The sequence below is a fragment of the Magnolia sinica genome, chromosome 13, assembly GCF_029962835.1.
Source record: "Magnolia sinica isolate HGM2019 chromosome 13, MsV1, whole genome shotgun sequence".
NCBI classification, from domain to species: Eukaryota; Viridiplantae; Streptophyta; class Magnoliopsida; order Magnoliales; family Magnoliaceae; genus Magnolia; species Magnolia sinica.
In genome coordinates, this window is record NC_080585.1 from 18,252,158 (window position 1) to 18,324,246 (window position 72,089).

The 72,089-nt window shown below is 40.2% G+C and overlaps 3 protein-coding genes across 10 annotated transcripts; 1 reads left to right on the forward strand and 2 right to left on the reverse strand.

Moving 5' to 3' along the window:
- Positions 1-735: 735 nt before the first annotated feature.
- LOC131223055 (uncharacterized) lies at positions 736-16,515 on the forward strand. 8 transcript variants are annotated; one of them, XM_058218337.1, is made up of 8 exons: positions 736-3,101; positions 3,326-3,415; positions 3,508-3,689; positions 7,329-7,449; positions 9,201-9,269; positions 10,211-10,340; positions 10,871-11,003; positions 15,959-16,082. In XM_058218337.1, coding segments are annotated over exons 1-8 (3,054 nt in total). In that variant the 5' UTR covers positions 736-773; the 3' UTR covers positions 15,960-16,082. The 8 variants fall into 8 exon arrangements, 6 of the variants coding, with proteins under 6 accessions (XP_058074320.1, XP_058074321.1, XP_058074319.1 ...); XM_058218338.1 differs by having other exon boundaries at positions 10,877-11,003; XM_058218336.1 differs by lacking the exon at positions 10,871-11,003 and having other exon boundaries at positions 15,959-16,515.
- A 1,221-nt stretch (positions 16,516-17,736) lies between these two features.
- LOC131223056 (TOM1-like protein 9) lies at positions 17,737-42,215 on the reverse strand. Its single transcript, XM_058218342.1, has 10 exons — positions 41,775-42,215; positions 38,354-38,432; positions 35,842-35,940; positions 35,642-35,758; positions 34,836-34,969; positions 21,680-21,761; positions 21,116-21,201; positions 20,287-20,466; positions 18,976-19,550; positions 17,737-18,813 (listed from the first exon to the last, which is right to left on the reverse strand). Exons 1-10 carry the CDS (start codon positions 41,873-41,875, stop codon positions 17,990-17,992), a joined length of 2,277 nt encoding a protein of 758 aa, XP_058074325.1. The 5' UTR covers positions 41,876-42,215; the 3' UTR covers positions 17,737-17,989.
- Positions 42,216-62,009: 19,794 nt separating this feature from the next.
- Positions 62,010-69,159, reverse strand: LOC131223057 (D-amino-acid transaminase, chloroplastic-like). Its single transcript, XM_058218343.1, has 5 exons — positions 68,842-69,159; positions 66,891-66,940; positions 64,659-64,837; positions 63,325-63,998; positions 62,010-62,359 (listed from the first exon to the last, which is right to left on the reverse strand). The coding sequence occupies exons 1-5, from the start codon at positions 69,050-69,052 to the stop codon at positions 62,265-62,267; spliced, it is 1,209 nt and encodes a 402-aa protein (XP_058074326.1). The 5' UTR covers positions 69,053-69,159; the 3' UTR covers positions 62,010-62,264.
- Between the last annotated feature and the right edge of the window lie 2,930 nt (positions 69,160-72,089).

Consider the following 72,089-nt stretch of genomic DNA (forward strand, 5'->3'; position numbering starts at 1 on the left):
GAGCCAAACACTCCCTGACAGTAGTATGATAGTAGTCAAACATACATGAACGATGAGAAAACACAGATATCAGCTTAGATCCAAAACTTACTTATGCGGCCATCAAGGAGTTTTCAACGGTAGGTAGGCGTTCAATCCCCACTGTTTCTTTGGTGTGGTACATTTAAACCTTGAATCTGACCATTCTTTTAAGCTCATTCCTTAAAATGATCTGACAATCGGATGGACGGCGTGGATAGAACACGTACATCACGGTGGCCCATAGAGTTTCGACCAGTAATCAAAGTGGGCCGCAAAGGGAAACGGGAATGACTACCATCGAAAACTTCCTGGGGCCCACCTGATTTCGGATCAGGATGATATCGAGTTATCCTTTCATCCTGGTGGGACTCAACTTATGAAGGGGTTAGATGCCGTAAAAACATCGTGGGCCCAGGATAGTTTCAATGGCGGACGTCCCATCCTCGCTGTTCCCTGCGGTTTGGCCAACTTAACTTTTGGATCTATCTTATTTTTTGTCTCACTTCCCAAAATGATCTGGATCAAATGATGGACGGAATGGATTGCACACATACAGCCCACGGTGGGCCCCACAGAGCTCATTATTACACGGTCCGCGGCCGCGTACTACCTATACAGAATCTGACATTCGAGGCACAGTGGGAATTCCATAGAAAAAGCAGGGGCATTAATGTAATTTGGTCTTATCCCCAACAGCCGATGAATATACAAAAACACCACTCGGACATGAGCTTCTTCCAACGGCCAAAAAAATGGCTTACACAGCCTTCAATCCTCTGCAGCAGAACCACCTATCATCCATGATTTTTGGTAAGTATAAATCTGCCCTTAGCCCAGTAATACATTCATCTTCTTTCATTTTCTTCCCTCCTGAATTTCATAGAGTTTCTATAGTAAGAAGAAGAAGAAGAAGAAGAACACAAGCAGTGACTTCAGAGATTGAAAGTAGAGAACAAAACGCTATAAAAGCTGTAGATTCTATTATTTTTAGAGAATTGGGAGTTGGGTTTTCTTCTCCGAGGTCTTTTGATGAAAGGATGGAGAGAAAACCCAAGAGAAATGAGGGTAACACTACAGAGGCTATTGATTCTGGAAGTTATAGGAAAATGGGAGTTGGGTTTTCTTCTTTGAGGTCTGGAGATGAAAGTACGGAGAGGAAATTGAAGAAAATTGAGGACAGTTTGGTGAAAGCTGTTGCTTCTAGAATGTACAGAAAAACGGGATCTGGGTTTTCTTCATTGAGGTCTAGAGATGAAGGGGTGGAGAGAAAATCGAAGAAAAATGAGGGGAGTCATGTTGCAGATGGAAGCGTGGAAAGGAAGTTTACAAGATATAATCGTGCAGCAAGAACAGTAGATTCTAGAAGAGAAATTGACAATGGCTTTTCTTCTCGGAGGTTTAGAGGTGAAAAGGTGGAGACAAACTTAAAGAATAGTAGTGCAATTGAAGATGAAAAGATTGAAAAGAGATTCAGTAAACAAAAACATACATTGAGAAGTGTAGAATCTAGAAGTTACAGAGAAACCGGTGATGGGTCTCCTTTGTTGACGTCTAGAGATGATGAAAAGGTGGATACGAAATCGAAGAAAGCTAAGGCTGGTTCAACTGTGAATAAAAAGATGTATATGAAGAAGGCAAAGAAAAGTAAGGCTGATTTGGAAGAAGTTCAGTTGAGACATAGGTTGGATATGTGTTCAAAGAGAGGTGATGTGATGGGGGCGATATTGGCCTATGACTTGGCATTGAGAGAAGGCATGAAGTTGGGTCAGTATCATTACAATGTACTTTTGTATCTATGCTCTTCAGCAGCTGTGGGTGTTGTGCAACCAGCAAAAAGTGGTAGCAGTAGTGGTAGTAGTCGGAGTTTTGATAAGACGGGCTTCACTCACGAGTTTTCAAATGGGAATTCAGTAGATTCTAGTGAAAATGGGGATTCGGATGATGAAGTTTTCAATAGCATTAAGTCCGAGTCGTTGATCTCCAACGGGTTATCTGTTGAGTCAGGTGGAAATTTTGGTGGGAGCTCTGATGGAATGGGACCTGATTCAGGGTTTTCAAGCAGGCCTTCATCAGATTTGGGTGAAGATGGTGCTGATGGTAGACGGAGTACTGATAAAATGGATTCTAGTTCAAGCAGCTTTCTAGTTGATTCAGGTAAACATGATGGAGAGGTCAATTTCAACAAAGCAGATCGGAGTTCTCAGTTTTCAAGTGGGCCTACATTTGATGGGATTGTGAATGGTCTGAGTCATGACAGAATGGAATCGAATTCTAAGTTTTCAGATGAGTTTACCATAGGAAAGTGTAGAGATGATTCTGAGAATGCAAAAGATGGATGGGGTAACAAAGGAGAAAATGGAATTCGAGTCAGTGATGATGTGAAAAAGTATGCACTTGCAAAAGGATTTGAGATCTATGAGAGGATGTGTTTGGAGAAAATCCCTTTGAGTGAAGCAGCTTTAACATCTGTTGCTCGAATGGCAATGTCAATGGGTGATGCAGACATGGCATTCGAGATGGTAAAGCAAATGAAGGCCTCAGGGATAAACCCCAGATTGCGATCTTATGGCCCGGCATTATTTACCTTCTGCAATGATGGAAATATCGAGAAAGCATTTGAGGTCGAAAAACATATGTTGGAGTGCGGGGTTTATCCAGAAGAGCCAGAACTTGAGGCGCTTTTGACAGTAAGTGTAGGGGCTGGTAGAGGAGAAAAGGTTTACTATCTGCTTCATAAGCTTAGAACGAGCATGAGGCAGGTTTCTCCATCTACAGCTGATTTGATTGAGAAATGGTTTAAAAGCCCAGCAGCTTCAAGAGTGGGAAAGAGAAAGTGGGACAGAAGGTTGATATTCCAAACAATGGAAAATGGTGGGGGAGGTTGGCATGGTCTGGGCTGGTTGGGCAAGGGAAAATGGACTGTTACATGCACAGTTGTTGGAGCCGATGGTGTCTGCAGGGGCTGTGGAGAAAAATTGGCCACTATAGATCTTGACCCAATTGAGACTGAAAACTTTGCCAAGTCTGTAGCGGCTATAGCTGGAAAGAGAGAGCGGAATTCAAGCTTCCAGAAATTCCAAGTATGAAAATTTTGCCTTCAATACCATTAAAAAAAAAAAAAAGGAAGAAGAAGAAAAGAAAAAGAAAAAGAAAAAAAGAGGCCATGATAGTGTTGTTTATTGGATACCATACACATGCAAGCTGTTTCACTTGTATCTTTTCTCTGAACCCCTCAGATATGTCAATCTGTATTCTTTGGTGGCCTCAGGTTTTCCATGACATCTTTCTATTTCACAATCTGCAGAAATGGCTGGACTACTATGGGCCTTTTGAAGCTGTTGTGGATGCTGCAAATGTGGGTCTTTTCAGCCAAAGGCGATTCTTACTATCTAAGGTGAGTTATCAGGCGGCTTTATGGGATGTATCTGATTCTTGAACAGTTCCTCTAATCTTGTGGGGTTTTTTTTTTTTGGTTAAAATATTCAGGTGAATGCTGTTGTCAATGGTATACGGCAGAAGCTTCCATCAAAGAAATGGCCACTGATTGTTGTGCATCACAGGCGCATTAGTGGAGGCAAGATGGATGAACCACCAAACAGGCAGTTGATCGAGAAGTGGAAAAACGCAGATGCACTTTATGCGACTCCTACTGGGTCGAACGATGATTGGTGAGAAATATTTCTTTGTTCAAATTATTATTATTATTATTATTTTTTGAAAGATGACAACTTTATTAAAAACGGCAAAGCCGAAAGAAAAAGAACAACAAACAACAACAAAAAATAACAAACAAAGAGAAAACAGAAAAATTACAGAGGCTTGCAGCCCAACCCAAAGAATTACATTAGCAAGGGCTGAAGAGAAAACACTCCTGGAGGAACCACATTTATCTTGGAAACATCAGTTATTCCTTTTGGCCCAAATAGCCCACAAACCAGCCAAAAGGAACAGTCTCTACCTCTTCTTTGAGGCTGCCGCTAGGCCTCCTCATGCCATTGAACAAACAGGTCAGCTATCGACTCTGGGAGTACCCAGCTGACTCCAAAGTGCTCCAGTACAGTTCCAGAACTCCCTTGAGCAGGGGATAAGATGCATTGACAATGATAAGACCCCTTCTCCGCAGGTTATTGATGGTTAGGATTCTATTCCACCCCACAAGCCAAGCAAACATTGACACCTTAGATAGAGCACCATAGGACCAAATTGGAAAAGTATGAGCCTTTGCATTTACTTGGACATAACCTGATAATCGACAAAATAGAGATTGGACTGAAAATTTTCCGGATTTCGAGAATGTCCAATATATCGAATCATCCTCATCCGTGAGAATGACTCCTAAGCTATGATGAAGCAACTCCAACAATTTGCCCACTTCCTCTCCCGAAGACTTATATATCACATCAGGAGGGTTGGATTGAATCAAATTTCTTCCTTTAAGATACTTTTGAAAATAAAAACATAAAATCAATGAATATATATATATATATATATATAACCAATCACATGTGGGAAAAATTGAGCATGCTAAACTACAAATCATTTCATTACCCTGCAATCCATCTGATAAAGCCAACTCCAAACCCATGAAAATCATAAAATTTGCGTCACTAATATCCAATTCATATGATTTCTGTCAACTTGAATTATATTTCACCAGCAATCCATTTTAACACTTGTTTTTGGTTTTTGAAGGTTTGCATTGCATGCACACTGAAATTACTGCATTGCATACTCATCCATTTATTGTGAAAGCTTTATTTTCCCACAATCACATTGTTCTTTAAAAGGAGCCATTTTGAGCTGCAAACCAGCAGTATCATGCATTTTTCCATGTCCTTTGTCATTGAACTTTTTGTAAAAGTATTTTGCCCTATCACAATCAGGGATATCTCATGAGTTTTCCTTAATCTACTCTTCATATTTGCATGAAACATTTAACAATGAGAATTGATCACCTATAGGTGCCTGCACCACTCCTTGTGGCACAGGGCTTTTTTACCCATTCATCAGCATCATCAGCTAAACCTTATTGCAACTAATTGGGGGTATTGTCCAGATTCATGATGGAAATTATGGCAAAAGTTTGACACCAGCTGCCAATTTGATACAACCCTCCTTTATCCGCGCTTGAGACTGGCAATGAGAGCACAGAACTCCCACAGGCGCTATGTAATAGACTATTACATAGATTGATTACAATCAAGCATTATCTAATAGTCTATTATATAGGTTGATTACAATCAAGCACTGTCTAATAGTCTATTACATAGGTTTTTAGCCAATGGATGCATTAAATGGAGTGGATAAAATATAAATATTCAATGCATCCAATGACTAGAAATGTCCTGTACTACCAGGAGTGGTGCAGGCTTCTGTAGGTGATCATTTCTCTTAAAAATTAGTAATTATTAAATAGGAGTGCAATCGTACAAAAACTAATGAATGGTCATGGAAGATATGCTTGAGACCTGTGGGTCTCAATGGTTTGAACTGTACTTTATAATAGACTCAATCCAGATGGTTCATAGACGACTCCAGCCAGAAGTACTATAGTCACTTCTTTCAGTTGAATGGTGGCCTTTCACTCAAACCCAGTAGATCACTAAAGCTGGCTTTTGTCCCCTGTCATTTGTAGGTCTTAGAATTGAATTTCGTCTTGCATATGCACTCAAGGGCCAATCCTATCTGTTTTGAATTGGTAATTCATAGAGCCTAAGAACCAACATTCCAGAATATATTGGCTGTTGTGCCTTGGTCGGTCATTCAAACACTTACAGTGACCTATGATGTCTTGAAGGGATATGTCTCTATGATCTAACCAGTTGTCCAAGGCCCAAGGGCCAAAATCTGCATCAGCTTCCAAAATACAATTGTCATTTCATAAGAGAGTCAATATCTAGTGATGTTTCATGTGATTAACAAAAACCAGGGGACTCTATATGATTACTGCTCCCTGGTGTATGCAATGACTGCACTTTGAGATGATAAAGAGGAGAATCTGAGCTCCTTCACATAGATATGGGACTTGGTAACTTTCTAAAAACAACCCAAGAGGGACTAAATCCACAACAGTAACATAACACAGACGTAACAGTCCATGGACAGAACAAGCTTGCTTAAAATTAAGTCGAGTTCGTAACATCATGAATAATGGCATTGGTGATGCACAACCAGCTTCTAAAGTCTGGGCCCTACCTATCACTACAAATAAGACGTTGTTTATCGAACTCTTTGAGAAGTGTAGGAAAAGCGCATTTTTCTGGAGCTATTTAATTTGTTTTGTATTATAGTGTTAGATATGGGCATTAAGCCCACCCTATCAAGGCATTTGAGATATGTTATACTTAAGCAGCATTAGGGCTCGAAGCTTTGAGCTCCCCTGCCTATATAAGCTGTTTGCTCTCTCTCTCTCTCTCTCTCTCTCTCTCTCTCTCTCTCTCTCTCTCTCTCTCCAAATCGAGATTTATGAATCTATGCACTTTGTGTGTTAGACAGGAAACATGCCTTGTATAGCTAATTTCCATGTTAGACAGGCCACATGCCTTGTATAGCTGATTTCCATGTATAGATAGATGATTCTGTTTTTATCATTTACCTTGCATAGATGATTGTAGATCTCTATATATTCAACCCTTTAGGGTTGTCTCAAATACAATGAAACCACAAGAGGATAGTCTTCTCTTTGTTTACATCGTGGGCTAAAGCTTAATTGGGTTTTGTCAGTTTGTGAAGTCGGGGCATTCAGTTCAAGAATCCTATCAGCTGTCATTGCAGATTTTGTTGTCCTAGTTCCATTTTAATTCTTTTGTACTGAATCAGCTGCTAGCACAAGATTCATTACATCCTTACCATTTGTCAGTTTGTGAAGTTGGGGCATTCAGTTCAAGAATCCTCTGGGTGTTTTTTTTTTTCCTGTTGCTTCTCTCGCAGCCCTGCTGTCTTTTTTATAAAGTTCTTATCTTTCAAAAAATAATAATAATGGAAATTTATTAAAAGTAGAAATTGAATCGGAGAGGTAATATCTATGGCCTATCCTAGCTATGAATCAAACTGCTCACATAATGGTATGGGGATCATAGCCTTTCATAAGCTTCCATCATTCATCAGAGAAGTGGAAAAGCCTTGTTTTGAAATCTTATGGCATTATCTCCAAAACCCGGAAATTTCACATTAATTCATATGTTCACTATTTCTTCGTGAGCTCTGTTTTTACATCTCTTTCAGCTTGTGTATCGTTGTACTTTAGTCTCAAATTTTCTTTTTCTCCAATTATATTAAGCCCCTATAGGTAATAACCTGTGCTTCAGGTACTGGTTGTATGCAGCTATAAAGTTCAAGTGCTTGATTGTAACCAACGATGAGATGAGAGATCATATTTTTCAGCTTCTGGGCAATGATTTCTTCCCCAGATGGAAAGAAAGGCATCAGGTATTTAAAATTAGTTGATATTTGAAACTTTTTGAATTACAAGGGATTTAAATGAATGTTTAGTTGATTAAAAAAAATAAAAGATTCTCTCAGAATTTTGTTCTTTATTGGCAAGAATATGAGCTGTTCTCTTCAAGGGATAAAATAATTTCAGTAACTTGTTAAAATAATTTCAGTAACTTAAACCCTTGACATTAGTAGTTTGACAAATATCGCCAATGTTTTGAAAATCTTGCAAAATTTTCAGAAAAAAATACGCTAAACAATATTATTGTGATGGGAAATTCTAACTTCCCCACCTTCATGGGATGTTAGTAATGTCCCTAAGTGTATGAATGACACATGGAACACCCAATTTTCAATCGGGAAGGTTCATTCGGTGGTACTATTGGGACCAATCCATGGTGCAAGAATCATGCTGATTGGATGATCCCAACTCTTTGAATGGAGTCAATCCATTATAACCATCTGTTTTTTTACAAGCCATAGATCGCATAATTAGAATTGTGAAACCAAAGTGCTACTTTGGTATCATAAGTAATACAAAGTGAGATCTATTAAATTGATGTTTCAACATGACGATTGGACCTACTTTTCTTTTTTGTCTCTGCTCTATCTTGGCTGTACATTTTCTATGCCCAGGTGGTGTGATTTTTGCACATGGCTTGTCCCTAGTTGTATGAGTGAATGGATTGTTCAAATCAATGATTGGGCATCCATGTCTCATTCAAGAGCTTTGGGGATGTTAGCAACGTCCCCATGAAGGTGGGGATGTTAGAAAAACCCTATTGTGATATTATAGCTAGATTTTCAAAATAACGGTAGATTTTAAATGTTGCAGTTTTATTGTGAAATAATCGTGATTTTAACTAAAAATAAAAAATAAAAACTTGAATATATAAATTTTAAAATATTTATTAATTTACAACAATCTTTTATGCTGCCGTGAGATTTTCCTGAGAATATCCCAAGAAAGGCCTCAAATCTGAAAATCTTTCAAGAAACTTCTGGGCTGAGAAATTGCTGAGAATGAGATTTGTCACTATGGACATTACAAAATACAAACACACGACTGTAGTGCAGTACAAGTTATAATCCATTGAGAAGGAACTTTTCAATTTAAAAAATGTCTGTGTCAGACATGCTGATCGTATGCTTGTCAGCAAGGGCATCTTGAAAACACTTTAATTTGTCTTTTTCTTTTCTTTTTTTGGATTTTTTGGTATTATTTGTTTATTAATCATGTAGCTAAGATGTAATTCTATGGTCTATTTATCAAGATTTTTTTCTCCATATCCCTGTATGCAATCGAATTAGATCATAACACATCTTTCAATGTTATCATCTATTAGTATAAAGCTGCCACATCCAAGATGTGTGTCCTTTTATTAGTTATGTAAGTCAGAAAATGCTGATATCTTGGAATTTATACTTTCATGTTTAGAATTTAATTTTCTGTGGCTATGAACTAGCATTTCGTCTACAAATTGTAGTGCTCGTATGGACCAGAATAATTTTTTTGATGGATCACTGGCGTTCTTTAATCAATCACTGACTGTTTTGAAAGAAATGATCGTTTCTGTGATACTGGTTCTGGGTCTGAGACAAGACATTCCCCCATTCCTCACTCAACAGAACATTTTATGAGTTCCGATGAAGCCTTTTCAATAGTGCATGGTTTAACTGTCAAATCAGTTATAATTTCATGAGTATCTTGCATCCCACAGTTCTAATGGTTTTTTTTTTGAAAGGTTCATTTCAGCTTTTGTGAAGGCAGCCCCGAGTTTCATATGCCGCCTCCATGTTCTGTTGTTATTCAGGTTAGTATCTCATCAATGCATACCATTGTTTGCTAGTATGCTTCAATAGCATTTGATGTTTTTAAGTACTTGAAATTGTTAAAAGTAATAGAAAAGGAAGAGACGTAAGTTGTTTATTTGCGTCGTTTTCAACACTGTCAAAAGATCGGAGCAACTGAATCCTTTGCCTTTACTACAAACCCAGCTGGTATAGAAGTTAAAAAAGGGGATGTTTTCACCTTGATCTTCAGCTGTGTTATAACTTAAGGAGCCTTGCTAAGCTACACACATGTGTGCAATAAAGCTCATGTACATGCCACACATGTGCCAGCATGGCACAATTGGTCGGAGATCCAATCCATCCATCAGATCGGCACCACTATATTGAAGCTCTGGACCAAGGATCGGGTTGATCCACTGGTTAGATGGGTTACAGTTTGCAAAAAAAAAATGTATGACTCTGAAAAACTGGGCTAAGTTTTTGAACCCATCCACCTGTTTCCAATATTAGGGTCAACTTGCTGAGTGGACCAGATTTTTGTTTTGGAAAACATGTGCAAGGTTGGACCAACCTGATGGGTGGATTGGATCCCGCACCCATGTGCCAAGCTGGCACATATGTGGCATGTAGAGGAGCTTTATCGAACATGCATGTGCGCTTAGTAAAGCACTAACTTAAGTTTGGAATGTCATATTTTTCAGATTCATGTTGGAAGTCATGGCATAAGTTTGATGCCGGCTGCAAACCTGATGTAACCCTCCTTTATACTGGCTTGGTGCTGGCAATGAGAGCACAAAATTCCCACAGGCACAATGTAATAGACTATTACATAGGTTGATTAGAATCAATGAGTTTAAGGGACTGAAGTGGAAAAAAAGAACAAAATGTAGCTGAAATTCAAAAGTAATTCAATCACTATTTGTCCATGATTATGTTGTTTGCTTTTTTCTTCAAATTACAGGAATCAGAGAAAGGCCATTGGCATATCCCCATTGTAGCCAAACAAGAAACCCAGAGAGAAAGAACGTGGTTATGTGCGACGCGTGCCAATTCACAGACAGAAATCAAAGAATCATCCACCAAACGTAAAGGTGATATACTTATTGACCAGGTCCACAAGCATGTGCAAAAAAGCTCATGTACATGCCACATATGTGCTATCAGCACAGGATAGGTCCGAGATCCAATCCATTGATCATAAAGGTGCTACTAATCCACTATTGTGATGCCCTAGTCCACGAATCAGGTTGATCTACTTGTTGGGTGGGCGACAGTTTGCAAAACAAGTGTATGGCTCTGAAAAAGTTGGCTAAGTTGTCTAACCAATCCAACCTGTTTCCAACATTAGGTTCATGTGCTGAGTGGACCAGATTTATTTTTGGAAAACATTTAGAAGATTGGACCAACCTGATGGATGGATTGGATCTTGCACCTGCTCCATGCTGTCAAATGTTTGGCGTGTACATGAGCTTTATTGCAGACAAGTGTGCACTTAACAAAGCTTGTACTACAAATAATAATCTTTGTAGTTAGCATCTTTTTCCCAACCACTAGTTCTAATTTGGTCAACTATTTCTTGCGATCTACATACCCTCAAAATGGACACGTTTCTTGATGTCAGATGCAGTGGCCCCCATGAATAGGAGTGCAAGTTGGGTGGATTGGGTTGGGTTGAGGGTCAACCCAAGCTCAACCCAAACTCAAAGAGGAGTTGGCCCAAGGCCCCAACCCAAGCTAACCCAAGGTAAGGAATAGTTAACCTCATTGAAATTGGGGTTGGGTTAACACTTGCAGCTGGTAAACTAATACGGAAGATAAAACATCTAAGTATCAAATAATGTCATTAAAGTAACACATTACAACCGAAATAACACTGGAAAAATAAAGTTTATAATTGCCACTCATAATAAGTAAAATTAAAGAAATGGATAGAGTAGATGTTGCACGTACGACATAGTGGGGCCTGTAACGCCCAGAAAATCGGGGGTCGAGTAAAAGTTCAACTCCCGAGTTCCAACGCATTACTTATGCAACATATTTAATGATGATTAAATGTTGTCTGTATTAGTGCATAAAACATGAATAAGATTAAGCCAAATCAGCAAAACATAATCCAGGGACAATTACAATACGCAAGCGGAAGACTAAAACAAATATGTATAACTTGATAGACTAGTTTAGGTCCCCAAAGTATGTATACATTGCCAGGTCAATAATTACATGTATTGTTTCAAAATACAAAATATCAAAAATGTAACAGTCCACTACAAGTATAACCCTGAAGCCCCGTCGATTCAGAACGGTCTACAAGAACCCGCCTGAATACTGCATATATGAGAATGCCTCCTCATCATCCTCAAAGTCCGGCTCCGCCTCGCAGGCTACGCCATCATCTGAACCTACAACAGGGTCTGGTTGGTGTTTAAAACACCGTCCCGTAACGTGGGAGTGAGTGATCAACTCAGTGGAACAATAAAGCAAAGGTTAACATGTTATCAATTCAGTCAAGCAGTAATGATAAAGCAATACAATCGAACATCCCTAAGTACTCTGATTAATGCAGGAATGGTATGAATAAATGATGCATGCCCTCGCCTGCACTCCCTCAGCGATCTTCATCTAACGGTCGCGCATGTCAGTCACTTCCTCGTGCTCTCTACACATCGCCAAACGGCACATGCAATGTGGTGCATGAATATGATTACCAAGTTCTTATTAGTCTTTTTCATACAGCAGGATTGGGAAGCTAAGGTACCTCCCTTGTATCAATCCCAAACGATGATTCATTCTAGGGTCGTCGGTCTTAGTAAATCTCATACGATGATACGGTTCTAGGTCGCTGCAAAGGGCTCGTCACCTTATCAGTGCAGGCCTAGTGTACTCTTATTACTACGTAAGGGCTCGTCGCCTCTACGCGGTCTTAGAGTACGCTCGAGGTCACTACAAAGGGCTCGTCACCTTATTAGTGTAGGCCGACAGCTCGAATACAGTGTCCCATACCACCATATTCGGCTCACGAGACTGTGTTGCTCACTGGATACTACGGGGAGGCTTGTCACCCCAGCGTAGGCCAACGGCTCGACTACGGTGTCCCATACCACCATGCCCGGCTCATGAGTCTTAGCGGATCAAGGTACCCAGGTTTAAAGGGATTTTCACTGGTGAGTTTGGTACCCTAGATTCAAGCAGTAGCGTCCATACATGGTGAACATGCATCGGGTCAATCGGGTTATTTAACGAGCTCGACTAGCACGAGCGCACATCGAATTGATCGACATGAAGTGCACGAGCACTCCGTGTGGCCTAACCACTGTCGACAATCGAAGTACGGCTCGGGCTCATCGAACATGTCCTGTGGGCGAAAACAACCTCAGCCACCAAATCAGAACCTGTTACCGATTGCCTGGACTATTTTATAGTCCCAACCACACTCAGTACCAACAAGAGTTCATGTGAGATAATTAAGCAGTAAGTAATTCAAATCCTGCAACCATTTAAGCATTTTATGAAATACAATATAAACATGAATTCACACATATGTATTTCATAAGTAATCAAATAATATAATATAAGGTACATAGAGGGATTTATACACATAGTTAAGGTAGTTGAGAACCTTATCTCAACGCCCATATACAATACAATTCACTAATTACTTGCTCATACAGACAATTTATCAAACACTTATACTACACCTATCGACATACATGACATATGTTGATTTTTTTAACATATACTTGGACAAATCCTTCTGACAAGGAGTTGTCACATACACCATCATCATGCACTTACATCCCATAGCCACGGTAAGCACAAATCATGATTTCATATTCATTCAGTCATTTCAACAAACACTTAAACTACACCCTTCAACATACAAGACGTACATCGGTCATAACATGTATTTGGGCGGATCCTTTCACTAAGGAGTTGTTACAAATGCAACTATCCCCTATCCATGACAGATAATCATGGCAAACACGAATCCCAATTCTACACGCATTCAATCATTTCAACAAATACCTAAAATACACTATAGTCAATATAGTTCATATTGTCTGAAACGCGAAACAAACGACGCATTTGGCATGTGAAATAGCACCCACATTAGTAATAAACTATTAACCGACATTGAAAGCCTTGAAAACCATAACTTATACGTTTATGGTCCGCACCTTTCGCCGGTAGACTCATAACGAACTCAGTTTTAAAGCTAAGTCTTTGTCTACGGCAGATTGGCAACCTATAGCATAAATTAGGTTAGCTATTTCATAACTTAAACTATCTGAAACCCTAAAACAGATTGAGGTTAGGATTCCTTATCTAAGTACGGAGTCGGAATCGCCTGTATAGCGATACAGGAATGGCAGTTGAGTGCGTGGAGTAGCGGGATGGAATCCCAGGAAGAATCTCCAACTCTCACTCTCACTTTCTCTCTTTTCCCTTCTCTTTTCTCTCCTCTCTCCCCTAGGGTTTCTCAAATTAGTATGGGGTGAGAGAGAGAGAGGGTTTAAGGTCCTTATATAGGCCCAGGATTGATGGAAATGGCCCCAGGGCCAAGGTATACTTAGGTTATATCCAAATACGGACTGTTCCGGTCCAACGGAGCACTTCTGGTGGCCCCTTTTCCACGTGCGGTCGGACTTAAGCTCCCTAACCATGGATATAGGTCAGGCTGAGTTTTCGTTCCAATCGGATTTACAGATCAGCCGTGGCGGACCAGTTTCAGTTCAACAGTCACAGTCACTCGATTAGGGCCACAAGTACATCGACATGTGTGTTTGAATCCTTATATTTGGCCCGCAAGCGACACGACTCAGATTACTTAAATTCGGATTTTTATTTCTAAATATTTTCACGTGTCTCACATACTTTGCTCCAGGCTCAAGTTGTGCATTTCTAGACACAATTAAGACTTGATTTCCGAGGGGGTTGTCAAGTCTAGTAATGCGGTCATATCCGTATAGTTTCGGGGTAAACGGACTTTTGACGTGCGGTCCAGGTCCGATACGGAGTTTCGATGTGCTCCCGAGAGCAACCGGGTTTAAAGACGGACTCTAGATTTCAGGGTAATGTAGCGTCAATAATTTTGCACGTTTTGGGTCTTGCAGATCATATTTAAAGTGATTAGTGCTAATTTCACAAGCACTCTAGTTTAGCACTTGCTAACATAAACCTAATTTTCTAAAGGTTTTGGTCCTGGGTAATTTCTGCCTGAAGTGGTACTCGGGTCTTTGTACGGATTTTTCCGAGACGTTACTGGGCCCCACAAAGCCTGGGTGTTGTGTAGACTGCATAAAACAAGTTGTGGATGATCTAACCTTTCTAATAGAGTTGTGACTTGTGATTCCCAACTCATGAAGAGCCCCTACTGTGAGGGGGTGGAACACGTTCAAAGGATCCCAACAGAGAGTGCACATGTCATAGATCTGTGTCATTTGTCAAGTAGTGATCAATGTGAACATGCTGGACCAAAAATAATGGCAGTCCATTGATCATGCAGATTAAACTTGCATGAACTCTCTTTTCTATCTAGGCCATGATTTTATATTTATATCATGTATATTAGTCATAACCCACTTGTATAAGTACTACATATAAGGTCGTTTCAGGTTGGATCAGGTTGCCCTAGGCCTCAACCCAAAACCCAAACCAATCAGGTTGAGGATTTTCAACCAAACCTCAACCCAACTTGGTCCAAAGTTTGGGTTGGGCTAATGGGGTTGTTGCCCCTACCCACAAAACCTGAGGAGCTGACAAGTCCGTTTAGTATTATAATTTCAAAGGGGTTTGCTAGCCCCACATGCACCCTTGAGAGCACATGATTCACATCTCTATATGCAGCCAAACATGCGAACCTGGCACAGTATGTGTATAATATTGGAGCTATGCGTCTGGTGGAAGCCACCATTTAGATAATCTGACCAAAATAATCAGATTGAACTACTATCAAATATGCCAGAAATTTATGTAAACATTGGATGGTCTATAAACTTTGCAATATTTTAGGTCATTCATCCTTCTTTTTTTTTTTGGAAAGATGTTTTAGGTCATCGTTTTTGTGCATGTGGTCCAACTAATAGGTTACCATCCTGAACTTTTGGCCCGATCATCTCCACAATGTGTTTTCCTGACACATCTTGGATGTTCTACATGTGTGGCTGCATGTAGAGGTGCATTTTAGCATTTTATATGGCTCATGATTAAATCGTGGTATGAATTCTCAGATAATTAAAAGAAACTCCAAGCAAGAAGTTACTGCTTTTCCAACATAATCTATGTGTGTGTGTGTGCGTGCGTGTGTGTGTGTGTGTGTGTGTTATTAGACGAGAAATGCAAAGGTATGTTTTAACTTTTCTATTAGAGGAGAAATGCTAAGGATACGAAGCCTCTGGTTCCATAACCAATGAAAGACACCCCACAAGAACACCCAAGCCGCTTGTCTCTACTGCCCCATGTCATGGTCATTCAGACCTTTCATCTATTAGGTCTTGCTGTAGATGGACTACATGGGCAAAACCTCGTTCATCAGAGATCTCACCATCCTTGAAAGTTCTGTTAGGAACAATAGCCCAGAAGAACAGTTAATTTTCTATGGACAATGAGGATCTTTGGCAAATGAGATTTTAACGTAGCACATAAACGGTGGGGACCTTCTTTTCTTTTTAGTTGATCAGTGCTTTACTGAAGACTGTCTTATTTAAAACAGAAAAGCATCCTCGGCACAAGAAAGAAAGTACGAGTGCAGACGCTCAAACCACCAACCAGATGAAGCTCTCACCATCTGATCATGGCATTGAAGAAAAGTTTAATAAAAATTCTCAACACCCACCTCAGAAAATCTACAGAAAGACCAGGAAAACTCTACCAACTACTGAAATTTCAGCGCATCATACAATCATATACAAAATTGAGGCTGCTGAGAAGCTTGCTGGCTGTGTTCTTGATTTTCAAATTTGATGGAAGCAGTTGCCAACGCATATCAGTTTTCTTTGGGCATGCAATGATGAAGGCCATCGGAACCTTAAAGACTCCTGATGGAATGGCTCGAAATTGAGACCAATTGCATCACAATGAAGCTCTTGAGAGTCGAGACAGCACCAACCTGCAGAAATTTTGTTGTTGTAGAGAGAAGTTGATCCATCTGTTGATATGGTTTTGATTGATTATAGCCATGTTTGTGTTACATGTCCTTAATCATATTGCAAGGCATAAATGCTGTAACAGAGGAAATTTCATTTATCTACTGGGATATGTTGTGGGTTTTGGGATGGCGCACACTTTAAGCAGTTACGAGAGACATGCATGCGATGTGTACAGTGGATTCTCGGGTATGATTAACCAGGGAAATGATGGGTAGAGATGTTTGAAAGGTACCACGCTGGAGTCCTCTCTCCACCATATATGTGGTGGGGAAATGCATCAATTGTGTATCCTGTCTTGTGGACGTGGATGGCAAATGCTTCAAAAACCCACGCCAATCTAGTGATCCTAACCATCCATGGAGCAGCCTTCAAAATGAGAGATAGGAAACAAAATTGGTAAATAGTCCACGTTAAGGGGTAAGTGCAGAAAATGGTGGCTAGGAATATATGATATATCTTCCTTTTTCAACACTGGGCCATAAATAGTGGAGACATACAAGGTGGGAAGATCATACCTTCTCAGAGTACCATATGATTCCTCTAGGTGCTCTTAATCAAATTCACAACGCATGTGAATCACATACTATGCACTGCGAGAATGTCCAGTTGTTGCAACCAACTCGCAGCATGAAAATATCAATCTATCCAATTGAAAGCCAACACCTCAATTCACAGCTTCTCTCATTTGCCAATGTTAACACAAGGCCAGAGGCTCAGTTTGTACAGTCCTCACAAATCGGTACAAAATTTCATGATATATATATATATATATATATATATATATATATATATATATATATATATATATATATATATATATATATATATTCTGGTACAACCAAACACACCCTAAATAAAAAATATTAAGTAGATGAAAAATCATAGGAGAAGTAATGAGAAGGATATAGATTTTGAAAAGAAAAGGCACCAACACCATAAAGGAAATTATGAGAAGGATTCAAATCTTGAAAAGAAAAGGCATCAACACCATAAGCCAATGTTGTGCTAGTGCCATGGGCCACCATGCACATATTGTACCCATTTGGATGACCCTAACTGCCCTATTGGTCAACTTCCAAATGAATAGGCAAGTTCTCTTAAAAGAAATGTCGATAATTGTGATCTTTTCATGGTGGCCCATCTACAATAAGGCTGATGAATTAAGTGGTTTGTTCCAACGAAAATGTTGCCACACCTTCTCAGACACTGCAGGGCCCATACTCAGATTAAGAAAGAAGAAGAAACCCGTTCTTTCGTAAACACTGATAGAATCAAACTCGGAAATTAGAAAACTGAATGAGTCTGTGCTTTTGAACATTGTTATGATCTACACAACTGAAAATAACATGAAAAGAATATCCTCCGACGGAATTTGATTTCTTTAAAATTCAATATCCTCAATCAAATCAAGCGTCTCAAGCTCTTTTTTTCCCTTTTTTTTTTCTTTCTACAGGAAATGTACACGATCAATCAGCCAAAAGCATAAAAATGGAGCCAAAATAGAAGAATATAAAGATTAAAAAGAAGGATTGAAATAGAAAATTGAAAAAAAAAAATGAAGAACAAGAAAGAAAAAGATGACCCAGTCACTGATTTTACAAGCTTCCAACTTTACTATCATTCGGTTTATTGGGCTTTGTTTTCGCAATGTTCACAAGGTCTCCAAATAGCTTATCCTCCGGCTTGGCTGGCTTTATAGGCTGCACGTAAGTGGACGAAGTCATCTGATATGAAGTGTTCATGTACCTGCTGTCATCTTGCATTGAAAGCCCATACATTCTCTGCTCAAGGAACTGGGTCCCAGGTTGCTGACCGTACCCATAACCTGCCATCTGTCCACCCTGCATCAGCTGAGGATACATGCCTACCTGCTGTCCGTACTGCACCGGTTGAGGATACATACCCACAAATTGGCCACCCTGCATCTGTTGAGGGTACATACCTGCCAGCTGGCCTCCCTGCATCTGTTGAGGGTACATACCACCCACCTGAACACCCTGCATTTGCTGAGGGTACATACCTGCCAGCTGACCACCCTGCATCTGTTGAGGATACATGACCCCGCCGCTTTGTATTGGTTGAGAATGCATAGGCGCCAGTTGGCCGCCTTGCATTGATTGAGGGTACAGAACACTTTGCACTGGTTGAGAAGGCATTCCTGCCAGCTGGCCACTCTGCATTGGTTGGGGAGGCATTCCTGCCAGCTGGCCACTCTGCATTGGTTGGGGAGGCATTCCTGCCAGATGGCCACTCTGCATTGGTTGGGGAGGCATTCCCTCCAGCTGGTTGCTTTGAATCGTTTGGACTGGCACAATTGCCAACTGGTTGCTCTCTGTTGGCTGGGGATGCTCACTGCTCTGATTTGGTTGGGCCTCCCAAGGTGGCGGTGGGAAGGCCCCACTGTTTTGTGTGTCTGCACCTGTCAAAGATTGAAAAAAACAAGAGATTGGTACATCAATAGTGGTTAAGGTACTAATAGACGGGCGATGGTTAAGTTCCAAATGTGGGAGAGGAACCCTTGTTAAAGATGTGTAACAATTATTCAGACAGTTGAATAGCTCAAGATGAGAACGGTATGTACCATAAACAGGTGCCTGCTGCTGTGGGTTCAAACTCTGAGCAACCTGACCATTCCAAGAAGGATCTGATGTGTGATTCGAATGGTTGCCTTGCATATACTGTGCCTGCTGCTGTGGGCTCAAACTCTGAGCAACCTGACCATTCCAAGAAGGATCTGATGTGTGATTCGAATGGTTGCCTTGCATGTACGGTGCCTGCTGATACTGAGGTTGCCCTGCATTTGGGACACTCCCATTTGGATAAAACACTGGCTGTGAGGGTTGTTGCTGCAGCTGAAATGGCGAATTTGAAGGGTATGTTGGTGTTGCAGGATAAGCTGATTGAGAACTGAGAGAATCAGTCACATTGTTATTCTGGGGAAACATGTCCGAAAGAGCTAACATATTATTCTGCTGAGGGGAGGGATTTGTGGGAGGTTCACTGACGGGAACGAGAGCTAGTGAGTTCTCAGGTTCACCACTGAGAAGGTCAATAAGGGGGGGCTCAACATTTGCAGAAGAGGTTGCTGGACCATTGGCTGCAGGGGGTACCGGAACCAACATCTGCTGATTTCCTGGATTTGCACTTGAGGTGGACCTGCATATAAAAATCAGACACATTATGCTTGTTAAGGGCTGCTGCCGAGGTGGAATGGGAAGTGGCAATTGAAGGTTCACAATACAACAAACCTCCGGGCTGAAAATGTTCAGACTTCAGTATCAAGCTAGCCAGCAGAAGATACCGGTCAGTATGTGCAAAACAAAGGTGGGCGTGAAAAATCGATATTTGGGCCTGATCAGAACTTAGTTGGTTGAGCTAATCAATATGGTTGTGATCCAAGCATCGAGTACCAAAAATAAGAATGGGCTCTTTAGTTTAGGGTGCATTTGGTTGCACCAAATATAATAAAATATCATGATTAATCAGTCTAAATTGGGTGCAAAATATCATGCAATTTCATGATATTTGGTGCAACCAAACGCACCCTTAATTCTCTGTAGACTTTTTCAAATCTCGTCCATCCAAAGCCATCAGATTCATCGTTTATTCCCATTTTCTTCGTTGATTTCTTTTACCGGTCTTCATCAATTCAGCAAATCACTGGAAACTGGACTGATTTCTGAATTAATTTCTATATGTATATAATTTAAACCTCGACAGGAACTGATTTTATATTTAGCATATAATCAACTCCAACAAATTCTTTGCAAAAGATACCAGTACATGATTTAAAATCATCAGGCATGCTGTGGAAGATGCAATGAAAGCAAATGGTCGGATAGGGAAAACTTGGATTACGGTATAAAGGAAAAGGAAAGAAAACTTGAATTACCGATGATCAGGCTGTGCCTTATTTTGCGTTGTTACCGCATCATCGACATCTACAAGTGCCTCAGGAGATTTTGCTTTTTCAGCCCGAGCTGCAGTTCCCGAAGCAATGGCATCGTGCTTTGCCAGTACACGTTGCAAGTCATCATTCAGAGCAAGTCCCTGACAAAGCAGCTCCTCATCCCTGTTCAAGGTGGAAGAATATAAGCACACAACATCGCCATTTCACATATTCAAAGGTGCTAAATTCTTCATCTTTCACAGCAGGCAAGGGTTAATTAGCATCCAAAACAGAATGCATTTTCTGCTATTAAATGCTTATAGTGATACTAACCATATAAAACTTGAGGAAGTATACATGTTCAGACTTCAGGTGCAAAAGTACAGTATTCTTCTGTGCAGGATTCTGCACCATGTAAACTAGGATCTGCTAGGCTTTTGTTGTGGATGGGTGGGATGTCCCAAAATCTCCTCGTCAAAAGATCCCAATCCTTGATCTTTGGCATATTTTTTGAACTTTAATTTGGGATGCTGCTTTGTTTACTCTTAATTGTCCAGTTGTAGGCCTGGGATCAAAGCTTAGGATCTTCCAATCTAGCAGACTTTCGGCGCATCCCTCATCCATAGAGGGGCTCAGCAATTCGATGGTCTGGATCACCAAACAACAGGACTCAAAACATTCCTCACAACAATCCACGTAAATTGGACATGGGCATGTGGCATTGTTGGAGTCTGTGACCTCAAGATGCACAATATAGTAATGCTTTTGTGTCCTGGCTATATAGATTAAATTAATAGATCAGACAGCAGGGAAAAACAGTAAGAGGCCTTACGATGTGGTGTTCACAAGTTGTACTAGTCTCAGCTTGTATGTACGACACTGCTCGACAAGGTCAACAATAACCTCTTGTCTGAGACCCTGAAATCAGCAGCAAGACTACTCAAAAAGAGAGACTTAAAGAGTAACACAATTGAGAATATGTAATATTTGCATATTGTACTATTTCTTTTTCTTTTTTCTGGAAACAATTTGCATATTGTACTTGCAACATGCACAATAGAGAGATAGGAGTAAAATCACATGGCCTGTACCATGGTTCAAAACTTGTAGGGCCACCTGCCCGCCCACACAAGCTGAGCATGTAAAATCCAGTTGCGATTATGAGTAGATTTTTTTTAAATAGTTTTTTGGACACCACCTATCAATTCCTTGGAAATTTTACGAAAACCAAGTTAGCCCATTAACTTAACTTGATTTTTGTTGAACACAACCGAATTTTCAATCTTAAAAACAGGGTACATGGAGCTTAAATACGAAATAGGCAATGAATCTCAACACAATAAAATTTCAGGACTCCATTGCAAAATCCAAAATATAGGTTTAATATGGCCAATACCTCTTTATTCCCTGGATCTAAAGCACTTAGCATTTCAGAAAGGACATCCATAATGCCACGAGCATTCTGAATTTCTGTCAGGCTGACCAAAAAAAAAAAAATCAATCCCACATGACGAAAATGTATATTTCAATAAATCAGTTAGCAGTAGCACTTCAGCATCTAACAAAATAAGACAGTGATGAGTAATGGTTTAAAGAAGATAGGATCCTGATCAGTCTCACCAAAGGAGAGAGCTCTCAACATTGAACTAAGTAGAAAGTGCAACATAAACAAACAAGATCCCTATACGCATATCATGGCTACGAGATGCACAAAGAAACCACAGGCCTCTTCTTTGAGGGATTTAAGTAAAATGAGCAAGTGACTCCTATACATAGAGGAAAACTACAAGAAACCACAGGCCCCCTGTTTCAGGGATTGAATTTGATTAAAAGGATTGCCTAGAAACAATGGGCCTTAATCAAGTACGTGGTGCCTCTTCAACCTGGTAATACTCAATTAAGAGAACTGTTGTGATGAGGACATCCGAGCCCATAGAGTATACCAGAGGAGGAGGAGAGCCCCAACGGCTTCGTTGTGACTATGTGATTTTCACATAGGAGCCACAGGCAGGCCCAGATCGAATTTCTAGCCATCATAGAAGTCTCCACATGCATGTATGTGCATCTTCGAAGGCCCTACATTGGGAAGATGCATGTGGGTTGCTTAGTTGGGAGATTCGGACCATTGGATCGCGACGATATGATAATCGGACTGTTGGACCACGTGAACAACTTGATCGGACTATTGATTGTGGGCCATCGAACATCATTGGATATTACATACTTTAGAATTTCATTTTTCAGCTTAGATTATGCGTTATTTTAGTTTATTTTATATTTAGTACACTTATTTTTATGTTTTGAGAGGTTTGGAACAAATATGGAACAAAAAAAAACCGAAACGACAAAATTGTAATTTGGCAGCCCAAAAGCCTATTTAAGGCTTGGACGTCCAATGCTTAAGGTTATTATTATTATTATTATATACTTTGTGAAAAAGAAAAGAGTTTTTCTCTCTTTCCCATGTGTGATTCATGGAAAATCTCTCGTGATTAGAGATTTCTTGTTGTGATTCCAAGGTGGTGTGAAGCCACAAGCTATCATTTTGTTACTTTTTCTTCAACCAAAATGTATTTACCCTCTTCTCTTTTCTTCTCTTAGTTTCTTCTACCTCTTCTTCTTATCTCATTCCATACCCAACCCATTAACACCGACCCTAACCCATCTCACAACCCTAACTCTCTCCAACCTAAACCCACCTTAGGCTTGACTGTATGGACAACCCAGACAATACAGACCAGCCTGTACGGTTGTACGACCATCCCTTCTCTTCCCTTTTGTAATTCTCCCTTCCCCTTTTCGCCTCATCTAATCCTTCTTGTCAAAACCCTAATTCCCTAATTTAGAACTATAATTCCAAAACCCTTAACCCTAGTTCCAAAATTCCTCAAATTGAAAAAACCTCAAGTTCCCCAATTGAGCCCCAAGTCCCAAATTGATCAAAACTACATTCAATTAGCACTAATACCCTATGCTAGATGGTAGTCCTAACTACCATAGGTCCTTGTTGAGCTTTATTTTATAGTTTTGGACTGCAGGATTGTCCCCGGACCCCGAATTTGAGCATAGTTACTGTTTGGGATTACTTCGATTTGTGATTGAATTGCTTTCATTTTATACTTTAATTACTTACATAATTAGTTGGCTAAGTTCGGCAATTAATCATAGTAGATCTCATGTCCTGCATCAATTTTTGGTATCAGAGCACCAGGTTAGCATAGGGTTTTTATAGTTTCTATGTTATAGTGCATATCTCACATGTTATATAGGTTATTCTCTTGTATATAAGTCTGATTTCGTCATATTCCAGCGCAAAGAACTGCTTTTTCTTGTCATAAACCTGCATATAGGCCTGATTTTTGTCACATTCTGGCATATAAGTTTGATTTCTGTCACATTGCTGTGTATTGGACAGATTTTGTTGTATATAGTAGATTCTTGTCGTATACAACAGTTTTTTATCATATACTGCAGAATTTTGTGCAGCAAGATTTTGCCATCTATGACAGATTTTTATCATAGGCAGCAGATTTTTGCCGCATATGACAGATTTTTGTCATAGACGACAGGATTTTTATATAGGGCAGAAATCGTGTTTAGGGCATATTTAACCATAAGAGAAATTCTCCTATCCTCATTAGACCACATTAAGATCTAAGGAATTGTCTCCCCTGTCAATTTCCCAGGTGTATGCCCACTTGTACTGGGCATGGTTTTGGTCTACACCCCACCATGAACTTAAAACAGATTGTCAAGGCTTTTAATGCCATCAATAACCGTCTTACGGCCATTGAGGCTCACAATAGGACAACCGCCACTCAACTGACCGCGATCATGCGCATGTCAATTAGTTAGAAGCCTCCCTCCAGGCGAATCCCAATACTGGGAAAGATGTTCAATCTCAAGCCGGGGGTCAAGTTGAAGGACGCGAATGCTGCCATGGCCAAGGTGTTGGCCGTGGTGGAGTGCATGTGTAGCCACATCGTAAGGAGTGTCATGACTGCCATGACCCAGATGCGCGAGTCATGAAAAACGTGAAAGGAGAGGCTCCTAATTTTGATGGTCACCTGGACCCCAAGGCATACATCGGACTGGTTGGTGTAGTAGTATGACATGTCCGATGTTCTTCGTATAAGGTTTACCAAGATGAAGTTGGTGGGCCGGGCAAAATTATTTTGGACCCACATGGAACAGAAGATGGAGAGGTTTGGAGATGCTCCGATTGTGCACTAGGTAGAGATGAAAGAAATTTTGAAGGAAAAGTATCTCCCCCTCTCGTACCAAGTGGTGCAAAACCTTGAGCAATAACTTGAGCCACAATTCGGGAGACGATTTGACTCTCAGGATTCAAATGTTAAGACTACTCCCCAGAGAGCGAAGTCTAGAGGTGTACACGAGTCGAGCCGAGCCGAGCCGAGCCGAGCTTTGCCCAGCTCGTGTTTGTGCTCGGCCTTCGAGCTCGAAGCAGCAGCTCGGGCTCAGCTCAGCCGAGTTTGAGCCGAGTAGAACAGAGCGTCCATCTGCAAGCTGAGTTTAAGGAAAGCGAGCTTTTCTCTCGTATTCAAACCCTCACCAATGTCCTCTCCGAGATGCGAATCTTCTTCTCTGATCTTCAACACCTGATAGTGAACGAACGACAAAGATCGCCGATCAGCTGTTTTCTCGTTAGATCTTCCCATATTCGTAAATCGCTGAAGATCACCAGTTTCCATGGAGGATCTGCTCGCCGGAATCTCTACAGATTTCTGGAAATCGGGATAGGAGATCGGATCTCTAGATTCTTTTACAAGTTACGGTCATGAGTTCATCAGATTTCCGGAGAATTGGCTGGAAAACCGGCAAGGAGGAAGCATAAGCGTCAGACCACATCGCCCTCGTGTAACATGTGTAAATGAGAGGGGACATGTGGCCGGACGGACAACTCGCAGAAGGACTTGCTGGTTTGGGCATACGGGTAGGTCGGGCGATTGGGTAGGGTTTTTTCAAAAAACTTTATATATAAGTCAAGTCAAGTCGAGCTTAATACCGAGTCGAGCTACGTCCAGCTCGGACTCGACTCGAAATGTTCCAAGCGCCCAAAATATGGCTCGACTCAGTTCGAACGACGTTTCGATCCGAGTTGAGTCGAGCTTTTTTGAGCCGAGTCGAGCAAGTTACCGAGCTTAGGCTGCTCATGTACAGCTCTAGCGAAGTCTAACTTTGGGAGTCAATCCAAGGCCCTTACTAGTTCTCAATCCAACCCTAGGGATGTTAAGGGTAAAGGTCTAGCAAGTACTAGCTCCAAGGCAGGTGAACTAGTGCGATGTTACATTTGTCAAGGATTCAATCATGTTGCGCATCAGTGTCCCTCGAAATAGAGGAGCAAAACCCTCATGCTTGGTTGTGAAGAAGAGGGTAAATACCTTGTTGTTGAAGAAAATGAGACAAAATGACAGCTTGTGGCTTCAGATCACCTTAGAATCACACCAAGAGATTTCTAATCATAAGAGATTTTCCATGAATCACACATGGGAAAGAAAGAACTCTTTTCTTTTTCACAAAGTATATCATTAAAAAAAACCCTAAGGGTTGGACGTCCAAGCCTTAAATAAGCTTTTGGGCTGCCAAATTATAATTTTGCCCTCAGTTCTTTTTTGTTCCATATATGTCCCAAACCCCTCAAAACATAAAATCAGTGTACCAAATATGAAATAAATTGAAATAACGCCTAATCTAAGCTGGAAAATGAAATTCTAAAGTATGTAATATCCGATGATGTTCGATAACGATGATGGCACACGATCAACGGTCTGATCAAGTTGTCCGCGTGATCCAACAGTCTGATCATCGTGTCGCTGTGATCTAACAGTCCAAATCTCCCAACTAAGCAACCCACATGCATCTTCCTACTGTGGGGCCTTCGAAGATGCACGTACATGCATGTGAAGGCTTCTACGATGGCTATAAACTCGATATGAGCCTACCCGTGGGTCCCACGTGAAAATCAATGATGCAGAACATGATTTAATGTTAGCATGCAACGTGAAGATTATGAAAGAGTCCATAAAGTAATTCAATTAACAAAAGATGCTAACCCACCAAGTAATTAAGAGTAAACAATAGGAAATAAAATCTAATTTAACCTAAATCACATGCCCGTATGCTAAGAAATCACATAAATCAATTAAAACTAGGCTCGATGGAAGGATAGAACTTCCAATTTAGCATAGGCATATTCCACACTCAAGGGATAGATTTGTAGGTTTTATGATTAGGGTTAGGAAGGTGAAAATCTGAAATTTGAAAAATTAGGGTTCATGGGAATTGGGGATTTTGGAATTAGGGTTTTTAGAAATTTGGGAAAAGAGGAAATTGAATATCTAGGGTTTAGAAGATTGTAATGGAAGGGAAAAGAGGAAGACAAGAGAAGAAGAAGAAGAATACATTTCGAGGAATAGAAAGAAGAATGATGTACGTTGGGAAATCCACCACCAAACAAGCTTCTACCCTTCCACAATTTAATTAAAAGGGAGGGTTTCTAAAAAAACCTAGAAAATAATGAAGAAAATTCTTTCACACGAAAGAGCTTCTCTCTTCTTCTTTTTTTCTTCTCAAATCTCCACTAGGATTGGAACTAGGGGTGTACACGAACCGAGCTAGCTGGGTTGGCTCGCTCGACTCGACTCAAACCTAAGTTCGAACCGAGTCGAGCTGATTTTTAGAGCTCGAACCCCAGCTCGACTCGACTCGGATCGAATCCAGCTCGAACTCGGCTCGCCTCGGTTTGACTCGACTTGACTCGGTGTATGGGTATATATACCCTTTTTTAATTAAAAAAAACCTACTGCTCTAACTCATTTCCCTTGCCCGCACGACCGGTGCCCCTAAACCCTAACCCATTTCCCTTGCTGCCCGGCGCCCCTAATCTCTACTCCTCATTTTCCTCCCTCTCTCTCTCTCTCTAGTCTCTCCCTCCTCTCTGGCTCGCCCCTAATCTTCTTTTCGAGTTTTGATTTTCTATACAATGGATGGAGAGAGAGAGAGAGAGAGAGAGAGAGAGACCTGCTGGAAACGAAGGGGATTTCTCCCATCAAGATTTACAGATGGAACCAAGCTCAACTAGAAGATTTCGCCCCTAATCGTCTTTCCGCTTGCAGATCTTGTTCTTCTCGATGATCTTCGCAGCATCAGCTAGAAGATTCCGCTCTGAAACGGTCGTGCAAGGAACCAAGCTCTGTAAGATCAAGAAGTTTGTGCCTTTCTTGTTGTACAGGAAATCAATGGATTTTGAAGGTGCAGTCCATGTGTTTGTGGAAATGCCTCGATGGCGAACTCGGCCCGAGCTGCTGATTGAACCGAGCCCAGCTGGCCAGTCAGGCTTAAGGACCGAGCTGAGCCGAGTTCAAGATGAGGTCAGCCAGTGGTCGAGCCGAGTCGAGTTGAGGCCAACGGACACAGGTGCATTCAAGGTGTAACAACGAAGAAAGCGCCAACCACAAGTGCCGTCCTTGTGGATAGACGAATATTGAGGAGTTGAAGACCTTTCACATGTGATTGGACATATAGAAGACCCCACTTAGGGAAGACACATGTGAAGAAAGATTGGAGAAAGAGGACCGAGCGCCCAAACTTTCCCATACTTATGTTATTTGCACGTTTTTGACTTAGTTAGGGGTCTTTTAGTAATCTTATATCTTTATTTGCTTATCTAAGGGTATTTTAGTAATTTTATGTCTTTATTTGCTTATTTAAGTGGGGTAAAGCCCTAAACACGAAATTCAACTATTGATGAATGAAAAGCAAACCCTTTGGTTGCCTCCTTCCTCTCTTCTCTCTAATGGTGCTTCTTCTCTCCTTGATCTTCTTCTTCTAATTTCTTCTTGTGCCCCTCCAACTTCCTCAAGGTAATAACTTTCTTTCTTCTATTTTTTTTGTTTTGGCTAATTCCTCTTTGATCAAAATCTTGAGAACCGATCTAAACCCTAAATCCCCAAATTCTCAAATCCCTAATCCGAGAAACTTCTTGGTTCTTCGGACTAGTGATCTTCATTGATCGATTGGGTGTGACCATGCAAGATCGGGAGGTCTCATCCCTCGCTGGATCCAACCTAAGTAGTAATTGAATTCCATACTCCAGGGTTGTAGTGATGGCCCGCTCCATTGCATGTTTCCTTTATGATTTTCTCGATTATGATGATTATTGTTAGAATTTTAGATCATTTATTCCTTTTATTTGAGCCGAGTTCAAGATGAGGTCAGCCAGTGGTCGAGCCGAGTCGAGCTGAGGCCAACTCGACTCGATTCGACTCAATGTACACCCCTAGTTGGAACTCCACCCCCCATGTGCTTTTATAATTAAAAAAACGAAATTAAAAATCCAGCATAATTACAATTATGTCACTCACTCAAGTGAAGTAGTCCATCATCCAAAATAAGAAAACTAAAACATTTATTATCAATCTCAACCATCAAATAACTCCTAAAAAGAATAAAAAAAATATAAAAAAAGCAAGATCAGAGCCCAGGGGTTTTAGATCTGGTGGCCCGATGGCCTGACTGATAAGATCCAACTGTAGGATCGACATGAAATAGAAATCCTATGATTAAAATGATCTCCTAAGCAGCCCACGTGCATCATCCCAAAGTGGGGTCTTCCTGATGCACGTCCATTGCATGTGGGATCTTCAAAATGGCCCGGCGGGCCTCATCTAAAACTCATCTCCCATCCACAAAGAAAGTTGCACTGATGTGGGTGGTCGTCTCCGTCTCTGGTACACCCGAATAGGTCCTCTAATGTCCCCATCAATCACCTAGTCACAACAAAGCTATTAGGGCTCTCCTCCTCTGGTATACTTTATGGGCTCAGATGTCCTCATCAACTATTAGATGGCTAGTCAAGGAGTGACCAGGAGTTTATCATGATTGATGAGTTTTATTTAGAGGAGACAGACTCTGCATCCCCCGCACTTCCCTCCGAGACATTCTGGTTTGGGACCTTCACGGCGGAGGGGTCGTTGGTCATTTTGGTTGAGACAAGACTATTGCCCTAGTCGATGATAGATTTTAGTGGGCAAGTCTCAAGTGAGATATAGCCAAATTTATTGGGTAGTGTAGGGCTTGTCAGCTGGTTAAGCAGAAACGATAAAACACGAGTTTATATACACCTTTGCCAGTGCCATACACCCTATGGCAAGATATTAGTATGGACTTCGTGCTTGGATTTCCAAAGACGATTAAAAAGCACGATTCCATCTTTGTGGTAGTGGACCGTTTCCCGAAAATGGCCCATTTCATTTTGTGTTTCACGACATCCAATGCCTCCAACATTGCAAAGCTTTTCTTCGCGGAGGTAGTTCTACATGGTTTGCCAAAGACCATTGCATCTAACAAAGACGTTAGGTTTATGAGCTATTTTTATAAGACACTTTAGCATATGATGGGTACGAGACTTTAGTTCTCGTCGACGTACCATCCATGTACAGACAATCAAATAGAGGTGGTTAATAGGAGTGTAGGAAATCTGTTACGATGTCTTGTGGGTGACTATATCAGGACCTGGGATGCAGTCCTTCCAGTCGCTGAGTTTGAATACAACTCGTCAGTCAATAAGTCCATAGGCATGAGTCCATTTGAGATAGTGCATGGTTACAAACATAAAAAGCCTATAGATCTCATCCCCATGTCAGTGTCTCATAAGCAAGGTATTCTGCATCGGTAACTGTGGCCATAACGGTGACCACCATTACCGATACGGATATTAGCCGTAACGGCCGATACGGGGGCGTAATGACCATTACAACCCCCATAATGGTTGAAAATTTTCTTTTGACTAAAAAATTTAAAAAAATATATATCTAGAAAATCCAGAATAACATAAATATTCTGAATATGTATTCATTTTTTGTTTTGAACATGTTTATGGTAGTGTAACGGTCCACTCTTTGGTGAGAGTGTTGTATCGGGTTGTCTAGTGAATTTGTGAACATGATTATATGTCTCTAATGTTTACACATCACAACCAAGCATTAGAACTAGAAATCAGAAAAACGCATAAATACTACCTTTTCAATATTTTGAAAAAATGACCTTCGGAGCTTCTATTAGCTCAAATCACTTCAATCTACGGTTTAACTATAGTAAGAGTGGTCGAAATCTGTTGTAAAATGATATATGAGAGTTTTTGGAATCTGAAAAGTGAAAAAATGAGGACAAATTTGGTTTTTTAAAAAAAAAAAGTGGTTGTTTTCGACTGTTATGGGAAAAACAGTTATTATGCCCCCATAACAACCTTCACAGCCACCACAACGGCTACTACGGTTCTAAAAAACTAATTGTCCTGTTTCACCCCCATATCTCGTAACGGTCATAGTCGTTACCTATACGTATAGGCCTTTACGGGCATATCGTAACGGATACGGAACAGCTTACTCATAAGCCATTAAAGTCTGCAGATGCATTTGCACGACATATTCATGACTTGCATGCTGAAATTAAAAAATGAATTAATGTAAGTAATGAAAAGTATACGATATTTGCTGACTCACACCGTAGATTTAAGGAATTCCAAGTAGGAGACTGTGATGGTTCGTATAAGGCCAGAACGATTTTCGCAAGGGGCCGTTAAGAAATTAGAAGCCCGCAATGTAGGACCCTATAAAATATTGAAACGATTAGGTCCTAATGCGTATGTTATGGATCTACCACCTTCTGCGGGGGTTAGTTTTGCATTTAATGTGAAAGATCTTGGGCTTGTCCTGACCCTCACATTGACCCTGGTGGTGATTCTCCCCGTTCTCCCCATTCTTCCCATGACCCATGGCATGTACCTGACTTATCTTCCCAACCTTTACCTCCCTTACCATCAATTCCTACGAGAAGAGAGGAAATAGAGACCATTGTGGATGAGCAGGCGGTTTCCACCAGACGTGGAGGATACCGGAAATATCTTGTGAAGTGAAAGATCATGCCAGAGTCAGGCAGTATGTGGATCACAGATACGAAGCTTCAGCGTTTAGACCCAGATCTCCTCGAGTACTACCGTAGTTGCATTTTGCCAGAGGTGAACTCTTCTTAGCCGAGGGAAGTTGATGAGGACATCCGAGCCCATAGAGTATGCCAAAGGAGGAGGAGAGCCCCAACGGCTTCATTGGGCTAGGTGATTTTCACGTGGGACCCACATGCGGGCCCAGATCGAGTTTTTAGCCGTCGTAGAAGACCTCACATGCATGTACGTGCATCCTCGAAGGCCTTACACTGGGAAGATGCATGTGGGTTGCTTAGTTGGGAGATTTGGATTATTGGATCTCGTAGACAGCTTGATCGGACTGTTGATCGTGGGCCATCGTCGTCATTAGACATCATCTGATATTACAGACTTAGGATTTCATTTTTCAGCTTAGATTAGGCATTATTTCGGTTTATTTTATATAAGCCTATTTAAGGCTTGGATGTCCAACCCTTAGAGATCTCTTGGTGTGATTCCAAGGTGGTGTGAAGCCACAAGCTACTATTTTGCCTCTTTTTCTTCAACAACTTGGTATTTACCCTCTTCTCTTTTCTTCTCTTAGCTTCTTCTTCTTCTTCTTCTTCTTCTTCTTCTTATCTCATCGCATGCCCAACCCATCAACACCAACCCTAACTCTCTCCAACCCAAACCCACTTTAGGGTTGACCGTACGGTCAACATAGATAATACGGACTAGCCCGTTTGTCCGCACGGCCTGTCCATGCAGTCGTCCATACGGCCATCCCTCCTCTTCCCTTTTGTGATTCTTCCTTCACCTTCTCCCCTCATATAATCCTTCTTGTGGAAACCCTAATTCCCTAACTTGGAACCTTAATTCCAAAACCCTTAACCCTAATTCCAATTCTCCCCAAATTGAAAAAACCTCAAGTTCTCCAATTGAGCCCTAAGTCCCAAATTGATCAAAACTACATTCAATTGGCGCTAATAGATGGCAGTCCTAACTACCATAGGTCCTTGTTGAGCTTTATTTTATAGTTTTGGATTGTGGGATTGTATTCGCACCCCAAATTTGAGCATTGTTACTATTTAGGATTACTTCGATTTGTGATTGAACTGCTTTCATTTTATACTTTAATTGCTTACATAAGTAGTTGGCTAAGTTCAACAATTCATCATAGTAGATCTCATGTCCTGCATCATGTTGACAACATCCGAATCATTCCCAATCGTGTGTGGCTGAGGATCAGGTAAAACATAAAAGGTGGTTCACTGATAATCCTTCTTTGGACTATACTAAGGCTCCAAGAATCTCCTCCAGTCAGGAAATTGGTATGACTTCATTTTTTTTCGGTGCGGCCAGTAAATACCTACCCATATCGCAATTTACTCCAATAGACTTCAATGCTTCATGGAACGATGGATTTAGGAAGGTGTAATGGGGGTTCTATTATCCCCATCCTTTCAATCTTAGCGCCAAAAATTTAGTGAGTTATTCTTTTCAATACTTCCTCAAGCAGAAATCCAAAAACTATAGTGAGAAAAGTTTATTTCCTTCCTGAAAGGAGGTTCAAGCATTTTGGTAGATTTCAGGATCATATGACTTCTGGCTGGGAATTATGAAAGAAGAGTGATGACATTGAGTTTTAAAGGAGATCGACAAGGTATCCTATATTGTATGTCCATCAACTGCTCTGACAAGAAAATGATAGCAGATGCTCCCACCCTCCCTCCCTCTGTGGAGGGGATCACATTGGCTTCTTGTTGGGCACTATGGAGGAAGAGTGATGTTGTTGAATTGTAGTGGAAGTTCCTTTCCTCTTTTCCATCGGCAAGATCACATTGACTTTTGGTTGAAAAGTGTGGAAGAAGAGCAATCTGGCTAAGTTATGGAGGATAATTTCTCCCTCTCTGTCTCAGGGTCATGCATTTGCCAAAGTAAATCGTCCCAACTTATTCCCTCAGGATCAAAAACCTTGCACTCTAGTAGTGGGCTTAAGAGCAAGAGAGTTCTTATGAGCTTTTAAGCCATCTCAACATTAATCATATATATATATATATATATATATATATATATATAGGATGACAATTTATTGAAAGAAATGGCAAAGCGAAGAATACAAAATTAAAAAAAGAAAAAAAAGCTACCCCACCCACTAGCTACACGCTAAGAACAACACGCTCTCCACTCAACCACAATAGATCGAGCATAACAAAAAAAAACCATGGGGTTGCCTATAATGTCCCTAAAGCACCTACGATTTCTTTCCTTCCATATGGCCCACAACCCAGCTGGTAAAAATGGTCTCCATTCCTGAGATACTTCCCTTCCTAAAGGCTCATGAAAGGCTCCTCTACACAAAGGATTCCAAACCCCGTTGTTTTCCATGAATGAGAAACAATGACTAACAAAGATATCTGGATCCAAGGCGACGAGGGCAAGATTCGGGGAAATATATTGCAGGGCTCTATCTCCAAGCCATATATCCTTCCAAAATCCGATCCTCACCCCAGTACATAAACCACTCCTTGAAGGACAATTTCTTTAAGTTTTATGATTTGCTCCCAAGGCTTGAATGCCCTTTATAGGTCCACAGTATTGCCCCCACACACAGCAAACCCACCCCCCAGCCGAGTCCCAAACTTCCTAATCAATTTCCCCAACAACACATCCTTCATAAATTCCAAAGGGCAGACACCGACCCCCCTGCCTCTTTCGGCCCACATACATCAGACCACTTCATAAGGTGAAACTTCTTCTTAACTTGCCCACCTTAGCATAAGACATCCCTTCTAAGCTTTTCAAGCTTATTGAGCACCCCTTTGGGACACTTGAAAATAGACATGAAGTATAGGGGAAGATTAGAGAGCATTGCTACAATAAGCACAATACGACCCCCCCAAACATAATGTCTTGCTCTTCCACCCATATAATTTCATATTGAATCTTTCAATAACGGGATCCCACAATCCTTTCTTCACTTTTCCAATACACAAGGGGAGGTCCCAAATAGTTACTTAAAATATGATAATACCAAAATTTAAAAAAATTATGTTACTTAAAATAATTATGCAGGCTATGCTTCCAAGAACAGTTCGATTGAAGTTTGTAAAGAAAACATCCCAAAGACCTCAGTAGCCACACAACACAAACTATTTCATAAAAAGTGCAGTAATGGAAACATAAATATTGGTAAGAGCTTGAAAATTTTGCTAATTTTATCAGAAATATGCCTGTTTACAGATCTGATTTTAACGACCAAAGTAGAGACTGAGCAGACAAATCATAGTAGAGACACATGTGAATGCTAACATATTTTTGTATCCTTTTTTTTCTTTGAAGGATCATATTGTTATATCCATAAAATTGTTATTCATAAAAAAAGAAAACTAACATTTTTAAAGGAGAGTTAGTGAATTTATTATAAAAGAACAAAAAGATTACCAAAGGGGAAAAGGAGGATTTTCCACATTAAGACTGACGAGATAGATTGCAAAAGATTACTAGGTCAACAAGACTTGCATAGGAAGCCATTAAGCCTACTCAGAAAAATAAAAAATAAATGCATTAAGCATATTCTGAACTTGTTGAGAGGAACCACGAACTGTACCTCAAATTTGGAAGATCGGACCCTGTGGATGACTCAGGTGCTTCACCACTACGTTGAGATGTCAGGGGTTGCGTCTGTGGAGCAAATATTGGTGCAGACCTCTCAGGTCGTTGAGGAAATACTGCTCCATACCGCTGATACACCAAAAAGTAAGTTTATCCAACACAGTGCTATAGAAGATTGGAGTCCTGCTCAACACTATAATTTTTATACAAAGCAATAGAATAAAAGAAGCAATTCTTCATTTCGCATCTATTGTTGCACACTCAAGCAAGTGAAAGGCTGCATAATTCTGTAACTAAATCAAAAGTTTGGTCAATGCATGGGTCTAAAAGAGGCGAAACATAATGCTATCATTGTTTTTTTTTTGAAAGATGACGATTGCATTAAAAAAGGAAAGAGACTACAAAGAAAAAAAGCCTGCTGAGATGGCAGACAGCGATTACACTCCTAAAAAGAAAAAATTGCAACCATTAAGGCCCTTAACATTGGTAGCCCACTCAATTAAGGATCGCTTAGCCTTAAAATAATGCTATCATTGTTGCCAACTATGTATTTAAAAGGGTCCTTACTCTTGCTCCGGTGGTAAACTCTTAGGAGTTTCAACACCTAGTCAAGGGTTCGAGTACCCACAGGTGGTGAAATTCCACTATGGTGTTAGTGTGTGGGGGTATGTGTGCGTTTGTAAAAAAAGAATTAAAATTTTAAAAATTTAAAAAAAAAAAAAAAAAAAAAACTATGTATTTAAAAATCTTGAAAGGTACAGTGAAGAGAAACTCTTCCAAATGTCAAATCTAAAGGCTTACCAACAATTCTTGGTATGCAGCGAAGTATTGTGGATATCTAGCCCTTGTCCCACCAAAAGCTTCTTGCCAGGTATCAATTAGAGTAAGTATCTTCTCCTTGACATGATGTTCAGGATGCTGCAAGCACATGGAAAACAAGAACATGAAGATTTCCAACAGCATAAAACTGTGAGAAAGAAGTGATAAGTCCAGAAAGTAACCTTTTTCCTCACAATCTTCACCATCTCATGCAGGATATCTCTCTCTGCAACATGCATATGGACAATGTCCCCACAATTCTTTATCACTGTCTCCAACAACTGAAATAACCCAAACAGCCAAAGTACGAAATTAGCAGGTGCATGAGTTTTATATATATATATATATATATATATATATATATATATATATAATGACAACAAGGTGTCCCTGCCCCTTTTTAAGGCAAGACCATTCACCATCTTAAACAACTGAAATAACCCAAACAGCCCAAGTACGAAATTAGCGGGTGCATGAGAAATGAAAAAAAAAAGAAAAAGAGGATAATTATAATTGTGAATTACCCAAAATATGAAAGCAGCATTTTGTAAGCAAATGTACATAGTTGATTAGTTGTATATATCTCATCTCTCTTTGAATGACTGTGGATATCTTCTAAATGGGATAGCTGTACAGTGTAATCTTCTTAGTATAGGTCTTATCTTATCTTGAGGTTGTTCTTTTGATACTCTTGCATAAGTATGGGAGTTTTTGCTCCAACGGCAGACACAGACGGGATTATTACAATTGTGTTACAAGCTTTCTTGGTATCAGAGATGGAGCTCTGACCTGGACCATTGCTTCTCTGCTCTGCCCTGATCACAAGGAAACCAACAATGAAAGCCTCCTGTTGTTTATGTCTGCTTTTCAAGAGCCCTTCATAATCAAAGGCTACACGAAGAATGTAATAAAATAGCGTCTTCCATGGAAAGTTTCTTTGCTAGTCACAAGATACAAAGCCATTCTTGTCTTTGAATGTATACTTTTCTCATGTATGGAGAGAACTAATGATGTAGCAGATGCTGCAGATCCCAAGCCAAGATTGATGTGAGGGCCGCCACCATGGACTCATTGTTATCTCTCCCTGAGCTTCTGTGTGTTTCTTATATTTTTAGTGAGAAGACTTTTACCATTTTAAAAGGAAAAGGCAACCAACAGTGATGAGATGAATGTGTTCCAGAAACTAATATACATGGCTGTTCCCATTCTGAATATAGATCTGTAAGCTCAACATGCCCCAGTTCAAAACTAAATCTGTATAAACTCGATTCAATATCCATGACACTTCACTGCACCTTTGCTAAAGAGCTGTGGGCCAGCTGCTTCGCTCCTTTCGGTCTACCATGGGTGCTTCCCAATTCAATGGGGAACTTCCTCCTAGCTTGGCACAGCAGGGGTATAGGCAAAAGAGGAAGATCCATCTGGAGTCTGGCTTTGCTGGCGGGAATTTGGTCTCTTTGGGGCGGAAGAAACAAGCGTTGTTTTAAAAACCAAAGTGGTTGGGTTTCTGATTGCTTCAATAGGGCGAAGCTGCATGTTCAGGGGTGGGCTGTTGCTGTAAATATTGTAGACCACAGTTTCTCCTTTCCAGATTTGTGGTCAGCTTTGTAATTTCTCTCTTCATGTTTTGTTAGATGAATAAATCTTCACCTTCCGAAGGAAAAAATAAAATAAAATCCATGACACTTCCAATTGATACCCTAACATCTTTTGGTCATTTTTTTTTTAGAGGCAACACAAATTTTATCGGAAAAAAGGCAAAGATAAGAAATCTATGCCTTAGGAACTAGAAAAAGGAAGTCCAAAATGAATCAAAAGAAGCAAAATAGATGCTAGAAAATGGCTTGAGGAAGCCCATGCAATGGCATCCAATTTGGTCTCCTCATCAAGACAAGTGATGGATACTAGCAAATGGCTTGAGGATTGAGGCCAATGCAATGGCATCCAATTTGGCCTCCTCATCAGGACAAGTGATGGAAATTGCCGATTGCAAAAACATCTATCATCGTGTTTGGCCCAATTCAATCATAACCCATGAGGAGAGATGGTCCAGAATAGAAAGTTAATGTTCTTTGCATCAATTTGAGTTGTTATCATTGAAAGAGGGTTCTGCACAGCTTTTCTTTTCCTTCACTGTATTTTGCACTGTGATTTATGTTTGTACTTTTGCTGCTTCCTCTCTCCTTGTTTCTTTAATAATTGCAACGCCATCCATCCAGAGAAGAACAATGGAAACAAGAAAAGTAGTCAATCAAAAAGTTTATGCTTTTTTTTTTTGGAAGAAATAAATAAGGCTACGCTGATGCGGGGGCATCTTGGTGTGATTCCAATGATGCATCGTATTTCCACGCTAGGGTGCGGTGGCCCACGAGGTGGAGCCCACTGTGAGATCGTGCGATTCGGAGACCGTGCAAAGGGGGGGTTGCCCACAAGGAGGTCTCACATGGGTTTGCCTGGGAGGGCCTACGTATAGGGATAAACTGGACATTCCCCATCAGCTCTGGAGCTTTTGGTGCGTTGGTCGGTTGCCCGCTATCATACACTTTATATAAGACAACTACACATTTCACCTTATGAGTTGATGAGGAACATAACGATATATGGAGACATCCATGATAAACTTTAAGGATCATGCAAGCTTTTAAATCATATTGCCATAAAGAGAAGCTCTAATTCAACAAGTATGGAGTTTACCGTGAGAGCGAGAAGCTGAACCTTTGGATTTTTATTCCCAATGCGCCTTTTAAGGACTTTTAAAACATCTTTTGCTTGCCTGGATAATAAAAAACCAAAGAGATAACTATAACAACACTGAAACAATGAGAAACCAAGAAAGTAACATCAGCATAAATGCGACATGGTAAACTACAAATGTAGAGGAACATTGACATTCCCCAGCTATGCAAGTGAAACACATGTGAGTTACACAATTAGAAAGTAAAGAAACTACAATTTTCTGTGAAGCCTGATCTCAGCCAACTTTGGCAGAATCAAGTTGCCAGCAGTTTGGTGCCTTTGATTACCATAAACCATAGGAGAAATGAGTTTTCTTTTCTTTGTTTATTGAGAAACATAAGCGATTGGAAATTTAACAAGCAATCATCAGCCATAATCAGGTGAAATACTAGCAATGACAGAATTGCAGATGAGAGGTGCATAATGCCACAAATATGGGAGGTACTAGACCTAAAATGGATTTAAACAGAAATTACTCGCCAAATTAAGATCAAGGTTCCTCTGAAAGTGCCACATGATTTGATATAAAGGCAAACATAGTGGACTGTAGGTAATCACATGCACCACTTGCACCAAAAATAGAAAGAAACCTCAAAGAATAAAAGCAACTAATGTTAAGAAACCTCGGAATAACTTCATTCATTCATCATCACTGTCTCATAATAACCATACACATAGCCTAATAGCCTTATAAGTTCATAAAGTCTCCTACTAAAAGAAAAGGAAGCCTTAACTAAAAGCCTATTGGCTTTCATAAATCCTCTTCCTACACTCTCTCCACTTGTCACAAAATGGAAGAACAAAATAAGAAAATAGAAGTCTAAATTTTCTAGAATGCCAAAATAATAATAATAATAATAATAATTGAGCTTTGAAAGCTAGGTCAGTCGCTTGCATAGGTCAAGCATAACTTCAAGTTTTGCGAGCCAGATCAATGGCTTGGATCAGTCAAGCATATCTTTGAGCTTTGAAAGCCAATGCATTTCAAGCTTAGAAAGCCAAGATAAAGGTATGGAACAAGAATATTTTGGTTTGCACAGTGAAAAAAGAAGGCTCTCCTTCAAGAAATTGAAACTGTCTACAAAGAGGAAGCTTCTAGCATCCTTCCCTTGGAAAGAACTCTCTACGTAGGAAGAATTGTAAGGTGGAAACACAGAAAAGAAGTTTAGGTACAGTCGATCCTAATGACGAAGGAAAATCTAGAATTGGAAGCATTATAGATTCAAAATATCTCATATCAGAAACTGCTGATACTGGGGAGATTTACAAGACTTTTAAAGAGCTTGACGACTAAGAGCATACATAGGATTGTACTTGAAGAGCTCCCATTGAAGCAAAGTTCATTTCAAGGACAAGAAATATAAGGGTGGGATAAAAGGAAAAAAGAAAAGGCTCCGGCAGGGAACTAGATCATCAAACCTCTCAGAGATGAGTATCTTTCCAATCACTGAACAGTTTTAGGTTTAGTTGTTGCTGGCTTGGTTTCGGGTGTGTTTTGTTGTTTCTCCTTCAGTTCCAGCCCTGTTTCTATTTTCTTCTTTTCTTTCTTTTTGTGTCTTTCTTCGTTTTTCTTTTTTTTTTTTAGAGAGAACGAAAATTTTATTAAGAAATCGCAAAAGCAAGAAAGAATACAGGCCCAACATGCCACCAATCAGCTAAAGAGGAAGGGCAGCCGAGGCTGCCTTGACATAAACTACTCACTCCAACACTAGCCATTTAACCTTTAAAATCACCTTGTCCACCCCTTCAACAACATTATAAAAACAACAACCATTCCTAGAGCCCCAGATACCCATTCATGCAGTAGTCCTCGCCTCCTCGAATATCTGCTCAAGCCATGCAATGTTTTAGGTAGACCAAGGTGCACAGATTTAGTATAAAATCGTCTACTTCACTTCAATTCATCGAAAACTACTTACATTTTGTGTTTTGATCCTCAAAATAGGCCCAGATTTAGTATAAAATTAGTTTTTAAGCTTTCTTCATGGTTGAAATGGAGAAAGAAGTAGAAAAACAAGACAATTTTGAAAATAAGGATTTTCAAAATGGGCCCTTTATGGCCTTTTTGGCACTCTTATGGGGTCTATCAACCAATATGGACCAATACAATCCAGTTTTTGTCATAATGGACCGACCCAATTAATTGGGATACGGCTTAGACGATCAAGGTGGCCATTTTGCAATACAACCAATATGTAACCATTTTTTACTACCATGTCATCATACCTTAGTTCCAGGCTTCCAGCTATTTGGGGTCAGCTTTAAGAATCCTTCTACACCAATCACCCCTAAGGCCCTACCCTTGGCACGTGTAAAGCCTTCTTACTTCTTAGCCATTCTCACCACCTTTGTTGCAAGGCCTTCTTATCTTCCCTCACAAAGATGTATGTGATTACTAATCGAACATAATCTACAATAAAGAAATAATTGGGTGGGGGAGGGGGGGTCATATGGATGAAATTGCTAAAAGACTAACATACCATGTCCATCATTTTTTAAAATCACGGTATCAGAATGGAAGCGTTTACTGGACCATTGAACAGTTCCTAAAACTATACACATTTGGGGTGCTCAAGCTATATGTAACTCTTTTGTATCAATGTCACTAAAATGAGAAAATACCACGTCAATGATATTCAAAATCTTAGCATCATCTTTTAATGGTACATAGTTGGAGCATGCAACGCACGGCTCCTAAAATGATGCATATTTGTACATATTTGACTATACACACAATGCATCATCCTAATGCTGTGAATTTTTCTCGCGTTCAGGTATCAATGCTGTATACATCATCCACATCGTTTGCTTCAAAATCCAGTAGGTATTGGGTGAGATTTTAAACCATAGCTTGTCACACAGAGGCCACTCCCTTACAATCTATGAACTTATTGGGCCTCAACAAAAAGACAATATCCTAAAATCATAACCGTATTACCAACAACCATGGAGGTGAGGCTGAGTGGTCCACCATAACATCACACCTAAAAACAACCACAACAGCAATTCACATTTTACTCTTCATCCTCGATTCGATAACACACCAGATAATGCTCCACAACATGAAACCAAAGTCTCCAATTTCATGCATAAAATTTATATCGACAATTTAGATTCAGCATTTCATCAGATCCATAGATAATCATCTTATTGGAAGAAGTAAAAAATCCATTAAAAAGGTTAGATCCAGATGGTCAAACGAAAATGTCTAAACCGACAGATCAAACCATAGATTGCAGCAAGATATTTTCAGAAATTCAACACCTTTGATCAAATTCAGAACAAAAATTCAAAAATCACAAATCCAAATACATGCGGACTTCAATAAGTTCATCAAAAACAAAAGCAAAGAACGAGGAAAAGAGATCATTCAATATACCCGGGGTCGTGATTGAGGATGTCACAGATCTCGTGGTTCATGGCCCAATCAGGACCGATAAGCAGGTCGCTCGTAGCTCGATCGGCCAATGAACCCGCCATTGCCGTGATGGGAACCGAAGATCGTCAGACCACGCGCGAGAGGCAGGGATCGAGTGATGGTGGAGGTTTTTCAGGCTAGATCGCGATGGATTCCGGAGAAACTCACCGGGATTGCTGCGATTGGAGAGCAGGGAGGAAAAATAAAACCCTAGAAAAAAAAAGGAAAATTGGGTCAAAAGAGCAAAGACAGAGAGGGAGCTTCTGAAACTGTTTTTCTCTTTTATTTTTTATTTTATTTTATTTTTCCTTTTTTCTTTTTCTTTTTTAATATTAATTTTCGAGACGTAAGAAGTTTTCTTTCTACGGCATCCGAATTCCTCTTCCGATCTCCTTCCTTCCTTTTACTCCATAGACGCGCCTTTTTTAAGGGGAGTTATTTGATACTCTGGCAGCGGTTAGCGCTTGATACGCATGCAATCAGAAATTGTATAAGTGGCATTGATTAGATCAAATTAAACTGACAAAATTTTGTAACCCACTGTTTATAACTTACAATAGCAAAATCAAATTGTTTGAATGATTTCGACCTTTGATTTATGGTCACTTGTTTGTGGAAATAGGACCCTTGGATATTTTCTATTTTTAATTGCTAATAAATGTCCACCAATCCGATGGTTAGTATCATATGAACGAGGATTCATAACTTGGGCAGTTTAATTTGAATTACTTCAACGATACTTTTGCAAATTTGAAGAAATTTCTAAGTGCCTGAGTATTATCCACCACACTCTACGGAGTATCAAACCTTTTCTCTTTTCTTTTAACACAAATCAGGGGCTTTGACCAATGGGAGGACGGCGCGTGGCAAGTCAGCTCGTCTCACGTGTTTTCTCTCTCCCCGTCTCATGCTGCTCGCTCGGGAAAAGAGAAATGATCAGACGACGCTGTATGTTCACTTAGGATAAAACGGCGTTTTATTTTCTGAATACGTCTTTTCTATAAAATCTAAGCCGTGAAATAGGTTTATTGAGTTATAAATATTATCTACGATGGAAATATAAGACGGTCCCTTATTATGTAGGCTACACGATTAAATCAACGTACATCCGATGTTTTGAATCAACATATGTATGTGAGTAAATTATTTTACTCCAATTCTAATTCTAAATTATCTTCATTGTATGTTACACAATTTTCACGGCTCAGATATTGTATACAATGACAAATGATAGGAAAATTACAACGCTGTACGTATCAAATTAACATACAACGTTGTATGTGATCATTTCTCGCGGGATATGTGACGGTTGAGCCCGACGAGCCGAAATATATGATAGAGAAGCTGGTATAACCAGAATAAGGTAGAGCCATCGACGAACACCACAACTGGAAGGGTAAATTATCGATCGGGACCGTCCATGAAGGTTCTCATCTATTAGATGGAAAACATTTTAAAATAAGAATCAATCAGATGATCCATCCTTTTGATCTACGGCATTCAAGCAACGGCAGTAAGAAAAATAATTAACGATCAGAATTCAGTATGATCAAGTGGAGAAATTTTGTGGATAGAATTTTTCATTACATGTGATTTTTAAATTATATGTCATCCATATGGATGTCGCTAGATGGACGGCTCCGATTGGCCCATCAGAATTCCATTTGTATTTATTGTGCTTCGATATTTACCGTACACGCGGGATGGTAATATACCAAATGAGTCCGTCCAGTCAGTGGGCCTGATTTTGAATGGTACGCATTGCAACGACCACATATATTGGACAATTATATCTACCACTTTTTGGTACTTTTTCTCTGATGAATGTGTACCGTTTAACAGCTTATGTTTCCTACCGTCGGTTTTGAACTCGGAATCACCTGATTGGATGGATTGGGTTTGCGCAATCATCTGGCTTTTCAACTATTTGTCGCACCTCCATTGTCAACCACAATAAGGACGGTTCTAATTCATGAACAGATGCCACGTGTATGGTGGGAATGGATATATCATTTCCCACTAGAAAGTGTAGCCATTGGAATCCTAACCTTCTATACGTGCTCCTTGTGAGAGATCAAGGCCGTTCATCAAGTTGGCATTGTTGCCATAAAAGAGCAGGACGCGGTTCGCCTGGTGACCCCGACACCAGCCAGCCAGCTGATGTTTTTATTTTTTACACATGCACACACACTCAGGCTAGGAATTTCACCACCTACACTGCTATTTTTATAGTGTGATTTGCTGGAGCTTTGGATCCGTATTTTTGAGCTCAATGATTTCACTCTCGAATCAACGGTACACGTTCAATTCCACTGTTTCCTGTGGTGTGGTCCACTTGAGATTTAGATATGTCTCATTTTGAGCTAAATGATCTAAAATGAGCTGGAAAAATGGTTGGACGGCATGGATAAAACACATACATCATGTTGTGGGCCACAGAGAGCCACGGATTTTTGACACTAGCCGACTGACTGGTGTTGGGGTTACCAGCAAAACCGCGCCCAGACAAACAGGCCATCCGCCAGACCGCATTTCGGGTGGACCCCGCGTCTGGAATATTAGCTGCAGGCGGATTCTTTTTAATAATCCTTCCTTGCTATACTTGGGTGGGCCATCTGATAACTGCCCTGCTGAATGGCATGGATCTTGCACATGCACGAGGCAGCGTATGCTGTAGGATTTTAGGCTAGTAGTAGCGCCATCATTTTGAAAATGGTGGTGACTCATCCTCCTCGCATTTGGCACTCATGTACAGCCATCCAGACCATTCAAATTGTGTTTGGCATTGCAGATGCACCCTAAATCTAAAATCGCACTGAGCAGGCAATCCTGAGCATCTCATCGATGGCTATCAAATGGATAGTTAGAATTAAAATAGTGAATGGTCCTTCCCAGTGTAAATTTTTCCGATATGTTCTATCACTAGTTGGGACAGAGATATGGACGGTCTGGATTGCCATACATCTATTCGATGTGTACGGTTGAATAGCCACAGCAGTTTTAGATGGTGCTAAACTGACATTGGAGTCCACGCCAGGATTTTAGTGCTACCCTGGGCAGGGCTCAAGATGAATATTGTATTGTTTCTCATAAGATTAATGATTGATGCACATTCGTTGGCCTTACCCCTAATCCCCACCGTTCATCTGGTAACCCATCGTGATTTTCCATTTGGGAAATATCCCATCGATTCTATCCGTCCGATCAATGGACTTGCTGAATGTTTGCTTTTACATTTCTTATAAACCATCCATTTAAGGATGGGATTGTCTGATCCCTGCATCTGTGGAGATATCAACCGTCGATAGTGAGTACCATTAATTATTAGGAGTTGTTTGACATTATAGGAGAATATAGTGTGTGATACGCGTGCTCTCAAAGTTGTAGACGTGAAAACAAATGTAACTCAAATTAAACCGTCCAAATAGTGGGCCCCACTGTGGGTAGGTCATGAACCCCAAAACAGATAGATCGCATCATCCTAACCACTTATAAATATTATATTTCTTTGACTCTTTTCATTTTAGCCGTCCATTAGATGTTAATCAACCGTCCAGCTACACCATCGGTGCGTTTTGATTTATTTCTCAATTGACCTATCTGAACTAGGCCATACAATTTGGACGGTCCAATTTGAATTTCTTCCACGCCATGTGTACACAATTTCTTATTGCGTGGATATGATTCTTCCTGCCGGAGTATCAAAGCACTTTCTTGCTTTAAATGATACCGATTCTATATAAAATAAAATAAAGTAAAAAAATAAAAATTGTAATGTTAATACATCATTATCTTGTTTTATTCTGTTTCTTAATCTTAATCTTGCTGGCTCAACAAAAAGTTCACGCAGGGACACTAATTTCTGGGGCCCACGGAGATGTCATGTGACATCCCCTCCATCCATCCGTTTCTCCAGTTCATGTTAGGAAATGAGCCAAAAAATTAAACAGATCCAAAATTCAAGTCGGCCACGCCATAATAAAGAGTGGAAATAGAAACCCCACCGTTGAAACCTTGTTAGGCCCACCACAATGTTTATACGCCATCCAAACCATTCAAAAGGCTACTCCCAGAGGGATATGGAAAATACAGATATCAGCCTGATCCAAAACTTCTGTGCCCCAACCAAAGTTTGAGAGGTGGAAATTTAATCCCCACAGTTTCCTGTTGCGTGGCCCACTTGAGTTTTGGATCTGCTTAAATTTTTTCCATCCGTACCCTAAAATGATCTGGAAAAACAGATGGACGGAGTGGATTTTATACGTACATCTCGATGGGCCCCACAGAGCTCCCGCCTACAAGTGCTCCCCGCATGCGGGTTACGCGAAATTCGCCTGTTACGCAACAGATAATACGGTTGAGCAGGAAGACCCGGAAAATGGTAGAACCATCTCTCCACATCACACGTGAAAAGGGTGATGTATTTGTGGGGTCCACCCATATTACATCAGGACATTGACTTTTTTTTTAATGAAACCCAGGAGAGAATCTTATCCGTTAATTTTTTGTACAGTTGATATCACTGCATAGTAACCTTTTGTTTTCCACCGTCACTTTAACGGCCACAGATTAAATGGACAGGAGTCTCGTAGATTCTATTTTTGACACAAAGACCATCCATCCTATGTTCCTTCATACTAGCGGATCCGATTTTAAGCATCACCCTTACACGTGTATGTACGGAAATGGCTCTACCATGTTCCGGTCCTCCCGGCTCCACTGTATCATCTTTCATACTGGGAATGGGAAAGTGCGCGTGACATCCAAGCCATGTATCACATGGACCACGCATCGTAGATGGCCCGGCCCAAAAATTCAGATTAGCCCGTGCATGGAGAGGGATGCATATGCAAGCTGAACATTGCAGACGTGGCATGATGGATGGGGGAGCGGATTGCGTTCAGCCCTTACCGTGGGCCCCACCTTGATGTATGTATTCTACATCCACTCCGTCCATCCGTTTTTTCCAGATCACTTTAGGGCATGAGCCCAAAACGGATGGTCCATGGCCTAAAAATCACATGATTTTCAATATCCTGGCCATCAAATTGTTGGCCTTCAAATAGACGGTGAATAGCAAAAACGGTTGATCATCGACATACAAAATGGTAGGATCACGTAATCATCGTGGTTTCTGGACTATGGACTATCCATGGAAGGGCCATTAGGTGGGCAACCCCAATCCACCATCCCTTCTGCCACGTGTACAGTAGATGGGGGGCCTCAATCATATCATGACAGAGACTCGTAAAAAAACATCCTTTCTCTAAATTGCGCCTACTAATGGTTTGCCTTAATGACGTTTCAACGTTAGGCCAGATCCATTGCAAAGCTATGTAGGTTCCATTGCAAAGCTATGTAGGTTGAACTTAACATACAGTGCCAATGTGTGGGGCTCGCCATGATGTATGCATGACATCCAATCCGTCCATTATGTGAGGCCCCTCAGTTTCTCCTTGGATCCCAAAATTCAGGCCAATCCAAAACAGAAGCCATAGGGATGTTCAGGCCATCGCAGAACTCAGGCTGGCCAAACTACATGATTCTAGAGGTTTTAGGCATGATTAGCCCACCTGAGTTTTGGATGGCCTGATTTGATTTTCCGTTGCCAAGGCGAACATGATAGGGGACACACATGATGGACAGATTGGATGTCATGCACACATAACGGTGGGCCCCACACATTGCATAGCTGATTGATGCAGAGCCGGTCGACGACAGAAGTGATCCAGACCATCGAACCTTAAATTGGGCGTATCTTGCAATCCGGAATGAGTTATCTGACGTAAAATATATGATTTTAGGGTGAAACGAGCTACTGAAGCCAACCAACCCGCTATGCCGGGTTGCGCAACCCGGAATTGTGAAAAACCCCTGGATCGACGGTCATTTTCCTGTTTTAATTTCGTTTTTACTATAAATAGTAAGTTTTAGTTTGATTATAACTCTTCATCCGTCGGGCTTTAGGAGTTGCACCCAACGTGAAAAGAGCTTAGAATAATTAGGAGAACGGTTTGGTGAAGCCAAATAGGACACTTACTATTTTTGGCCGAAAACCTTGCGCACTAGTAAACATCACGACCGTCTATAAATAGTAAGTTTACTATTTATAGTAAGTCGCAGATTCTAAGAGTTTGAGTTGTAGTTTGTTTCTAATTTCTTTCTCATTGCTTAGTACCCCTATTTAAAGGGTTGTGAACTCATTTTTATTGATCAATTAATCAATTTCGAATTTCTTAGAATTTATTTCTATTTTCTGCTTTCTTTCTTCGTGGATTCGAGAAGTCTCTGTGAGGAGTCCAGAGAAGCTCCGTGGATTCGGAGTAGTTATCCTCATCATGTTCATTCCTGCGTCACTAATCCGGCCTTATTAGTTACAATTATATGTAGGCTGGTTTCTTAGAGAAAAAATGGTTATATCACACGGTCCTACATCCATCCTTTAATGAGGGTATACATCTAGAGTTTGGGCCACTTGATCAACGGCATCCGATTGATCAGAGCTGCAATGAAAAATCTACCATCTATGGTTCAATTTCCATTGTCGGTCCCACCCAAAAATCTCCTTTACATGATGGTCCAAACCATCCGATGATCAACGACTAATAATAGATGATCCATTATTATGCCAGAAAAGGTCTGATCATTATCAACCTTTGAATGTCCCTCTCTCAAAAGGTAGATGATGAATACAAGAAAGGTCATTGGTATGGGCCTTTATGATGTGGGGTCCACCTTTGATTGCCTTTCCCTCTCAAAATTCAGTTTGATCAGATGATCATAACCGTTCTAGCAATTGCTATAATTGAAGATTATAAAAAAATTATGATTTCCCAACTTTTAAATTAATCATGCCTCTTTTGTTAAGTGGGTACTTGGTAAATTTACAAACAAAAGCTAATCAAACACATTAATTACATAATTCATGGATTCTAGAATTAAAACATTGCTGAATTTCTTGAATTTGATGCCTATCCAAACACCCACTAAATAACTAAATCACTATTTACTTAGCTTTCATACTGAAGGTTTGTACTCTAAATTGAAATCGAACCACTTTCAAATCGGACTCGAAAGAACCGTGATCACAATTCCAAGGCTACTTGCACATCATCAATGCTACGAAAGATCACTTATATTTGTTGTTTTCTCTTGATTAAACCGAATGTTAGTTGGCAATTCAATTTAATTGGGCATCCAAATGCGGCTTGAATCTTAGAGATGGCATGGAAGTTGTATCCTAACCAGTAGTCCTGGACAACAATACAAGCTCATGATTCATTAGCCACTTTGTGCATGGGATCAATGTACTATGTACATTGGACAAATAGTCGTAGATATGTGACCATTAGAACATAAATTGGGTTTATGTGATAGAGTCCATGATAATTTATGATTTCGATGAACATGAGGATCACACATACTTTTGCGCATGCATGACATGTTCAAATGTGCTACATTACAACTATCTATGTTCAAACATCCATGTTGAAAATAGGTGCCTTTAATCCATGCTGAAACAGGGATATTTGATTGAATCCAACCATGTCTCGATCCCTTGGAGAAAATTCCTGAAATCATGATTTACTAGATGGATAATTTCGTGGTATTCTTCAATCCTATAGATATGCCGCCGATGGTTGTCGATCCTATCAAAGGCCCTGTTAACAAAATGTGTAAGTTTGCGATTTTGCGCGGCTTGTTTCCTAATTCGGGTATAATAGTATATAAGTGCTTGTTAATACACAATTAGGGTAATTCTGAGGGCAAAAAACGTTTCTAAAGTTTGGAGGAAGTTAGGATTTTCTACTCAAGGGTTTGAATATGTAAGTTGCTTTCATTTCTTATAACTTTATTTTAATAGTGGATTATGTCGCTTTGTGTCGTGGTTTTTTTTCATAAGAGTTTTTTTCATGAAAATCATCGTGTTCTTTGTGATTGCTTGTGTTTTTCATTTTTCTATTTGCTTGTTTGATTCGCTTTAAAGTCACTTCTGCACCTAACGTGAAGGTGGTTGCGCGTAACAAGTGATATCAGAGCGCAGGTATAATGCCCGGCCCATCCAGAACAGTGTCCTGAGGCGTCATGTGAAAATTACCGCAGGACCGCTCGATTAAATCGCTCGTGTGAGGGATACCACCAACAAATTAACCTGGGTTATCCCATTAAAGCAGTCAAGTTTGATTGTGGTTGGACTGAGTGCGGGCCGTTAAGCTGGTTAGCCTGATTATATTTGGCAACAGCCTGCGTGGGCCGTGCAACGGCCAGGAAAAGACAGAAAAGTTTAGAACTTGGTGAGGTCATGGGCTCCACTAGGCTTGTAGTCTGTCACAAACTACGGACTCAGAAAATGCCTAGAAATTAAATAACCGTGCCGTCCAGACGCACTTGTCAAGCGCGACTCATCCAGCCTTGGCCAGGGATTGAAATTTTAAATCAATGACCCCTTATTTGAAACAAAGATATGAGGCATTGCAGCCGTCGGATCTTTTCTAAATTTGCGTTGAAGGCCGAAAACATTTTTCCACACCTGTAACGTCTCGAAAAAATCCATACAAAGACCCGAGTACCACCTCAGGCAGAAATCACTACGGACCGAATCCTGTAGAAATTAGGCAAAAATTAATTAAGTACTAAACTAAATAAATTGAAAAATTAGCTCGAACCACTTTCTATATGAACTGCAAGACCCAAAACCATTAGAATCGCTAACCCGACATTACCTAAAAGCCTATGATCAATCTCAAAAACCAATTGCTCTCGGGAGCACATTGAAACTCCGTATCGGGCCTGGATCGCGCGTCGAAAGTCCGATAACCACGAAACTATAAGGTTATGACCACCTTACTGGGCTTGACAACCACAGTGGGAATCGAGTCCAAATAGTATCAAAAACGCACAATTTGAGCCTGGAGCGAAGTGTGTGAGAAACGCGAATATCTTCAGAAAATGAACTTAAACTTAAGTGAATTGGGCCATTTGCTTGCAGGCCAAATTTAGGATTTCAGACCGTCAGATTCTGACCCAACTACACCCTTGAATCAGAGAAATTTCTCTGCACCCATTGGTATGCTTGTGGTCCTGATCGAGTGGCGATGACCGTTGAACTGAAACAGGTCCTCCACAGTCGATCTACAAATCCGATCTGACCGAAACCCTAACCTGGCTTAGATCCATGGTCAGGGAACTTTCTCTAAACTGTATGCGAACAATGGACCTCCAAATGAGCTCCGTTGGCCCGAAACAGCCATCTTTTGGTTATGCCCTAAGTATATCATGGCCCTGGGGCCATTAACATTAGTTCTGGCCATATATAAGGACCTAAACCCACCCCTCTCTCATCTCATACGAATTTTCCTAACTCTAGGAGAGAGAAGAGAGAATAGAAGAGAAAAGAGTGAGGAGATGGGAGAGAGTTCGGGAGATCGTTACTAGGATTCATTCCCACTGCTCCTTGTGTTGAATCACCACCCCACCGTCGCTAAACTGTCTATTCTAGCTTCGATTTGGGTAAGAAATCCTAACCCTAATCTTGTTCTTGGAATCCAAATAGAGGAATTAGCGAAATAGCTAACCTATTTCAATGTTTAGGTAGCCATTGTGCCGTATACAAGGACGTGGTGTACGAACCAAGTTCGTAACGAGCGTACCGACGAAAGGTGCGGACTATAAATGTTTAGGTTATGGTTTTCAAGGCTTTCAATGTCAGCAATGATTTATGTCTGACTTGATTGCTGCCATATGATCTTAGTTACAACATTTTTGATATATCATGTATGTCTAAACTAGGTTGTATACTAAAATGCATTCCATTTGTTTATTGAAATATTTGATGAATATGAAATTATGATTTATGCTTCCCATGACTATTAATCTAGAATTTATGTTTGTTGTACGTATGACAACTCCTTAGTGAAAGGACTTGTCATAATATATGTTATAACTAATTTATTATGTGTATGTTAAAATGTGTAGTCTAAGTGTTTGATAAAATGTCTGAATAAGAAAATGTTTGTTGAAATATATTTAATGAGGGTATTAAGATAGGATTCTCAATTTTCTTATCTATAGTTATAGTTTCCTTCATGTAACCTATCTTGTTACTACGTGATTTATGGATGAAATGTTTATGTATGATAACATGTGCAATATATTTGTTAAAATGCCCGAATGAGAATAGTATTTGAATTGGTTGTTAAATATTGTTTTGACTATCACATGTGATTATCTATTGTAATTGAGTATGATTAGGACTACTACGTAGTCCAGGCAATCGGTAACGGTTCCCGGTTGAGTGGCTAAACTAGATTCGCCACATTGGATATGTTCGATGAATTCGAGTTGTACGATGATTGTCGACAGTGGTCAGGCCACGTGAAGTACTCACGCGCTCCATGTCGATTTATTCAACATGCGCTCATGCTAATTGAACTTGTCAAATAACCCGATTGGCCTATTGTGTGTTAACCATGTATGGACGTTACTGCTTGAATCTAAGGTACCACTTACCAATGTAAAGCCCGTTTCAACCTTGGTACCACGATTCGTGAAGACTCATGAGCCAAGCATGGTGGTATGGGATACCGTGGTCGAGCTGTCGGCCTACGTTGGGGTAACGAGCCTCCCCATAGTGACCAGTGAGCAACCCAAACTCGTGAGCCGAATACGGTGGTATAAGACACTTTATTCCAGCTTTCAACCTACGCTAAGGTGACGAGCCTTCCCGTAGTGACCTCGATTATAAACTAGGCCTATATCAGGTGACGAGCCTCCCGTAACAACCTGAACTTGCCTATCCACTGTTTTTCAATCAAGGGTGATGTTGCCTTATAACTTGCCTATCGTATGTGATTAGCTAGGATTGACGACCTTAGATGGATCATTGTTTGGGTAAATGATATAAAGGGAGGTACCTTAGCTTCCCGAATCTGTTGTACGAACATACCTAATAAATTACTTAGCTAACATGATCATGCACCGTATTGCATGTGCTTTGGCGAGGAAGCGCATGTTTAAGGAGTTTGTCATGCGCGATTGTGAGATGATGTCGCTGAGGGAGTGCAGGCGAGGGCATGCATCATTATAGCATATCACTCCTGCATTAACAAGAGTACTTAGGACATGATTGTTGTACTGCTTTATCATTACTGCTTGACTGAATTGATAACATATTAACCTTTGCCTTATAGCTCCACTGAGTTGATCACTCGCTCTCACTCTGGGTTGGTGTTTTAAAACACCAACCAGACTCTGTTTTAGCTGCAGATGATGGCGAGGCTTACGAAGCGGAGCCTGACTTCTACGACGATGAGTTCTCCTATATGCAGCTATCAGGCGGGTCTATGTAGACCATGTGCTGATCAACGGGATTACAGGGATACGAATTAGTTGGACATTACACTTTGTTATTTTGTATATTTTGGAACAAACATGTATATATTCAGCCTGGTGACATGATCATACTCTGGGAATTTATAACCACTTATATACTTTATATATCTATCACAGTCTTCCGCTTGCTAAATTTAATTATCTCTGGAATATGATATGTTGTTTTAGTATAATCTCACTCATGTTTAATACACTAATATGGACAACATTTAATCATCATTATCTATATTGCATAAGTGATGCGTTGAAACTTGGGAGTTGAACTTCTGCTCGACTCCCGATTTCACTATCCATAAAATCTAAACCCCGATCGTGAAATAGTGACCGTTGATCACAAATCAACCTCTTGTAATAAAACCTCGCATCCGTTTGCCTTCAAACTTTGTACGGCTCCTCATTGGGCCATGGGGCACCTATGTTACAAACTTCATAGCCAGGGGGCCATCAAATCAGCCCCAACAGCCATAAATGGACCCCATAGGGTCATTTGAAGATCGGACCCGTACGATAGAACCCCGCGTCTGTTTGCCTTCGAATTTTGCACAGCCTTTCATCGGGTTATGGAGCACCTACACGACAAATTTGGTGGCCAGGGGGTGTCAAGGCAGCCCCAGCAGCCAAAGAGGGTCCCACAAGGCCATTGAAGGGAATTAATAGAACTTAAGGCCATTTGGCCCAAAATCCAGGATATAAGATCCTTAAGCACCCACTCTCACTACTCCAGCAACAAGAGAGAGAAGAGAGAAACAAAGGAGAAAAAAGAGGGAGGAAGAGAGTGTAGAAGAAGGTGGGGCCCAGGGGACTTGGGCCTTGAAGAATCTCCTTCTTATTCCTATTCCCAAGGGATCTCACATCTACAACCACGAAACGAATTCCAACTAACTTAGAGGTAATCACCCATCTTTTCCATAATTCATTTTATCAAGCTAGGTCTTTACATGTATTCTAACACGTGGATGCATTTGACTCAAAACCCTAGCAAATCGACCCACGAGTTCAACCCCCCTAAGTCGTTTCTGCAAGCTCTCAACGATCCATAGGTGCGGACTATTATCTTTAGGTGACCAAGTACCAATTTTAGGATGAATTTGATGATTATGGATGTCAGGGTGATGTGCATTAGTTATCTAGAGAAAACCTAGCTAAGAACCTACATGATAGGTCCACCCAACTTGCATGAAATGATTAATTGTTGTTTGATTGGTCTTCAACATGTTTGGGCATGAAATTGGTATTACATGTTCATTTGCACATCTGATTTTTGCATGATCTTCCCTGTAGCATGTATGGTTGTATTATTTCTTGTTGTATTTATCTGTACTATGAATGATGTGTGGTTCTTGGTCTCTTAGGTAATCCAGCACCACACGCACACATCTAACTTATGCCATTAAGAGTAGTTGCATTTATTTTAATAACCTGAAATTTTATGCTTGATGTATTGTGCGCATGATTCCACCCGTACTAGAAGATGAACTCTTAATTGCTAGAAGTGTTATACAATGCATCCCATTTTCTGGGTTGGTCAGGGAATTGAGATTTGTGAAGGTGGTTCCATTGGTTGGACCATCCTATGACTAGACTGACTAATTCGGGCGGATGCGAATGGGCGACAGTAGTTGGACTACATGGGTTGCTTGCACTTGATGTCGTGTGCCACATGCTCGCCTGAACTTGGACGGTCTAGTCCACTGACTGACCAATCATATTTGTTAACCATATTTGCTCACGCCTGTTTGGAACCTGGAACACCCATTGTCCACTGAAGCCCACTGATAACTGTTAGAAACTGATCCATAGTCTCATGAGCCGAGCATGGTGGAATGGGAGAATATGTCCGAGTTGTCGGCCTACATTTGGGTGACGAGCCTCCCCGTAGTAACCGCGAGCGACCTGCTTCCCAACACTCCCCATGTGCTTGAAATGAGGGATGGGGACCCCGATGGGATCAAGGATCGCGGGGTCATGGCCTCGCACATTGAGGGGTCCTGGCCTCGCAAATGGTTGAGGGCATTGATACCGTCAGGGTGTACCAGTTTTTCCAATTTGGTGGATGAATAGAATTAATTAAAGACTCGGCTAACATGCTCACGTTCGCACCGCATTAGTTAGGTTAGTGACTCGGCAATTGAGGTCGCAATGAGGGAGCGTGGGTCATGCGCGATCGTTAGACGAAGTCGCTCGAGGGAGTGTTGTTGTGAGGGCATGTATCATATCATAATTCATGCATATGCATTAACAAGATTAGTTAGAGATATGTGAATGTATGTTTTTCATTAAACTCATCATAGAATTGATGTTTAAGATAACTTAAGGCTAATGGCACCCACTGAGTTGATCACTCACTCCCACTCTAGGACAGTGTTTTAAAACACCAACCAGACCCTTCAATAGATGCAGGTGATGCTGAGCTCGATAAACCAGCGGTGCGAGCATAAATGAGGAGGATGAGTTATCTTACTTCTAGCTGATGGGCGGGTCACAGTAGATTAAGAGGGCTAATTTTGGGTTGCTGAGTAGAGGACTCAGTGTACTATTCTTTTGGACATCTCATTTTTTGTATTTTGTCGGCCGACGTCTCGTGCAACCCATTTGATATTTTGTAGACTCGTATAACTTAGCTACTTTCATTTCAGTTATCTAGTTGAGGTTGTGGTTTATGTTTCCGTCGATTCCATTTCTGCTCATTTAATTTGGATTTTATACAGATCACTAAAATTCGGATTATAAGTGACTCCCGGGAACTTGGGGTCAAGTGTTTGCACTACCCCAAATTTCAGGGCGTTACAGTAGGCTATTACATTGGGGTTTTATATCGAATATGAGACATAGCTTTTAAGAGATCGAATGTTAAATACAAGGCATAAATTTACAGGAAATAATAACTTTGAATTATGGAGGTTGAAGATAAAAGCCCTTCTGATTTAACAAGGAGTACTGCAACAGGCACTCATTAGCAAAGCCAAACATCTTGAAACTATAAGGGAGGAGGATTGGGAAGACTTAAATCAAAAGGCGATGAGCGCAATTCAATTGTGCTTGGTCGATGATATCTTATATGATTTGATTAATGAGACGATTGTTGTATACTTATGGGTAAGGTTGGAGAGCATTTATATGAAGAAATCTCTCTCCTATTACTTATATTCGAAGAGACAACTGTATACTTTTAAGATGGTGAAATGATCGAATCTCGATGAGCACGTCAGGGGCGGCTCAAAGGGGTAGGCAGGTGAGGCATTCGCCTAAGGCCCCTTAATTATGAAGACCATATATTATAGTAAAATTAAAAAAAATTAATTACGAAGGTCTTATGTTATAGCAAAATGAAAATTAAGAAGAAGAAAAAAAGCCTAAAATTTTTGAAATAAAACTTATTGAAAGGCCTACAAAATAGGAACATTCAAAAATTAGTTTACAAATTTGAAATTGAAAATAAAAAACAAATCCTAAAAACTAGCACTATTAATAATAACAGTCTAACTCTATCGTCTCTTTTCAAAATAATAGCATCATTTCCAATAAATTCTTCTCCTAAAACCTAGGACCACAACTACCTACTTTATTGCTAATTAAGTTCTCAAAAAATTAAATTCTAACGTCATTTTTCTAAATTAAATTCTAACTTCATTTTTCTGAAAAGCCTCATTTTTATGACTTGCCTAAGGCCCCCAAAAATGTTGAGCCGCCCCTGGTCAGTGCCTCCAACAAACTAATTTGCAAACTGATGAATGTGGAGGTGAAAATCGACTATGAAGACAAAGCCCTAATGTTGTTGATATCTCTTCCGGATTCCTACAAGAATCCGGTGGATACTTTATGTCATGGTAAATATACATTGGACCTAGACATTGTTATCTTATTGCTTCAGTTGAAGCAATTGAGAAAGAAAAGGTGAGGAAGGTACATCTACGGATGTTATGGTTGTAAGGGGAAAAGCGTTTGAGCAAGAGAAAAGGTAAATCACAATCGAGGTCCAAGTCGAAGGGCAAAAAAAGTTGAAGTGATGGAACTGTGGAAGAATTGGCAACATGAAGATAGATTGCACAACCCCTAAAACTTATAAAGATGAGAAATCAGATACTTCTCCCAAAGAAGCCAATTCAGTGGAATCCAGTAAGGAGATCAGTGACTACGATGTATTGTTTGTGTCCAAGGTTGGATACTTGCAGAATGAGTAGATTTTGGATACGAGGGCTTCATATCACATGTGTCCTCACCAAAGTTAGGTCACCACGTACAATGAGTTTGATGGTGGTTCAGTACTTATGGGCAATGATCATGTTTATAAGATGGATAGGATTGGTTTGATTCGCATGCAAATGTTCGATGGGGTGGAGCGTATATTGACAGATATGAAACATGTTCCGGATCTAAAGAAGAATTTGTTATCTTTGGGAACACTTGATGCTCTTGGATGCAAGTTCTCTAGCTACGACGGTGTTCTGAAAGTTTCTAAAGGGACACTCATTGTAATGAAGGCACACAAAAACAGCAACCTCTTCAATTTGATCAGTAGTACTATACCGAATGGAGCTATAATGGCAGTAGCAAACTCTATATCAGCACATTTGTGGCATGCATGCCTGGGCCATATGAGTAAGCACGGTATGAAGGTACTACTTGATAATAGATTAATTTTCGCTTTTTAAAATTTTGATATGAATGTATGTGAGCACTGCTCAAGATTGTCTTTTTAAAATCGAAAAACGTAATAGTAAAGGATTAATTCAGTATGTGCATTTTTATGTATGGGGGTCATCGTTTTTTTTTTTTTTCCACATTCATTGATGATTACTTTAGAAATGTGTGGGTTTACTTCACAAATGCGATGTTTTCACCACCTTTAAGCAGGGGAAGGTCATGATAGAAAAACAGTCCGGGCAGAAACCGAAAGTATTTAGGATCAACAATGGCAGAGAATTCACTTCTACAAAATTTAATCAATTTTATAACGATTGGGGATCATATAACATAACACAGTTAGGTACACACCAGAGCAAAATAGTGTAGTACAACATGTGAATCGGACTCTCTTGGAGAGAACTCGAAGTATGTTGAGCAATGTTGGGTTAGGTAAGGAGCTACGGACTGAGGTAGTTGACACGGCTTGCTACGTAGTAAATTGGTTTCTATTTACACTGATTGATTGTAAAATTTCAAAAGAAGTGTGGAGTGATCATGAAGTTAACTACTCAGTGTTGTGTGTATTTGGCTGTGATGCTTACTCTCATGTACGGTCAGTTGAGAGAGATAAACTAGACTAAAGGGTTAAAAAGTGTACATTTGTTGGCTATGATGATAGAGTGAAATGATACATGTTGCATGATTGGGTCACATGGAATATTACAATTAGCCATGACATCAAGTTTAATGAGAGTTCCTCAGTGAGTCTGAGAAGAAACTAGTAGGCTATGTGGACACCGATTATATTGGAAACGTGGATAATAAAAGATCAGCTTCCGATTACTCATTCTTGTTATTGGGTGGAGTTATCAGTTGGATATCGAAGCTTTAGTTCGCGGTTGCTCTTTCCACAACCAAAGCTAAATACATTATGGTGATAAAAGTAATCAAAGAGGCGTCTTGGTTGAGGGGAATGATGAATGAGTTAGGGCTTTAACAGGAAGTCGTGCCAATGCACTGTGACAGCGAGTGCACTATCAACTTGACAAAAAACTCAGTTTATCACTCGCGGACCAAACACATTGATGTGCGTCACTACTTTATCTGGTAGATGCTAGAGGAAGGTGATGTTACCCCTGAAAAGATTCATACTAGTAAAAATCCAACCAACGTGCTTACAAAAGTGGTTTTTTAAAAGAAATTTAAGTTTTATTCAACTTCTTTGAGCTTAACAAAGATTTGAATAAAGACGGAGTGTGCACAAAAGGCAATGATGGTTTTACTATGGTAGAGACAATTAAAGGTGGATGATGCAATTTGGAGTAATAGATCATGAAGATTAAAGCCACTGTGGAGATTGTTGAAAACAAGTGCCTTTAATCTATGATGAAACGGGGTATTTGATTGAATCGAACCCTGACTTGATCCTATTGAGAAAATCCCCAAAATCTCGATTTACTCGCTGGACAATTTTGTAGAGTCCTTCGATCGTATCGACAGGCCATCGATGGTTCTCAATCCTATTGAAGGTTCTATTTACAAAATGCATAAATTTGCGATTTTGCGCGAGTTGTTTCCTAATTCGTGTGTAATACTATATAAGGGCTTATTAATACGCAATTATGATAGTTCAAAGAAGGAAAAAAAAAAAAAAAAACATTTCTAGGGTTTAGAGGAAGGGGAGTTAGGATTTTCTACTCTAGTGTTTAAATCTATAAATTGCTTTCATTTATTGTAACTTTGTTTTAATAGTGGATTTTGTCGCTTTGTGCCATGGTTTTTTCCCACAAGGATTTCTCCACGTAAATCACCGTGCTCTCTATGATTGCTCGTCCTTTTCATTTTTCTATTTGCTTGTTTGATTCATTTTAAGGTTGCCTCCGCGCCTAATGTGAAGAGGGTTGCGCACAACAACATGTACATACACGCCACCATCAATCTTCGAACACCAAAAAAAATATGACGTGTCATACATGGACATATTCTTATAGTTCCTCCCCTGTACCAATCTATCAATTCGATGTTTAAGGGTGTTTGATAAACAAGGGATGAAACTAGTCAGAATCGCATGTCCATTATCAGCTAGCTCGGACAAGATGTCATGGATTGCTAGCTAGGCCCATCACGGGGCTCCGTGCCCTTCAGATGGATTCATTTTTCATCCTATATGAAATGAATGAAAAACCAGACATCTTGCTCTGACCCAGTACGAGCCTGGGACAGAGCAGAGCTAGCCCGTTTGCTGCCGATAACAAGGGGTCAGGTCTTCTTTAAACGTCTAGCACCCATCGTCAATTTAATACTACATCTATGAGAGCTCAGTTGGTAGCTAGTTCATGACGTGCCACTGCAGCTTCTTCCCCGTCAAGAGAAGGGAATCCATATACATAGCCAGACACAAAGGTATACAATCCGGTCAAAACCTTAAGTTTGTCCTAGTAGGGAGTGCCGAATTTGAGTCAACTTGTCCGAGTCGCACCCATAGCCCGAATCCAAATAGGCACTAAACCTGCACCTAACTCAAGTTGGGCATCATGGACCCATGTCCCATCATGGAAAATTACAAGCTTTTGTTCTCAAATGCTTAGCTTTATCTACAAAGGTTATTCTACTTAAGTTGGGAAAGGTTTCATACATATAATGAACATAAACTACACACATCTTTACTTCTTTAGTATTTTTAAATGCTCATGGAATATCTTTTTGTATGGAAAGTAGGGTGAAAATAACAAAAGGCGGCATCTCTTTTTATTCAATGGAATGCATGGTTGGCAGACTCATGAAATCAGATTCTTCGTTAGCTTATGAATAATCTCATTGGTGCCATCAAATGCCACATAGTTTATGCAGATTGACAATGACGTTGGATCGTCTTATCCACAACAGAGGAATTATGGGGACGGAATGCATTTTGAGATGTTATGGCATCTTGATATGGACGTCCCGTGCAAGTGGGGCCCATATGAGTCATAGTTCTAAAACATGGTGACCTGACTCAAACCAGAAATCGAGCCAAGTCACTGTGAAACTCGATGACGAGTTTGACTCAATTCAGACTTGTTGAGTTGGCTTGACACGATTCAAACAGAGTCGCTCAGTTAAGACGCTGAATAACAAAAATAAAATGCAACTAATGGGAAGTTAGCAAACAAGATCTACGAATTGACCACATGCTATTTTTTGTCTTTCAGATTACATTTTTATGTTTATACTATTTAGATATTCATCATCATCGTCTAAGCCTTATGCTAATTAATTGGGGTCAGTTATATGAATTCTTTTTTTCATATTATTTGGATACATGTTTGAAGTTGTGGCATGTCGGCAACCAACTTGAACACCCCTCCTTTATCTGGGCTGTGGACTGACACTGAAAGCACAAAACTCCCACAGGTGCAATGCACTTTTTATATTATATACATCAATTACAATCAAGCGCTATCTAATAGTCTATCAGATAGGTTGATCAAAATCAATAAGTTAGCAGAATGATATTCCTAGTTTAATTATTAGATATTGAGTTGAGTTGAATCGAGTCAACTTGACTCAGCTGGATATGGAGTCGGGTAGAGTTTTTAAACTATGATCTGATGGCATCAGTTCAATGGGGGGTGACCCAAAAACACTCTAGATTGGGAGATTGTATCCATCCAATCTTTGGTTTTTTAAGATTGAAGTTGTATTTTTTTCTTAATTTTCTATTCGTATTCTAGTGATTTAAAGGAAAGGATCTTCATATCTGGAAGACATTTTGGTCATCCCTTGTCATGGCGGGACATCAGTGCCTGACCAGGGTCCCACTATTATGGACTGTTCCCAACAGGATTCTTATGCCTTAAGAACCCCATAATGCCTTTATATAATAGTAATAACAACACAGTAGGCATGCTCAACTCAGCCCATGGGAGTTTTGCACTCTCATTGCCACATCCTTTTCTTAAGAATCCTGACAATCTGACATTTCAAGCTGGTCCTTGATAGAGAGGAAATGGTGGAACAAGATTCACGTAGCCGATCCCCAATTAGTTGGCATAAGGCTTCATAACGACAATGACGACGACGATGACAATAGTAGGCAATGGAAAAAGAAAGCTTGAATGATATCTAAATCATGGGAATTTGGGATTCGTAGGACTACTGAAACCATTCCTTAATGCAGTTGATACCCAACACTCACACTCAGCTAACATGAGATTGTTTTCAAATACATGGTAATGCAATTGAAGTAATGGAAGGCAATACCATAAGCATTTCAATGTCAATGGCTTATTTTCATAACAAAGTTAAAAAAGGTCTTTTGAGAATGAGACAGCTCAAGGTCGAGCACCGTGACTCATCGGTATGGAGCTGTTTTAGAAGCCATGAGGTGTCATTTTCTAGTCGCTGGCTTTTCATTGCTTGAAAGAGATAAAGGAAGAAATAAAGCAAGAGGGCTTAATACGGAACCGGTGCCCGAACTGTGGTGGGACCCGATTTCATGTCCTCAAGGATGAGATTCAGAAGAGCCTTAGCCACGGATCCTTCTTTGCCTACAAAAGAAGAGAATATTGTAAAATATCGGAAACACTTCGTAGATTTCTATGAAGATGCTACAATCATCACTAGTTCTCATCGTTGTCATCATCACCTTGTCAACATCATCATGTGGAAATTGAAGAATGTCAGAAGATTCCAACTTGGGTTGAGACAACACAATGCTTAAAAATCATCTATTGGGTGATTTTTGCTAAACCACTCCACTATGACAATTGGGTTTTTATAAGAGATAACAAGATGAACTTCAACACAATTTGAAATTGCATGCAGGCGGGGTTATAAAAATTCTTGGAGGGTTCTTACCCCCCCCCCCTTAAAAAAAAAAAAAAAAAAAAAAAAATCTGTCCAAAAGGGAGGATGAAAAAGTCCACGGATTAGTAAGCAAGGAAAGCAAACTTGTACTGCAGTGCAAGGAAAATGTCAAAAAATACCAAACCAGTTAGTTTAAAACAGTGAAGGATAGCACAGCCTAACAAAGTTGAGGAAATTGTACTTCCAAAATTGATTTTTTTTCTCTCTACACTGAAACTGCAAAATAAAAGAAACTCATTGCAGCATCTCTTTCAGCAGTTCAAGTTATCTTGTTTGAGGGTATTTTGATAATCCTCAAAATCCGGCCAAGCAGATACATAAATTTTACTGAAAAAACTCAAAACTCAATCCTGAGTTGATGATGGATGGAGTCTGAGTCGAAGCTGAACTGGAGTCTGAGTCAATAGTTCTCCTTAAACTGAAAAGGCAAAACATTGATGGGCTATGATCTAAAATTTCTGGGAGATTTGTGGGGAATCCCCAATCTACATTATTTCCCATCAAATCAGTGGTTTGGATCACTGAAACATGTGGCCACCTGTACGGGATAATGTGCCTCAGCAAACAGCATGTTTGCTGATGTGCAGGACCCTTTACAAACAATACACTATACAACTACAGTTTTGAGAAGTTCATAGAAGCATACCATTGCCAATGACTTGGTCATCCCATTGCAAGACAGAGCGCACAAGAATCCCACTCCCAATAAGCATCATCTCATCAGCCATCTTCCCTTCCTCCACAGTCACATTTCCTACTCTAATTCCATTAAGTTCCCCCTCCTTCACTAGCCTTTCTGCAAGATCCAACACTCTTTTCGCGGTGCATCCACTTAGAATTTTATCAAAATTTGGCATCACCAGCTCCTTTTCCGCTGTCACAAACGCAACGTTCATGTTGGGCCCCTCAGCAACATACCCTTCATCATCTAACCAAATTGCCGCAAATCCTCCGTTTTCTTCAGCTTCCATCTTCGACAGCACATTAGGGAGGTAATTTACGCTCTTCATGATTGCAAACTGCCGCGACTTTATTGGGATGCTTGAAGTTATTACTTTAATGCCTTTCCGATCTGGTGGAGATAGGTCTTGGATCACAACAGCATATAGAGCAGGTGTATGACAGCCTAATGGAGACAGCTGGAAATCGCCAGGCCCCGCAGAGAGCCAATACCGTAACGATCCTTGCTGGCATTTTGATGCAGTTACTGTTTGTATAAGGATGCTTCTTATGCTTGACTGATCAAAAGGGTGGCTGATTTTTGCCATGGACGCAGACCTTAAGAAGCGGTTGATATGTTGGTCTAACTCATAAAGATATCTGAACAAGCAAAAACAATGGAGGAAGCTAAATTAATGATTGACCAATAACTGGCATCTGTTGAAGAGAAGCAAAAGAATATGGGCTCTGCTACGGGTTTGGCACAGCTCGCAAATGCCAATGTGGCACATGCGTGTGAGATCCATGCTGCTCATCAGATGGGTCCCACCATTTAGATTCCAGGGCCCAAAGGTCAGGCCAATCTGGCTCTCGGGTGGGCTACACATGTACAAAAGAAATGGAAGATCAATAAAATTGACCAATAGTCCACATTCAACACGTAGCAGAGCCATCCTGATGAACAGCTCAGATCTTGCACATATGAGCTCACTTCGTCTCTCATGGAAGATGGATGGCAATGAGCGAAGTCCCTTCTTTCTCAACCACTAAATCTGCTCAAGAAGCTCTTCATTTGGTTTGGATGGTAGAGATACCTGACCATGAAGAATGCATTAAAAAAGCACAAAAAGTCATTGGCTTCATGGTGAAAGATTTCCACTCAAGTTACATGATCCAAATACTCATGTGCTCTATGATGGAGACCTCCAAAAAAATACATAGGAAATTTTCATACAGGTTTCGAATGGATTCAAATTGTAGCTTAGACAGTAACACGTTTGTTGGAGCCAAACACAGCAACTCTGAATGTAATTTTCTCACCCATCCATTATAGCTGCAGTATCGAAAACACCATGCCCTCTGTGGACCATGTGATCATCCATGGGAATCACCATGGCTGCAGGATCAGTTGTAATTCCTCCAAAGATGCTCGAATACATGGCCAGGAAATGCTGCTTACCCTTTCTCTTTTCTTGGGTAGATTTTAGCCTTTCCAAAACCTTCGCATTCATCAAATGAAAGATATTTCAAAAATGATGTCTGCTTCAAGGAATCAGCACGACTACAATGCATTCTAGTGAAAACGGAAAATAAAACTAAATTAGAGAACTCAAAAAAAAGAGGAAATATATCATTGTTGGTCAGACGACATAAAGATTTTGGAAAACTGTTTTAATAATTAGTATATGATCATCTGAATTTTAGCATCTGAGGTTCCAATGGCAAAGAAAATGTGAATGCAGAAATCCAGTTCAAAGAGCCAAAGCTTGCACATGCAACATTCTTGAAGAATTCGTCTACAGTGGTAGATTGGCAAAAGTTTTATAATCGGCTGCCCGCTGGACATCAAGATTCCTCCTTTACCTAGGCTCTGGAATCATCCATGGCAGAGGCCCACATCAACAACACTCACATGCCCACACAAGAAAATGGACTTGGAAACTTGGAAAGAACAATAAAGGGTCAACAACAATGATGTTTTTGGTAGGAAATGTGGTTTAAAGAAGCACACAGCATCAGTCATGAATTAATCATACAATGAACTATACATGCATTTATAAAGAGGGAGCTCTCACATGCTACTAGTCGGACAATGAAGTTAGCATCCAACTATCTCATAATTCTCAAATTGTCATGGGAGTACAACATCCAATCCACCCAAAAGGTTCATCTCTCCATGAAGAACACATGATGCAAAAATAAAGGGCAAAAAACAATATGTTTTTGGCAGCAACTATGGTTTAAAGAAGCTCAAACCTCATATGTTGCCAGTCATGAACTCATGAGTTAATCATACACGGAAGTATACAAACACTTATAAAAAGGAAGGCCTCACACAACTAGTCAAATGATAAAGTTACTATCCAAGTAGCTCATAAGTCTCAATGTGTCACAGGAGTACAACATCCGATCCATCCTAGAGGTTGACCTCTCTCTCTCTCTCTCTCTCTCTCTCTCTCTCTCTCTCTCTCTCTCTCTCTCTCTCTCTCTCATCAGTTCTGTATGGTCTATCTAGATCTTTCAAAAGTTCTCCGGCCACACGATCATCATAGTAGATGTTGTAGATGTGATCGGCCATCAAGTTAAAATTATGATTTTTGCACGTATAATTATCCTCTTTCCACCTTTTCAAGGAGTAGAGAGGATTTGGGTTTCAATTCACGATCAAGGCACCGTTCGGTTCACATGCATACCAACTTCCATGATGTAAACAAGAACAAAACCTTTTGTTGCCATCATTGGAAATTAGTTCCATTGAATCAGTCCAACCTAACCAGCTTTAGTTCATGATTTTCATGGAGGCATTCAAAGCCATTGGATCTTCACTATCCTTTCTTTTTTTTTCTTTCTTCTTTTTTTATAGTAGGCTAATAACTTTTGCCACAACTTTTATCATGTTAACCCCAATTAGTTGGCATAAGGCTTAGATGATGATGACAGTTGGCAAAGAACAAATGGTCAACAATCAATACAGTAGTCTGTACAGATGAAGTCGATGGAAATGTTAGATACAATGTATAGGCGGTGAACACCACCAGGTTATTCTTTACTTTCATTGCACTACCAAATCAAGCCAATGGACGAGTTGGAGGATTATTTGCTCATAGAGGAGAGAGACTGAAAGTTTTATTTATTTATTTGCATCTAAACCTCACATGCATATATATAGACCACAAAGCTAAAACGGTCAAGAGTGACCCGGCTTAGCGCATGCGTGTGAAAAACCAACCCTGCACAACCTGCTACAAGCACACTAGCACACTCTAGAAGGGGTTCAAGGCCCTTAGGTAACACACAAAGGTTTAGGGAGTCACCCTATCCAATGTGGAACTAGAATTTAGAGGCGGTTTATCCTTGTTTCGAAACACTCAAAAACACAAGAGAGGAGTTTTCCTTTGTTTTGAAACACCTAAAAAAGCAAAAGATTACAACCTTGGGCTTAGAGAAATCTAAGTTAAAGAACACCAAGCAAGAAATTTATGTATGACAATCTAGAAATCATTGATACAGAAAAATAAATAAAAACAGAGAGAATTGGTGTAAAAAATATACCTCCAAAGAAGTCAGAAGAGGAATATCAGATATATTGATGTGTTTTACATCTGCAACAAACACGTGCGTTAGTCTAAAAAAAACCAACTTATAGTGCTCCCAGTTGCGTAAGGATCAATGAACAGTCCACTCATTGCTGATTAGTTTCAAACCCACACTTCATGGACCAATACGCAAGGAAAAAAAAAAAAAAACCAATCCAATGATTCTACTCCACCTGGCATTGACCATATTTTTGATAGCCATCCATTTTCCATCTATGGACAAGATAGTCAGGACCCCAACAAATCAATGATTTAAATTGTTAGTTGGACCCATTTGCTATAACAATCTTGACCGTCCATTTTAATGACCATTGATCAGAAGGCTAGAGTTGCTCGATCAGTGTGTTTTCATGATGACCCATTAATTGTAGGCTGGACCTAATGGACAGTCCAGGTGCAATCCAGCAAGCTGCACCTCACTGAGGTGCATCAACACATCCACAATGCCCATGTCATGCTTGAACGCTTTGCTCGGCCAAATTGTAGGCTGTATAACTGATGAAGCATTGCCCGAATATCACACTGCTAGGACCATCTTAAGCTTCTGAATTCGCTCATTCAATTTGTAACCACTGACCATCTCCATTTTAATCATCCGCTGGATGATCACCATATGAATGGCTATGATTGTCCAATCAGTCTGATTTTCTGGTCATGGGTTTTGCATATTGAGAGTTATTTGATAACTCTGGAAGAGTAAGACAATATGCAGGCAGACAGAATTTGTACACAGCACATATGAACTCAACTTAAACCGATTGATTTGGACATGTTGAGAAATCCCAACCTTTGATTCATGGACACTTGTTTGTTGAAATAGGACAATTGGATATTTTTCGTTTTTAACCGTCCAATGCACATCCACCGATCTGACAGTTAGTTGAATAACCATAATTTTAGGTTCATCATACATCTAAAAGGGAACCCATAATCTGGAAAGTTTAATTTGAACTGTCTGCCCACATATGAAATTCTAAGTGAATGTGTATCATCCATCACACTCTTTAGAGTATCGAACTTTTTCTCTTTGCATATTGAGGCCCATGAATTGGACGATCTTCAAGTACACTATGATCTTCAAGTACACTAAGCATTTAATCGATAAGGACGCAGTTTGGCTGGTGACACCAACACCAGCAAACTTGCAAGTGTCAAAGATCTGTGGGCTCCACCATGATGTTTGTGTTTTATTATCCTCGCCATCCACCCATTTTTCCAGCTCATTATAGGGCATGAGTCCAAAAATGAGGCAGATCCAAAGCTCAAGGGGACCACACCACAGGAAACAGTGGGGATTGAATGCTTACCGTTGAGGGCCACAGAAGTTTTGAATCAAGCTGATATTTGTGTTTTCCCTTCATCCAGATCTGTGTGACCTTATGAACAGGTTGGATGGCAAGTAAACATCACTGTGGGCCCTAGGAAGGTTTCAACGGTGGACATAATTATCCTCACTGTTTTCTGCGGTGTAGTCCACTTGAGCTTTGGATATGCTTCAATTTTGGGTTCACGCCATAAAATGAGCTGGAAAAATGGATGGACGGCGTGGATAAAACACATACATCATGGTGGGGCCCACAGAGCTTTGACACCATCAGCTAGCTAGCTGGTGTTGGGGTCACCAGCCAAACTGCGTCGGATCAATAAGTTGCAGCACCTGAGGGAACTGCACCTTGCTTGATTAAAGCTATTCAATGCCATGCAATCTTCATTTTCTCAATAAATTCAGAAACCCATTAAAAATAAAATCGAAAAAAAAAACCATTGAAAAGAAAAATCAAATAAAGAAAGCTAGAAAATTTCCCCTCTTTTCTCAATCAATCCAATCTACCCATCACAAACAAGAAAAGAAGAAGAAGAAGAATAAAGAAATCAAAATTCAGGAAACAGAGAAAAATAAAACCCACCTGTCAAATTTCCTGTTTGATCAGAAATCCCAACAGCTTTCGTTCTCCTCGACAATCTTCCATCGGCCGGGAACCGCGAAACCCGATACGACACGCCAGAAAATCCTATATTCCGCCCGACACGGTTCGATACAATCGAAGATCCGTCGAGATTTGCAAAAACCAGGTTTTCCGAGATGGGTTTTTGCAGAAACATCGGGGAAGAAGCCATGAGAGGAGATCTTCGAGAGCTCGGAAGCAGTTCCTTCTGCAGACTGAGAGCCTTCTCTACTCTCGAGTATGTCAACGGCTCGAAAAAAACAAAGTTAAAAAGTACTAAAATATTTCTTAATCCGATATTCAAATATCGGTTGAAACAGTAATAAGAGCTCTCGCACGTGCCAAAATGAACACGTGTGAGAATCCTCACCGCCCATCTGGTGGGCTACATGTGCTTTTTAATTGAACGCGCGTGATAGATCTGTTCTGAGAGTTGATACGCAACATATGTGCCAACGGGGCCACATCGGACATTCCTGACCCTTAAATCAAGCCAGGGATAACCTATGTGAGGAAAATGAACGGTTGAAAAGATAAGCTCTGACAACCTATAATTTACATCTATTAGAAGATGTTCAAGATCACGACCAATCATTAGTTGGGCCCACGTACCTGTAAATCACGCCGACCGAATCATCAGGTGAGCAGTACTTGCATGAGGACAATGGACGGTTGGAATGAGAACCTCCAACAGCTTATATTTTACATTTATCTCTGACGGCCGAGGAATACAGATCTCTCGTGAGTGTGATGCATCGGCACGTGTGCCGCAGTTCACGTACAGGACGGACGCCTACTTACGGGTTGAATAGCCAGATTCATCAGTTCTGTGAGCCCTACTAATGATGGATGTGTTATATTCAAGCCATCCATTCATTTGAAGAGATCATATAAATTCATGAGTTAATATTGATCCAAAGCTCAAGTAGACCCCACCACAGAAAACAGCAGGGACAGTCACACCCACCACTGGAACCTGTCTAAGGCTCACCATGATGTTTATTTGAGATACGACCAGTTAATAAGTTAATATAGGCATGAGTGAGGGGAAAACACAACACAATTATCTTATTGATTAAAAACTTGTGTGTCCCAAGCAGTTTTTTATGGTGCCCGTTCAATTTCTACTGTTTTCTATGTGGGTCCACTTGAGCTTTGAATCTATCTTATTTGTTTGTCTCATGACTTAAAATAATTTCTCAAAATGAATGAATGACAGAATGAGTGTGATACAAAATCGGTACTGACAATGACATGCAGTTTTGCAAATGACAAAAAACCCTTTATACTCTGGCAGTCCATGATGGATGATACGCAGGTACTGAGAGGGAATGTATACCGCAACTTGTGGACGCATCCGTCCGGGTGGGGCTCTGTGGGGCCCACTGTGATGTAAGTGTTTTATCGACGCCGTTCAATGAATTTTTCAGATAATTTTAATAAGTGAACCAAAAAATGAGGCAAGTCGAAAGCTTAAATGGACCACACCCAAGGAACCTACACTGATAATGACAACCACCGTTGAAACCTTTCTAAGGGCCAACGTGATGTTTGTTTTACCATACAACCTATTCATAAGGTCATATAGACATGGATGAAGTGAAAACACAAATATCAGCTTGATCAGAAACTTCTCCGGCTCCCAAGAAGTTTTTAATGGTGGACGTTCAATCCCCACTTTGTGGTTCACTTGAGCCTTTGACCTGCCTTATTTCTTAGTTCATGTATTAAAATTATCTGAAAAAAGCATTGAATGGTGTGGATAAAACACTTACATCATGGTGGGCCTCATAGAGCCCTGCCGGGACGGACTACCGTCCGGGAGGGGGTAGGACGCAATCCGCGTCCGCAACTTGTAGCACGTACTTTCTTTCCCGCCAACATGCAGCACCGTGGAAAACAATAGACAACCGATGGTCGGAGTCAAAATACATGTATTAGCAATGTTTAGATTGGGTGGAGATGAAGGTCGTAGTAGTGCTGTTGGAAATGCCGTTCAGATATGAATGTTTTCTCCCTCTCTGGTTTTCCTTGTATCTTAAAGATCCATTGGGTTTTTATAGCCCATGGACCCGATTGCTTTTTTTCTCTTTTTATCATTTTTTATGGATACAAATTGTCCCTGAAACAAGGGATTGTATGTAAAAATTCTATAAGGTGGGTCTTATTTATCAATGATATGGATTTCTCTCAGAGTTGGATGATGTGATCAGGCATACAAGTGGACCCATAAGGTTATAATTTATCTAAAATTGTGTACGAGATAGTGTGCTATAACTATGTTACACAATGTTTTATATAGATTACGAATCATAAATTCGTGTGGAGTCTAAAAGGAAGGAGTTTCAATGAGTTACAAATTCTTTATCCTCAGTAAATATAAAAGCATAATTGAATTCCCAAGCCTATACACATTGAAGCATTTTCATCCAATCCCGTCGCTTCTCTAAAAGATATAAGGTGCCGAAGAGTGCGGCATCATTACTATAGCGATGGCGACGCCAATCAAGTACGAATTTTAGATTTCGATTCCCATCTTTGATGCACTAAACAATCCTTTCAATTCTGCAAATAGAGTTTACATCATCTACTACAAAATGAAGTCATCAGTGGCCATATGCTCCAATATGTTACTAATTGAAGGGATCATCTGCTACTAAATGACATCAATAACCATATGTTCCAACTCAAGACCCATCTCTACTTCACTCAACGTCAGTATAACATCAGTTTTTAAGTTTCAATCATAGTTTCTGAAGTGTAAAAATCAACTCACTATCATACAAATTCTGAATATCGAGCTGTGATGTTATAGCTGGTATGTGATTAATACTACTAGTAAAAGACTTCGGAGAAAAAGTTGATTATTATGAGTGATAGTATTAGCTCAATTATAATAGCATTATTATGAGTGATAGTATTAGCTCAATTATAATAGCATGAAATATGAAGTTCCACACCTGAATGAAATCGACAGAGGTCCACAATCACTCCATTCGTGAGAAAGTTGGGATTACACAAGATGAGTTAATACATGTCAAAAAATAATCAAGTGGCGAATATCTTTGTCAAAGCATCAAGTACAAAAAAAGTTTGATCTCCTAAAAAAAAAAGCTTATGTAATGAAAGCGTAAGCAAGACTTGAAAATAAGACAATGTTGAAGTCATTATCAAAATTTCAAACTATTATAGCATTGGAGTAGGATTAG

Coding starts and splice junctions, on each gene's coding strand:
- LOC131223056 (XM_058218342.1), bottom strand. CDS start 41,875: ATGGCGGGTTCATTGGCCGATCGAGCTACGAGCGACCTGCTTATCGGT. Junction 38,433..41,774: donor ATCCTCAATCACGACCCCGG/GTATATTGAATG, acceptor TTTATTATCCAG/GCAAGCAAAAGATGTTTTAA. Junction 34,970..35,641: donor CTGCATACCAAGAATTGTTG/GTAAGCCTTTAG, acceptor TTGGTGTATCAG/CGGTATGGAGCAGTATTTCC.
- LOC131223057 (XM_058218343.1), bottom strand. CDS start 69,052: ATGGCTTCTTCCCCGATGTTTCTGCAAAAACCCATCTCGGAAAACCTG. Junction 66,941..68,841: donor TCAAACAGGAAATTTGACAG/GTGGGTTTTATT, acceptor TGTTTGTTGCAG/ATGTAAAACACATCAATATA. Junction 63,999..64,658: donor ACTGCAGCTATAATGGATGG/GTGAGAAAATTA, acceptor TTGCTTGTTCAG/ATATCTTTATGAGTTAGACC.
- LOC131223055 (XM_058218336.1), top strand. CDS start 774: ATGGCTTACACAGCCTTCAATCCTCTGCAGCAGAACCACCTATCATCC. Junction 3,416..3,507: donor GGCGATTCTTACTATCTAAG/GTGAGTTATCAG, acceptor TAAAATATTCAG/GTGAATGCTGTTGTCAATGG. Junction 3,690..7,328: donor ACTGGGTCGAACGATGATTG/GTGAGAAATATT, acceptor CCTGTGCTTCAG/GTACTGGTTGTATGCAGCTA.